Source organism: Carcharhinus amblyrhynchos, chromosome 29, assembly GCF_965287045.1.
Source record: "Carcharhinus amblyrhynchos chromosome 29, sCarAmb.v2.hapA, whole genome shotgun sequence".
Lineage (NCBI taxonomy): Eukaryota > Metazoa > Chordata > Chondrichthyes > Carcharhiniformes > Carcharhinidae > Carcharhinus > Carcharhinus amblyrhynchos.
Genome location: NC_137352.1, coordinates 10,091,299 through 10,163,387, shown reverse-complemented (window position 1 = coordinate 10,163,387; position 72,089 = coordinate 10,091,299). Strand labels below are relative to the sequence as shown.

At 43.8% G+C, this 72,089-nt stretch overlaps 2 protein-coding genes across 2 annotated transcripts in view; one reads left to right on the top strand and one right to left on the bottom strand.

Moving 5' to 3' along the window:
- pou2af1 overlaps positions 1–5,957 on the top strand; it is a 21,848-nt gene extending 15,891 nt beyond the window's left edge. Inside the window, exon 5 of the mRNA XM_080214564.1 lies at positions 2,078–5,957. Within this exon, the coding sequence (XP_080070690.1) occupies positions 2,078–2,398 (321 nt within the window). The 3' untranslated portion in view covers positions 2,399–5,957. The remainder of the gene's footprint in view (positions 1–2,077) is intronic.
- A 13,038-nt stretch (positions 5,958–18,995) lies between these two features.
- LOC145359843 (NF-kappa-B inhibitor delta-like) lies at positions 18,996–64,967 on the bottom strand. Its single transcript, XM_080214634.1, has 8 exons — positions 64,843–64,967; positions 52,157–52,262; positions 46,617–46,763; positions 37,279–37,330; positions 28,367–28,536; positions 27,212–27,328; positions 21,792–21,956; positions 18,996–19,820 (listed from the first exon to the last, which is right to left on the bottom strand). Exons 1-8 carry the CDS (start codon positions 64,884–64,886, stop codon positions 19,755–19,757), a joined length of 867 nt encoding a protein of 288 aa, XP_080070760.1. The 5' UTR covers positions 64,887–64,967; the 3' UTR covers positions 18,996–19,754.
- Positions 64,968–72,089: the final 7,122 nt, after the last annotated feature.

The window sequence follows — 72,089 nt, the reverse complement described above, 5'->3', positions numbered from 1 at the left end:
TCATGTAAGACTTTAGCTGTATTTGTGTAAATTGAAGAGCAGTAAAGCCATCCTGTTCTGAGCCTGAATTGACCATCCCAAGTTAATAAAACTTTTACGGCAATGAAACAGCACAAACATTCATCTAAACCATACATTGTAGACAAAGTCCGCAGTCATTGTGATGACATATAAGCTTTTCCTGAGACAGATGATTATATTTTTCCAGCACAGGAACAATCAAAGTGATGCAAGTATAGACCTTTTGAAATAAATTGTTGGAAATCAATTGTTGCATTATTTAAATGAAGTCAAAGAAGAATTTACATTTGCAATTTTTGCATTCTCAGCTTGTTCCAAAGAATTTCTAGTAACATACTTTTGAAATGTAGACATTATATTGCGCACAGCAAGATCCCTGAAACAGCAGTGAGATGCATAACTAGTTACTTAATTTGGTTTTGTTGCAGAGGATGTATTTTGATCAGGATACCAGGAAATCGCTTGCTTTTTTCATTAAATAATGGCAAAGAATTGTTTACATCCACTGGGCTTCCAGTTTTTGGGAAAGATGATGTGCCAGCTGGGATTCTCCCAAAAGATTTTTAAGTTTCCAATGTGTGGGAAAATGGGAGTAAAAGTCCTGACTTTTCTTTAGCATGATTGCCCTCATATGATTCGCTGTGGAAAGCAGGGGGTGGAACCTATTCCTGCCTGAGAGGCCAGCAGCACAGCTCTGAGTGGGCCACTGCACACGTACTGATCTGTCAGCTCTGATATTGGCATATGTGCAGAAACCTGCCCCATTGCCAGTCACCGATTGCTGGCCAGCTCTGCAACTCGCAACTGCTGGCCAGCCCTGCGAACCTCCTGTCCCTCCATCACTGGCCTCCCGGATTCCACCAAGCCAGCCCTGATGTCCCCGACCCTTACACTGGCCAGTCCCAACCTCCCTCCTGCCTGATCCCGATGACCAGCTCCAACCCTCCCAGACAGTCCAGTCCCCACCACTGAAGTCCTTCCCCACCCATCCCCACCCAGATGACCAGCCCTCTTCCTTCTGCCACCAGTCCCCTTGTAGAGTGGCAGTGGGTCCCCCATACCCCCACTGATCACCCACCAATAGGCCCTGCCCCTCTTGCCCCATCCCTTGGCAATGCCTAATTCTCAGTGGGCAGTACCAAAGAGCCCATTGTGCAGTGCCAGGGGATGAAGCTGGCACTGCTAGGCTGGCACTGCCAAAGGGGCAGCACTCCCCCTTACCCCTCGACCTCTGGGGGGGGGGGTCCCTCAGTGGCCACTCTCCCCTCCAGTGGGGCTGTGCTGTTTGTTCCCTGTTAGCGGGGATCAGGAGTAAACCCCCACTGAAGTGAACCACTCCTGGTAGTGGTGGGCGGGTGGTTGTGGAAATGCTTGCTGGCCTGAAGAGTTCAGTCCCAATCCTGCTAATGAAATGTTGTTGCCAATTTCAATATTCGCCAAATTCCGGTGCAGAGCTGATGACGCTGAAAAAGCATAGTGCCGGAGATGCGCAAGGACATGATGCTCAGGGGGAAGCCCCCAAAACAACCCTCACTGACATCCCTCAGCCCACTGTGCTACTCGACCAGCATAGTAGGCTGGGAGGATCGCCTCCCCACGTTCAACAGTGGAACATGCCCTCAGTACTGCATTAGAATGCCAGCCTAGATTATCTGTTCAAGTCTTATAATCCACAACCAACTGATTCAGAGATGAGAATGCATTAAGGTTTATTTATTTATTAGACACAAGTAAGGTTAACACTGCAATGAAGTTACTGTGAAAATCCCCTATTTGCCACACTCCTGTTCACGTACACTGAGGGAGAATTTGGCATGGCCAATGCACCTAACCAGCACATCTTTTGGACTGTGGGAGGAAACAGGAGCAACCAGAGGAAACCCAAGCAGACACAGAGAGAATGTGCAGACTCTGCACAGACAGTGACCCAAGCCGGAAATTGAACTCGGGTTCCTGGCGCTGTGAGGCAGCAATGCCAACCACTGTGCCACCGTGCCGTCCCACCAGAGCGCCCGACATTCATTTCTTACAGCTAATTCCATTGTTTTTCCTCCAGATCTCTGGATTGCCTGCCTACTCTTCCATGGATTTTGGCTATTCTACTCAATGTGTTCCATCAACTCCAGAAGACATCAGTCCATCTTCACACTTGGATCCTAAGTCATTTTATTCAACCCCTGAAGAGTATTTTTCTCAGCAACACTACAGTTGCACATCGGCAATCTGCTCCATCTTTTCCTACATGCCAGATAATATAGAAATGGGCCCTGCATTTGAAAATGGTTCATTTACAATGCCAGAGTATAATGACTATTCAACTGGAATGTTCACAGGAGATTTTTGGAGAGGAAACCTAAATGAATGTTTAGACTATTGACATGATTATCAATAATGTTATTGAGAATCCCTTGTGTTTCTTAAACAGTTCTGTAGAGGTTGGCTGAAAATAATTTTGATTGGATTTGAACAGGAAAAGTGTCACTGGACAGCACTATAAAACCAAATAAGAAAGATGTCCAGATGCAACAGCTTTGAAATCACTGCCATTTGAATCCTTTCCATTAATTTCCTCTAACAAATGTTCTCTTTTCCCCTGAATATATTAACGTTTTGTTGGGACATTGTACTATGGGCGCTGGTCGTTCTCAGGTATGATGCCCAGGTAACTATTATGAGGTACACACACTTGTATTGATGGGTTGCTCTATCACAAATGCCGCATGGTAGCACAGTGGTTAGCACTGCTGCTTCACAGCTCTTGGGTTCAATTCCCAGCTTGGGTCACTGTCTGTATGGAGTTTGCACATTCTCGTCATGTTTGTGTGGGTTTCCTCCGGGTGCTCCGGTTTACTCCCACAGTCCAAAGATGTGTGGGTTAGGTCAATTGGCCATGATAAAAGATTGCCCCTTAGTGCCCTGAGATGCGTAGTTTAGAGGGATTAGCGGTTAAATATGTGGGGATGTGGGGCCTGGGTGGGATTGTGGTTGGTGCAGACTCGATGGACCCAATGGCCTTTTCTGCACTGTAGGGTTTCCATGTGTCAGATGTTAATAACCACACATCAATTTCTAGGAATAATCACTGGCACATTATCTTGAGCATCTCAGATGATTACTCCCTTCCCTAGTCCAGGAGTAATAAAGTGAAATATAACATATTTTCTACTGCCCAATTTGAAGTCAGAATAAACTTGGATGGAACTTGGAGTCTTTTTTGTCTGTAGGTCTCAGCTACATCACAGATTCATAGAATCCTACAATGCAGAAGGTGGCCATTTGGCCCATTGAGTCTGCACCAACCACAATCCCACCCAGGCCCTTATTCCCTTAACCCCACAACTTTACCTGGCTAAGCCGCCTAACACTAGGATCAATTTAGCATGGCCATCCACCTAACCCGCACACCTTTGGAGTGTGGGAGGAAGCCGGAGCACCCGGAGAAAACCAAGCAGACACGGGGAGAATGTGCAAACTCCACACAGACAGTGACCCAAGCCGGGAATTGAAACTGGGTCCTTGGCGCTGCGAGGCAGCAGTGCTAACCACAGTGCCACCGTGCTGCCTGGATAACCATGCTGAACTAAATGGACCAGACTTATCCCCGAATAATTAAACACACGTTCTTCAGTTAAGACCAATACTCCTTTCACTGTTCTGGGCAACTGGATATATTCATTGAACTAATGGGAGATTTTTTAATTTGTGTGGGAGCATACTGTTCATGTACTAATACCTGGTAGAATTTTTTCCTTTTATAGTTAGTAATAATACGATGCACTTCCAAATCAAACACGCAACCAGTTAGCATCAATGCCAATTTCTTCCCATGCCATCCTAACAAGCAATCTGAAATCTATCACCTATATGGTGAAAATTTAATTTTTCCATTTCTTTTCATAAGATCACATCAAAAACATTGGGAGAAACCATTTGATCCATCTTCGTTCATTCACCTGAAATAGCCTACACTTTTCTCAGTAGAGCATCCAACCATTTATTAAATGATTCCAAACATTGGGCAGCACAGTGGCACAATGGTTAGCACTGCTGCCTCACAGCCCAGGGATCCGGCTTCAATTCTGGTCTCTGGTCACCATCTGTGTGGAGTTTGCATGTTCTTCCCATGTCTGCATGGGTTTCCTGCAGGTGCTCCAGTTCCCTCCTACAGTCTGAAAGACATGCAGGTTAGGTTGATTAGCAATAGTAAACTGAGTCTAGTGTTAGGGAGATTCGCAGGGTAAATATGTGGGTGGGATTGTGGTCGATTCATACCCGATGGCCGAATGGCCTCCTTCTGCACTGTAGGAATTCTATGATCTACTGTGCTCAGAAATGCATTTCACTTGTTGATCGCTTTTTGTGTGAAGAGCTTTCTGATATCACTCCTAAATTTGCCCTTTACAATTTGGGCCTTTTTTGACCGACTGTCAATATTTACCTTTGAGCAGTATTGACTAGCCAAAGATATGATTATGGCAACGCAGTTTCAGCCACTCACACTTACTGTCATAGAGTCCACCTTTAGACACAATACAGCTAAATATACGTGATATGTATATTAACAAACATCTGCCATCATTCGGTGTAAAACTTTGCAGTCTTCCTCTTTCACCAAAGTTTTGAAATCTTGCATGAACTTAACAGACATAATACACTTTAACAAAGTTTCCAGGTTTTTGGCCAGCACTTGTGAGTGGTACCTTGATTTCATCAGCGTTACCGCTGGGAATTTTGACCCACACAGTGAGACCCGGCCCTGCTCTCCATCAAGAGCGTGGTTGGGTGCTATTTGCCATTAGTCAAGATGTCTCCTGTTGGAGCTGCTCATTATTGATCAGATTCCATCTGTTGGCCCAAAGTGATTATCCTGAATGATCAAGGTGAGCACCGTGACAGCTCCCCTCTCCATTCCAAAGTCTGGCCTTTCCACTCATGATACACACTCATTGAATTGATAAACTGCAACTAATAAAATAAAGCACACAAGTTGGTTAACAAAACACTTTGCACACTCTGATCTTGTTACTACTTCACCTACAAGTACACAAAAATGTTAAAATTCACAGGCATACGTTGTGTGGAGAGTAATACTAAAACCACATACAGATCAAGGCATGTATTATTCACCTATTCGTTACTAATCAAAATGAAATTTGCCAGATGTGGGGAGTGACTAATAGATTGGATAACACTGTCTTGGACTGTTCTGCATTTGATTTTTTTGGTACTATCTCACGTAGCTCTGTAGGGCCCCCAATCATTCTCCTTTCAAGGTGGGAGAGACTAACATGTTGAGTCTCTTTTCATGCACTCGGTTCCCCAGTGCTCGATGTCTTGACTAACTTGAGTGCACATTGACAAATTACTCCGGACGTGTGCCACTCAGGCACCAAACTGAATTCCAAAATTCACTTTACTTCAGAAAGTGGGAGTATGAAGAGGAGGAGCGCACACACATCTGTTTGTGCTTGACTACTTAACTTGCATTGGCGCAGGAGCAAGAGTCCAAATGCTCTGTTTCAACTAGTTCCTCTAGCAGCTATTAAAATTCCTTCTGAAAACCTAACGTTCATTTCAATAGAAACGTCACACTTTCATGGTACCAAAGGCTGTTGCCTTGGAGTGAATGGATTGCTTAAGTTCATAGGAAGGCAAACATGCCTGAAACTCACATTCCTGAATGTTGTGAAGAGTCATTATTCAAATCAGTCCTGAATTTTGATTTAATATCTTACCACATGTCAGAACTTTTATTTCTCTATCTGCACGAAGAATATATTTTTCAAATTGCACGCCTGGATTGTTTGATTTTTACCTGTTTCATTTGTTGTATTGTAGTGCCACTCTGGAGTTAAGCACTTGTGTTTATGTGGAACTGGCAAACCATGAAACGATCATTTATATATTTTGAAAGTAAGCTTTTTTTTTACAAATGAGAAAAAATAAAAATAAGATTGTAATGGTGTGCTCAGCTACAATGATTAATTAAGCAAACATATTTCTATCTGTTGGATTGTCAGTCAGTCCAATTTAAACCATAAGATCATACAGCAACCTATTTTTAAAATGGAGTTATTGGATGTGGACATCACTAGCTGGGCTAGCATTTAATGGCCTAACTGCAGACGACATTTGAGAGTTTCTTGTATTAATTTGTGGGACGTGGGCATTGTTGGCTGGCCAGCAATTTTTGCCCATCCCTAGTTGCCCTTGTTCAGAGACAAACATATTGCTGTGGCTCTGGAGTCATACGTAGGTCACACCAGGTAAGGTCAGCAGATTTTCTTCCCTAAATGACCTTGGTTAGCCAGATGGATTTTTCTGACAATGAATCATTACAGTGCAGGAGGAGGCCATTCTGCCCATCGAGTCCGCACCAACAACAATCCCACCCAGGCTCCATCCCCGAAACACCATATATCTAAGCCCACCAACCCCTTTAACATACACATCCTGGGACGCTAAGAGGCAATTTTCCATGGCAAATCAACCTAACCTGCACATCTTTAGACTGCGGGAGGAAATCCATGCAGGCACGGGGAAAATGTTTAGACTGCACACAGTTGGTGACCCAAGGCTGGAATCAAACTGGGTCCCTAGCTCTGTGAGATAGCAGTGCTAACCAATGTGCCACCGTACCACTCAGGTGTGTGATGACCCATGGTCATCAGTAGATTCATAATTTCAGATATTTTTTATTGAATTCAAATTCCATTATCTACAATGGCGGAGTTCGAACCCAGGTCCCCAGAACATCAGCTGAGTTCCTGGGTTAATAGTCTAGTGATAATACCACAAGGCCATCGCTTCCCCACATTGTCAACCACATTGCTGTGAATCCAGAGTTAAGTGTAGGCTAGACCAGGTAAGGGTGGCAGAATTCCTTCCCTAAAAGGCATTAATGAACCAGATGGGTTTTTAATGACAATTGTCCCATCACTAGACTTTTAATTCCAGATTTTTTTTATTGATTTCAAATTTCACCATCCTAGGTCCCCAGATCTCTCCCTGGGATCTCTGGATTGCTAGCCAATTGACAATACCATGACACCACTGCCCACTCCTCCTGTACTCTCTATTTGAAACAACAATCAATCAAAATCCAATCCCCAGCTCTTTCCTCAAAGTCTTTTTTCCCTTTCCAAGCATACATCCAACTATTGAGCCTGTTTCTATCATTCTTTCAGGCAATGCAATCCTGGTCACAACAACTCACTATGTGATAACATTTCTCTTTATCTCACCTGTTTTCTTTTTGCCAATTGTCTTAAATCTGTGTCCTTGTGTTACCAATCTCAGTGCCAGTAGAAACAGTTTCTCATCTTTAACTCCATCAAAACCCTTTCTAATTTACAACAACATTATTTAATTTCTCTCAACCTTCTTCGCTCACAGGAAAACTTGCAGTTTCTTTCCGCATGATAAAGTTACTTAGTATCATTCTGGTAAATCTGGTGTGATCATTAACAGGTTAAAAAGATCTATAATATGTGGGCCACATTCCATTAGTTCCTCCAGCTTTTTCCTTTCCTCAAGCTATTGTGGAATCTTCACTTTCCCTTTCACTGATCCCTCATCAGCGTGTGCACATATCACAAAAGTTTTTAACTTGCTACACGCTGAAGACCTTACAGCCCACCTTTTAACCAATCAAAAACTGGCTCAGGCCTTAACAACAGTGATGTTAAAAGTTAAAGTGAATTTATTTGTCACGAGTAAGGCTCACATTAACACTGCTATGAAGTTATTGTGAAATTCCCTTAGTCGCCACAATCCAGTGCCTGTTCAGGTCAAAACATCTAACCAGCACATCTTTCAGAATGTCCACAGAAACCCCACACAGACATAGGGAGAATGTGCAAACTCCTCTCAAGCCAGGAATCAAACCCAGGTCCCAGTGCTGTGAGGCAGCAGTGCTAACCACTGTGCTACCTATCACCAGTCACTCAACTTGGCCCATTGTGAACAAGAAGCGGAGAGCTGGGCATTGTGAGAAACTGGGTTTAATGCCCCATATTATGGTTGTTTCAACTCCACGTTCCAACAGCAAATCAATGAGGGCCTCAAGTGCCAGATGAGACATTAATGGTGAAATAATGAGCTTGCTCTTTCCACCAGAAAATGACACCAGCGAGGTACCTTTGGTAGCACTCTCGTTTCGAGTGATCAGACCTGGGTTCAAATCCCACTCCAGGATTTGTTACCCATGGATGGAGTGTTTGTGCAACTCAAAGCAGATGATTAATCAGCCTTTGAAAGCCCTTAGCATGTGGCTCAGTGGGGAGCACTCTGGTCTCTGAATTACAAGGTTTGTGGGTTCAAGTCCCACCCCAGAGCCTTAGTACCCAAAATCAAGTCTGCTGCAGCCCTGAGGGAATGCTGCATTGTCAGAGGTGTCATTGACGAATTGAGATGGATCAACAGAATCTCCCAAAAAGTGGTTGAGCCTGGGGTAAATTAAACATTTCAAAACTGAGTTTGACCATTTCTGTGGGATAAGAATATTAAATATTACAGAAGGAGGAGGTTATAAAAGTCTGAGATTACGTACCAACCGTGGAGTTACAGGAATGGGAATTGGGTGAGATTGTTGGTGGCGCAGGCTCAGTGGGCCGAATGGCCTCTTTCTGCACTGTAAGGATTCTAATCCACTCAAGAACAGCTTCTTCCCTGCTGCCATCAGACTTTTGAATGAACTTACCTTAAATTAAGTTGATCTTCCTCTCCACCCTAGCTATGACTGTAACACTACATTCTGCACCCTTCACCCCTAACCCCACCCATTTACCTCACTATTCCTCTAACCTATGTATCCTGGGACACTAAGTTCAGTTTAGCAGGGCCAATCCAACATGAAGCAGAACACTCAACATTATGGTAATGATTTTTTCTTAGGCCCTTCCAAAGATTTCAACATATTGGCAGCATGCCAGATTAGTGGAGTCAGTGCATGGTGCCCCAACGTTTGATCAAACTAATTATCATTTGGGAAACCTTTAATCAGCTTCAGTCATGAAAACTTTAAAAATGTCAGTTACTGTGCAAAACGGCTGAGGTGTCTTGGGCCCTGTGAGTGTAGCTGAAATTCTGCTGAGTATGGTTGGAGCCGCACTGTGGAACCTGCTGCCAAATATTCTGGAACGCTTGTGGCCAAGCTGGCACTGCCAGACAGGCATTTCAAAAGGAAAGTTTTAGTGTTGCATTCCAAGGAGAATATGTATCACAACACAATGCCACGCAGGAATGTGTCCAGGATTAATACACTTTGCTTTGATGATGAGGTTAGTTTTAAAATTCATTCACAGGTCGAAAGCATTGCTGGAAAAGGCCAGCTTCTATTTTCCATCCCCCTAGTTGCCCCGTTGAGAAGGTGGTGGGGAGGTGCCTTCATGAAGCAGCACAGTGGAGGTACACCCACAATGCTGTTAGGGCTGGAGTTCCAGGATTTTGAATTGGCAACACTGAAGGAATGTGGTGTACGGCTTGGAGGGAAATATGCAGTTCATGGTAATCTGCATCGTGGCTGGCAGCGGCAGCAGGGTGTGAACAGCCAGAGAATTCCAGCCCCTTGAGACACTCACCTTCAGAAAGGAGATGCTGTGTGATGGACAGAGTTAATTTGACAGACGTGATTTAGATTTCTTTAAGATGGATGTCATGGCAACAGTAGAAACCATTTGGAAAGTCATAGTGAGATAGGCACATGGAAATGAATCAGTATTGTAGGTGACAGAATCATAGAATCCCGACAGCGCAGAATGAGACCATTTGGCCCATTGAATCTGATGCACAGACTACAATCCTGCCCAGGCTCTATTCCCGTAACCCCATATATTTAGTCTGCTAAGCCGCTGACATTGGAGTCAATTCACCATGGCCAATCCACCTAACTTGCACGTCTTTGGTATGTGGGAGGAAACTGGAGGCCCTGGGGGAATTCCATACAGACACAGGGAGAATGTACAAGCTCCGCACAGACAGTGACCCAAGGCTGGAATTGAACCCCCCAGAGCTGTGAGGCAGCAGTGCGAACCACTGTCCTACTATGCCATCCCAAAACATCCTAGTAGATTTAGGGTAGAAGAGAGCAGGCACTCAATCAGGGAAGGGCCCCTTTTCTGTATTACTGCTTGCAGATGGTGAAATGGCAGACCGAGCTTTGCAGCACGGCTGGAGGTTCATGTTACATGATTACCATCTCTTCACTGTGGTTTTGACAAAGGTAGGTTCCTAAAAACGGTTAAATGTGCCAACCATTAAGAGCTGAAAGGGCATTTGCAGGGCCCTTTGTCCTGGTAGACGAATAGATTCCATTTGGTTGACCTAGACTGGGGAATTTGGTCTTTGCAACTTGTTGAATGTCTCTTCAGAGATAATGAGAGGTATGTTTTTTTTTAAACTACCAGACAGTTCCTATTGTTGAGGGTTTAAAGACAGAGAGAACTTCAACCATTTTGAAAGGTTTTTGTCCAGTTTGCAAAATCTTAGGAGCAGCCATGAGGATGTCTATATCTATTTTCTAAAAGTGTACAACGTGCGGTCATAGCCCCCTCACAACATTCTGCTCATTGCCTTGCCTATCTTTACACTTCATCTTGTCGGAGAAATACAGAGCTGTGGCTCTGTAATTCATCCTCTGTCCCACAAACAGGATGGAACTACAGCAATAACGACTCAGGGGTTGACCCTGCCTTCTGAGCGTTCCCCAGTGTTGTGGCAACAACGATGAATCATTTTAGTGGTTGCCTCAACGGTGTGCAGTGTAAATATGGAAATTAGGTCCAAATTTACAGTTAAAAGGAAGTCACAATCACGCAAAGACACGATGCAACTAAATGTTAAACCGCACCTACCTCACCCTACTGCATCTGTTTATCTCCTGCATTGACCTGGAGAGGTTTTCACCACCTTGCTGTTATTATTCTCTGCATGTTTTCTGTTGCTTTTTCCCAGAATCTGACAATCTCATTGACTCGACGAACCAGAATAGAAGAGTTAAATAAATGACCCTCAAACGTGAACCAATTTGCTTCTGAAATAATGATTCTGGTCAAGTCATTGAAAATCTTTATGAGAAATTTGAAATTCTGAACTGTTTATAAAATGAAGAAATTCAAAATTTCACTGACTTATGATCAGAATTTGGGACAAATAAAGGATAATCTTTAGGGGTTTATACAGTTCAGTAATCACATTATTGTGCTGACACCTGTTATTTAGGGTGCCACTATGGTGGCACAGTGGTTAGCAGTGCTGCCTCAGAGCGCCAGAGATCCGGGTTTAAATTCCCGGCTTGGGTTACTGTTTGTGTGGAGTTTGCACATTTTCCCCATGTCTCATAGGTTTCTTTCGGGTACTGCAGTTTCCTCCCACAGCCTGAAAGATGTGTGGTTAAGTGGATTGGCCGTGCTGAATTGCCCCTTAGTGTCAGGGGGGCTCGCTAGGGTAAATGCATGGGGTTACGGGGATAGGGCCTGGGTGGTACTTTGGTTGGTGCAGACTCAAAGAACAAAAACAGCCCGGGAAACAGGCCCTTCAGCCCAATGAGCCCGTGCCACCATTTTAACATTACCAGATCCCCCCTTCACCCATGACCCTTATCTATGATTATGGCATTCCACATTGAGGGAAACTAATTTAGGGACAATTTATTACCTCCAATCAGCCTAATAGCACATCTTTGGGGTGTGGGAGGAATCCGGAGCACCCGGAGAAAACCCACGCAAGCACAGGGAGAATGTGCAAACTCCCGCAGACACCGGCCCAAATCCATGTGTCTGCACAGCAATCAGTGATAGTCACTGAGCTGTCGTGTTGCCCAGTATCTGGTTCAGTTTAAGCGCACACTAACGACATGAAGCACTAGGCTACTCTCGATCATCCAAGAGCAGCCCAAGTACGACCCATCGCGTGTATGCCCCTCGATGGGCCTAATGGCCTCCTTGTGCACTATGGGGGGGGTTCAATGATTTTCTATGATGGAGATTTAAATATTCAGATGATTTGAAAATATGGAACTAAAGATAAAAAAAGTCTGCAAAATTCTACTCTTGTATGGATGGTCGTGACAGTCATCAGATGTAAAAGAATTTGCTGGAATTGGGGGTCTGGTCCTCATGACCTCTGGCACATCCCAGGCTGATCTGCGTGCTTGGAAATGTGATGGTATGGTAATTCCTTGCAGGCAGTGGAAGAGAGCAGAGTGGTAGATTGTGACATTAGTCAGCATAGATGACTGATTTGGCACCCAACATGCGGGAGGATGTGAGTATAGGAATAACGATGTTATACCTCAACTGCACAGGGCATTGGTGAGGCCACACCTGGAGTTGTGTGTGCAGTTTTAGTGATATCCTTGCTATAGAGGGAGTATAATGAAGATTTACCAGGCTGATTCCTGGAATGGCAGATCTGTCATATGAGGATACACTAAGTTGGTTAGGGTTATATTTGCTGGAATTTAGAAGAGTGAAAGGGGATCTCATAGAATCATAGAATGCTACAGTACAGAAGGAGGCCATTCAGTCCATCAAGTCTGCACAGCCACATTCCAATCCTATCTGCATAACTTCATGCCTTTACTCTAGCCAATCCCTCTGACACTAAGGGGCAATTTAGCATGGCCAATCCAACTAACACACGGATCTTTGGACTGTGGGAGGAAACTGGAGCTTCCAGAGGTAACCTATACAGACACGGAGAGTATGTGCAAACCTCACACAGACAGTGACCCAGGCCGGGAATCAAACCCAGGTCCCTGGCGCTCGGAAGCAGCAGAGCTAACCACTGTGCCACTCTCATAGAAATTTGTAACCTCCTAACAGGATTGGGCAGGGTAGATTCAGAAAGAATGTTCCCGATGGTGGGAGTGTCCAGAACTTGGGGTCAGAGTTTGAGAATAAGGGGTAAACAGCAGTGTAAGGGCTTCAGGTTTTTAGATATTCAGATCACCAGCAACTTGTTCTGGTCCCACCATGCCTGGTGCTAATGTTAAGAAATCAACTCCTTTACTTTCTCAGGAGACTAAGGAAATTTGGCATGTCTGCTGCCACACTCACCAATTTTACAGTTGCACCATAGAAAGCATTCTTTCTGCTTGTATAATAGCTTGGTATGGCTCCTGCTCTGTCCAAGACTGCAATCAACTACAAAGGGTTGTGAACGATACCCAGTCCATCATGCAAACTAGCCTCCCATCCATTGGCACCGTCTACACTTCCCACTGCCTCAGAAAAGCAGCCAGCATAATCAAGCACCCCATCTACCCCGGACATTCTGTCTTCCACCTTCTCCCATTGGAACAAAGTTACAAACACCTGAGGTCACGTACCAACCGACTCAAGAACAACTTCTTCCCTTCCATCAGACTTTTGAATGGACTTACCTAATTTTAAGTTGATCTTTCTCTACACCCTCATTATGACAGTAACACTACATTCTGCACCCTTTACTTGCCTTCTCCCCTATGAATGGTATGCTTTGTATAGTGCACAAGAAACAATACTTATCTCTGTAACCCAATACACGTGACAATAATAAATCAAATCAAAAGGAATGAAAGCAGGCAATCTTTTTGCATTAAGAAGATTTTCAGTGAGAAAATAATGATGGGGCTACACATGATGACTCCTTCCTAATTTGGTCCATGTAATGTCCTAACTATGTTAGGGGGTTGTGGGTTTTGAACAAAAAGAAAAGGTTGTGGTTTGCACACATTAATTCTAACTAACAACAACAAGATTTATTGAGGAGTTATTGCCTGTACAGAGTAGAAAATGAAACTAAACAGCTTCCTGTGAAACACTCCAATGATAGCACCATCAAATCATGTGACTGGATCTTAAAGCAATCAGGCAACTATTTAAATATCATAGAATCCCTACAGTGAAGAAGGAGGCCATCCATCTCATTAAGTCTACACCAACTCAGCATTTTACCCATGCCCACCCCCCCCACTCTGTTCCCCACCCCAGCTGCCTGCCCGATCCCTGTAACCCCTAATTCACCTTACCTACACAACTTGGGACACTAAGGAGCAATTTAGCATGGCCAATCCACCTAACCTGCACTTCTTTGGAGTGTGGGAGGAAACTGGACCACCCGGAGGAAACCCACGCAGACACAGGGAGAACGTGCAAACTCCCACAGACAATGACCCAATCCTAGAATTGAACCCGGACCCCTGGTGCTGTGAGGTGGCCGTGCTAACCACTGTGCCACCGGGCTGCCCTAATACATGTAACATCCTGACAATTCTATCAGTCTCTTTGTGAGTTGTGTTCCATTACTGTTTTTTACCTCTTATAATCAGCTTGAATATAGGTGGTCTTTGTGACAGAAAGGGTCTGGGGTCAAATGCTCAGCTTTGGGGTTGACTAGGATACCAAGATTTGTAAGAAGTCCGAGACAATGGCAGAGGATGGGAACGGATTTGATAGGAAGGGCGCTGAGTTCATGGCGGGGGTTAAGGGCAAAAGTTTCAATCTTTCAGCTTTTCCTCAATAAGTACACTTTTGAATGCACTTTTGTTAACTTCAAGAGGCAAACCTATATTTAGACATGAAGAACATGTTATGGTTACCTTGGGTAGTGAGGAACTGGAGGCTTCTTTTGCAGAATGAAAGCTCAAGTCTTTTGCACAATGAGGTACAGTCGTAAATCGTGTGAAGAAGAAAATTGTTACTGTTATATCTAGTGGGTGGTCTTGTATTGCCGATAGATTTCTATTTATTGACCAATGTTTTTATAAAGTGTTCACTATGGGAACATTGGAGGACCTATGGTACAAACTAATGTTTACCCATTTACAATATTTGTTAAAAAGTCTGGAACAAGCTGCCAGAGGTAGTAGTAGAGGTGGGTACAATTTTGTTTTTTAAAAAGCATTTAGACAGTTACATGGGTAAGATGGGTATGGAGGGGTATGGATCAAATACAGGCAATTGGGACTAGCTTAGGGGTTTCAAAACAAAAGGTGGCATCAACAAGTTGGGCAGAAGGGCCTGGTTCCATGGTGTAAACCTCTATGACTCTATTGTGCTCGAGATCTCTTGCAACTTTTGTATAACTCAGAGCACTATTATCTTTTAAAAAGCATTTAGATAGTTACATGGGTACGATGGGTATAGAAGGATTGGGGCAAATGTGGGCAATTGGGATGATCTTAGGGGTTTTTTAAAAAAAGGCAGCATGGACAAGTTGGGCTGAAGGGCCTGTTCCCATGCGGTAAACCTCTATGACTCTAAGAGCAGTTTGCTGACATTTGGATTCAGTGCCATGCCTCTTATTATACTGGCATGTGAATGTTCTCCTCATACCTTGGTGTGCAGGACTGGACACTGTTCTCAGTCTATAATCTACCCAGACAAGGAGGAATTAGATAGTGACACATCATAGGCCACTGTCCTTAATAGTTGGCTAGGTACGGGCCACTTCCTTGGGCGCAGTTATTACATATTCTAGAGGGCAATACTTTGAGGGAAACTCAATGGGTAAAATTTTCCCATCCTGCCCGCCAGGGGAATCGTAGAAGGTGGGAGCGGACCATGCAAATGGGTATTCCCATTGACAGTGGCGGGACCAGAGAATCCCGTCGCTAGCAAACAACGAGCCACCTCCCACTGATGGGAGCTGGGAGCCTGGAGAACTTTGCCACAGATGTATAATTCTGGGATCGAGTGTTACTATCCAGTGTTCCCAGGTCAGGTATAGCCAGGGTTAACGGTAGAACAAAACTCCCTTTACTCTTCAATATGCAACTCTGGACTAATTTCAGAATTGCGGCCATTACAATGTCAATGTGACACACTAGCATTGAGCTTGGAGCTACTTTCTGGCAGTATATCTGAGCTGGTTTATAATATAATTTGAAGTCCAGGAAAAATACAGATCACATTACAACAGTACACATTACATTTTTTGTATGCTCTGATTTATTATGCACTATTATCAATATGCATACACATAGGAAAGCCAGTTAAACCAGCAAAATGTGACATTGTGTATCCACAATAAAATGACATTCTAAAACAAAGAATAATGAAATTAATTTCCCCCAAAATATTACAGCTTTTTTTCCTGATAGAAATAATCTTAACAGCAATAAATACATAAAGCATCGCAGAAAGTCAAATCAAATAGTGCCACATTTGATTGATAATATTATGTTCAACATATTCATAAAAACAAGGGTAGCAAATGTTGTTGGAGCAATCCTAGTTAAAGGACAGAGTAAAGAGACATTCGCTACTGTAAAATGTCCGTAAATGGCAAAAGCTACTGAATCTTCTGATCGTAAAGGCAAAGGGTCGTTGTGGCTGGATAATAATCACGGCCAGAATTCTCTGGTTGTGATACATGTGGGGCGAAATTCTCCAGGCTCCCAGCCGTGGGTTTTCTGCTGGCTTTGAGGTGTCATCCCACTGCCCTTGACAGCAGGAAGAACTAGAGAATTCTGCTGCCAGCAAACAACAACCACTTCCCGCCGGTAAATACGTGGCTGAGAGCCCCGGAGAATCTCACCTCCCCCCCCCCATGTATAATTCTGGGATCAAGTGTCAGCATCCAGTTTTTCCAGGTCAGGTATAGCCAGAGTTAAAGGCAAGGACAAAGCTCCCTTTTCTCTGTAATATGCAATTCTGTACAAAGTTCAGAGTTGCACCCATTACCATGTCAATGTGACACACTAGCCATCTTCATTGTCTGCCTGATGAAGGTTACCAGTTTAGATGGATGGTAAGATTTGTTTGTTATTTGTAGTGAAATTGTGAACATGTGCTTAATACAACAGATAATGAATGAGTGCAGAAAAAATGTGCCCCTCAGAGAGAATTACTTAAATCCCAATTAGACTGAGGATGGAATTCTCCCATAAAGTTTCTAAGTCTCATGATGGCAAGAAAGCAAGAGTGCTCTGTGCTGGTCTCTCGGCTGCCGTCCGCACCGCAATCCTTCCACACACACACACTTTTCTGGAAGAGTTGGGAGTTTCACGCCAGTAATGGGGGGAACGGGGCTTAATCCTGCTGGTGAACCCAGATTCTGAGTGCTTGGGTGCCATTTCACAAGAACGCCCCAATCATAGACTGCACAGTGGAGATGCCCAGTTAGCACTGCCGGACACTGCTGGTGTGCCATTTGAGCCCTGTCCTGGGTGGACACTGCTCAGTGGGCACTGCTTGACAATGCGCCTGACCAACCGAGGGCTTCAATGGCCTTCGAGCCCTTCCCCCAAACCCCAACCCCCCGCCCCCCAACACTCTTCAGGTGTGACTATCACCCCAGATCTCCATTCGTGGAGCTCAATAGTAAGTCTCACCATTGTTAAGCCTAAAAGCCGAGTGAATTCCATGTACTGGGCTTTGAATGGGTTGTGAATAGTTAAATGTTACATTACATACATTAATCTGACTCATGTCCTTTCTGGGCGCCATGCGGTTTGTGTTATTAGGAAGGGGTGGGAGACTTGTAAAGTATTTGGCACTGTGTGTAAAACGGATTTTTAGGAGCACATGCTATTCTATGGTACTGGCGTGATCTACTAACAGCACGGGGACGAGGTCGGAGAATCCCCCCTCCCTTAGTTTTACACTTGTCTAATAAGCACTCAGTTGAATCTAGCCAAAGTTATCTCAGCCCAAGAGCTTATCTCACCACTTTGGAGGATTACAGCCACATCTTCAAGTGCCAGTCAGACAATTATTTGTGAGTAGCTGTATCTTATTTCGAGCAGCTGGCCCATTTTAAAAAGTCCTTTCCACACTCTCTCTCAAATCTATTGTCAGGGGCACTTGTGAAATAAGGGAAACGCAATCCAGTTGAAATTAAACACAAGTTAATCGCACATAATCCATGAAACAAGGGAGGGAGATGAAAGAAATGCTGGTTGAATGTAGGGGAATGCCTTTCAACTTCTGTACAGTGTTGTATTGTTATAAATGGAGCACTCGACTGTAATCCATTTAAATGAACTAAGTGGTATCACCGCACACAATTCAAAAGATGATGTATCATTTACCATTATGCCATTGTATTGAATAATAAAGCACGCCGATTGTGGCGATGCTTGGGTAACGTCAAGCGAAATGCAGACAAGTGAAACAGCTCAGCCACACTGATACAGATTACAAAAATACAGATAGATACATTAGATTGCATGGCAATCAACTGTTCATTTCACAGAAATGATAAAGAAACATCCTTCTTCTATCTTATCCACACCATCAGAAAATCACAGATTTAAATGTTGATAAGGGTTGTTCCTTCAGAGCAATGAGTTATTGCCTTAAGAGGGACAACATGGCAATATTCTAAGCTGATGATAATATAGGCTAATATATAAATAACACAAATAATGTAGACAAACTGAAAAACCTGAGTATAAGGTAGAAAGCTGTAAAATATTCCTTTTCTTTTTGTAGGAAGCCTGCACTTCCAATTCAAAATGTTAATCGGTAGGATAAAGTCAACTTTGCAACTTTGTGGTTTGAACTCTCCTCTCCTGTCTCTCAGACATGTCCTTGAAGGAAAGTCAGTCCAGCCTCTGTTAACTCTGATCAATATTGTTGTTGGGAATGTAGCTAATGGTGGCGTTACTGGCAGACAAAATTCATATGACATTTTTCTGTCAATCATTTTAACAAAGCCATTGTAAATGGACCATTTAAAGATCGCACTTTGGAATGCCATACAAAATGCATGTAATATTTGTTCATTAAAAGCACTTTGTACGCAGTAACTTCTGTACCTGTAGCAAAGTATTTAGTTGTCTGGGTAACACACTTGTACACACGGGATTCGGAACACTCTGGCCATTGATGAAGGTTCTGTCCGCTGCTACTGAACATGTGCTGACAAGGGATTACAACACTTTTCTTGGAGAGCCCCCACCCAAACTTATTTATTCAACAATATTAATGGAGCGTTGAATTCAGCGATCAGTGAAATTCCTTAGCCAGGGCGTTTTAGGATTCCTGAAACTGAATCCAACGTAGAACGGTGAGAACATAGAAGGCTATTCTGTCCATGGCAGCTCTCAGCAAGAGGAAGCTAGCTATTCCCACTGCCCATTCCTTTCTGGCGGTCCTGATTTCTCTGCTTTTCGGAAGGGAAGTGGACGCGCAAATGAGAGCTAGGATTGAACCAGTGTCCTCCTCGGTTAGGCAGCGCAACCCAGATTCTAACCACTTGCTGCGTTAAAAAATTTCTCCTCATGTCGCCTTTGATTCTTTTTCCCTTTGCTCCCAACAATGGGAAGAATTCTCAATGACCAACACTGACCGGGCAGATATTCACTGGGATGTGAAATGTTGCTCTTACTTTGGACATTTGGGGTAAAATTTAAGAATTGAACATGATCATTGCAGTGGTTCACCCAACTCTGCTATTCCCACCCTATCAACTGAATTAGAAGTATTTCATTGGCTGCAAAGCATTTTGTGACACCCTGAGATTGTAACGGGGCTATATAAATGCAAATTCTATCTTTCTCTGGAATTATGAATTTCATGACATTATCCTATCAGGGATAAACTTGCACTTACGTTTGAAGGTAAAAAGCTAAATTGTTCCAGTGCTTTGTTGGATGGGGCACTGATGTGTTAAAATACATTGGTCGCTAAATCCGAGAATTTCTACATCAGTGCATGTTAAAATGTTCCTAATATAAGGTACATGTTCATTCCGCAGGAGTGAGGGTGGTGGGACTGAGCCAAGTCCAGGTTGGGGCTACATCTCTAAAGTGTAGCATTTCGAAGGTTTGACCCCGAGCCAGCTCTTCCTTTCTTCAGGAGATATCGGACCTGTAAGAAGATGAAGCTGTCACAAAAAGCTCAAAATCACTGATGAAATTCAACTTTACAGTGTTTAAAAATAACAAGCAAAGCAATATTCCAGTGCACCTCACTAGGCTAGCACGATGGCACAATGGTTAACACTGCGGCCTCACAGTGTCAGGGACCTGGATTCAATTCCTGGTTTGGGTCACTGTCTGCATGGCATTTGCGCATTCTCCCCGTGTCTGCGTGGGTTTCCTCAGGGTGCTCCAGATTCCTCCAACAGTCCAAAGATGTGCAGGTTAGATGGATTCCCCCAGCTAAATTACCCCTTAGTGTCAGGGGGAAAAGCTAAGGTAAATGCATGGGGTTATGGAGATAGGGGATGAGGTGGACCTTCAGGAATTGTGCGGCTGTGAAAATGCTGGGCAACCGCATTCACTTACCAAGAAAGATTTGGACCTGCTATGTGAGATGGCAGGGAAGGACAATGCCCCTCTTTTGCTGTGGAAGGCTAACCCAACGTCAAAGCAGCTGTGCAAGCTGCCAGGATACAGGCTGCAGAGATAGGGTGAATTCAATCTTGCCCTAGCTGTGGAGTTGGATGGGGGGAAGGGGAAGTGATTGGGGGGAGATAAATGAAGAGGACAGCTTCTGCTTACTGGGAGCAATGGCACTCACCTTGGCACACCTTGGGATGAAATTCAACATCACTGGGGTTGTAGGAGGTCTGGAAGTGGATTAATCATTGGTTTATAGACCCTGCCCTACTTGTCCTTTCATTGAGGGCCGTCTAGGGTGCGTAACGCATGACCAGTTTGCAATTGCTGGATTTCTCTCGCAGTGAAACAGCTGGGGGGCAGCAGCTCACACGGCACAAGCCAACACTCCCTCCGAGAGATTGCTTACAAAGTTAAGGGAGCAACCTTTCCAAATATGCACTCTTACATTGCCAAAGTAATCTGTGACACACACAAAGTGGCACAGTGTGCTGATAATACACAGACATCAGAAGCGAATTCTTCACCAAGAATGAACAAGAATGGCTGGAATTCTCCAAACTCGTCCGTGATTCTCCAGTCCCGCTGCCGTGAATAGAGATTTGTCTAAGTGCCAAATTCTCTGTTCATGCTGGCAGTGATGGCGGGGGTGTGTGAGGTTGGAGAATTTGATTTCCTTTGGCTCTCCTGCCAAAGCTGTAGTGGATGTACAGCTCGGTGCCTCGTTACTTGTTGCACTGGAAAGCACTCACTCAAGGATAGAAGTATTATGGTAGCACAGTGGCTAGCACTGCTGCCTCACAACGCCAGAGGACCCGATTCGATTATGCACATTCTCCCTGTGCCTGCGTGGGTTTTCTCCGGGTGTTCTGGTTTCCTCACACAATCCAAAGATGTGTGGGGTAGGTGGATTAACCGTGCTAAATTGTCCTTTAGTGTCCAAAAGATTAGGAGGGTAAATACGTGGCGTTATGGGGATAGGGCCTGGGTGGAATTGTTGTTGGTGCAGGCTCGATGGGCCGAATCACCTTCTGCACTGGGGGGATTCCATGGGAAGCTCCCATGGTACAATTCTGAAATGAGCAGGGTGTTACCCTGGTACGGCACAGTTGGCACAGTGGTTAGCACTGCTTCCTCATTGCGCCAGGGACCCAGGTTTGATTCCTGACTTGGGTGACTGTGTGGAGTTTTCACGCTTTCTCTGTGTCTGTGTGGGTTTCCTCTGGGTGCTCCGGTTTCCTCCCACAGTACGAAAGACATGATGGTTAGGTGTATTGCTAAATTCTCCCTCAGTGTACCCAAACAGGCACCAGAGTGTGGCGACCAGGGGATTTTCACAGTAAAGTGCAGTGTGAACGTAAGCCTTCTCGTGACTAATAAATAGGCTTAACTTAGCTTAGGATGTGACATAGAATAGCAGTGATCATTGCAAGAAATGGTAGAATATTCTTTAAAAGAAACCAACAAAGAGATCAATCACACTTCAGTTCTATCTCACCCGGTCTCCATGTTCTCCCGGTTGCACCAGATGAATGGGTTGGTCGTTTTCCAGGTTCCGAATGCTGGGGTCTGCTCCGTGATATAAAAGCAGTTTAATTATTCTCTCCTGATTTCTCTCATTTTGCAGACCAGCAGCCATGTGCAAAGCTGTGTTACCGTGAGCCTGGTGGAAAGTGGGGATTAAAACATTTGTTGAGATCCCGCATTTGCACTTCCTTTTTCCTCACCACAATTTCCTTGCCTTTTTAAGCCATTTTGCCCTCTTCTTTACAATCTCTCAGTTGAAAACAGGGCCGGCACGGTGGCACAGTGGTTAGCATTGCTGCCTCACAGCGCCAGGAGCCCAGGTTCGATTCCGGCCTTGGGCCACCAGGTGTGTGGAGTCTACACGTTCCCCCCCGTGTCCATGTGGGTTTCCTCTGAGTGCTCCGGTTTCCTTCTACAGTCCAAAGATGTACGGGATAGGTGGATTGGTCATGCTAAATTGACCCTAGTGTCAGGGGGATCACCAGGGTGGATGTATGGGGTTACGGGAATAGGGCCTGGGTGAGATTGTGGTTATAACAGACTTGATGGGCTGAATGGCCTTCTTCTGTACTGCAGGGATTGTATGAGCACTTCTATGATCATGCTTCTTCCCCTCAAACAACAGGAACCCCAAAATTAAGTATGACCCCTTAAAACAAGGTGATTGATTGTAACTTCTGATGATGGTGCAAAGGAGAGAGAGCAATCAGATTCGCAACTTATTACTACTGATCTCTCCAAAATTCCCCACCATGCTAACAGAAAACTGAAGGATGGTGATTATTGGGTAACCAATCCCATTCCGTCCCTTTTTATACTAGGTGATGGCCTAGTGGTATTATCGCTAGACTATTAATCCAGAAACTCAACTAATGTTCTGGGGACCAGGGTTCGAATCCCACCACAGCAGATGGTGGAATTTGAATTCAACTATTAAAAAAAAACGTGGAATTATGAATCTACTGATGACCATGAAACCATTGTCAATTGTCGGGAAAACCCACCTGGTTTTTACATCTTTGGACACTAATGGGCAATATACATCTATACATTGATACAACTATACATCTTTGGACACTAATGGGCGATATTACCATGGCCAATCCACCTAATCTGCACATCTTTGGACACGAAGGGACAATTTTACCATGGCTAATCCACCTAACATACATACTACAGGGCAGTTTAACATGGCCAATCCACCTGCACAACATTGGAGATGAGAATGATGACCAGTTCCAGTCATTTTTTTCTTGTAGGGGTATTGTTGGCTAAGACGATATACCAACATGTCACTACAGGTTATCATAAACTGACATAAATCCTGGAGCAGATAAGAAACCCACACACACACAAAAAGTCACCTTGTTGTTTTCTCCATCATATTTCCATGCGTTTCTCTGGCATGAAACCTGATTACTTCCTCAAGTCCATTTTACTTTGCCCTTATTGGAAAAGAACCATCTACCACTTGGCATGGTCTACAGTAGCATAGCTGGGATTAAAACCCACTGTAAACCAAGTGTGAACCCCTTGCTCCACCATCCCTGTTCTCACATTGGACCTGTACCTTCCTAGGAAGATGAACGGGATAATTCTTATTAATGATTCTGGGCACGAATGTACAAAATGTATTTCTTAATTTTAAAAAGGTTCTGATTTACAAATGCTTATCTGTAGATCTATCTCTTGCCTGGAATATATGGCAGGTGAGGAATGATATGGATGTTTAATCTGACATGACTTTATCTGCCATTTATTGCAAATATGTTATTACCTCAATTAAAATACCAGGACAAGTAATTTCATGTGAGTGCATTAAGCTTGCTTATACTGAAATTGAGCAGAGTAATTACGGGGCATCTGTTTTTAAATATCTGGAAGTTAAAGTGAAACAACTCATGGTTAAGGCTACCCTTTAGTTTTTTTTTAATAATTTGTGGGACATGGGTGTCGCTGCTGACCAGTATTTACTGCCCATTCCGAGTTGCCCTTGAAACTGAGTGGCTTGTCAGGCCATTCCAGAGAGCAGTTGAGAGTCAACCACGTTGCTGTGGTTCTGGAGTCACATGTAGGCCAGACCAGGTAAAATGGCAGATTTCCTTCCCTAAAGGACATTAGTGAACCGGGTGGGTTTTCCCGACAATTGACAATGGTTTCATGGTCATCATTTTTTTTTAATTGGGAGGATTAGTGGGTTCAATATTTGGGGTTTGTGGATTCAAATCCAGTTTGAGTGGCTTGAACACAAAGTCTGAGCCAACACTTGACAGCAGTGCGCAGGGAGTACCGTACTTAAAAAGTCCTGTCTTTCAAATAAGGGCACAACTCCACCTGCCCTCTTGGATGGATGCAAAAAGCTTCTGTGGTATTACTTAGAAGAAGAGTAGGGGAGTTCTATGTGTTTGGCCTATATGAATCCTTCAACTTTTCTTCATTCATTCATGGGATATGGGTGTCCTTGGCTGGCCTGTTTTATTGCCCATCCCTATTGCTCATCTAACATCATTAGATACAGAAAATGAGTCATAGCAACATAGAAACTAGAAGCAGAAGTAGGCCATTTGGCCCTTCAAGCCTGTTCCACCTTTCATTTTGATTATTGCTAATAATCAAATTCAATATCCTGATCCCATCTTCACCCCATACTCCTTGGTGCCTTCAGCCCCAAGAGCTATATCTAATTTCTTCTTGAAATCATGCATTTTGGCCTCAACTACTTTCTGAGGTAGTGGATTCCACACATTCACCACCCTCTGGGTGAAGAAATTTCTCCTCACCTCAGATCTAAAAGGTTTTTTGATTTGATTTATTATTGTCATTTATTGAAATACAGTGAAAATTATTGTTTCTTGCATGCTATACAGACAAAGCATACCATTCACAGAGAAGAAAAGGAGAGAAACCTGAAACAAAAGCAGAAACTGCTGGAAAAGCTCAGCAGGTCTGGCAACATCTGTGGATAGAAGAACAGAATTACCAGGTGGGATTTTCTGGCCTCACTCATCGTGAAATCAGAAAATACCACCCGAGGTCAACAGATCTTTCCATGGTCTGCCTTTTGCCTGCTCCAATTCCCATGGTGGGTGGGATGGTAAAATTTGCCCCAACATTTCTAATCTTCTTCTGAACTTTGCTTTTCTGTCCACAGGTGCTGCCAAGTCTGCTGAGTGTTTCCAGCATTTTCTGTTTTTGCTTCAAGAACACCTCTTTGGTTATAAATTGGTTTAGGATGTCCTGAGATCATGAAAGAGACGATATCAATGCAAAGTCTTTTGTTCTTCCCTCAGATAAAATAAAATATCTGTTGCTGATGGAGTTCAAAAGGAAAATGACATGACTTTGATTTCAAAATGGGCATAAACAAAAGGCTTTGCACTGAACCTGATGCCTTTATCAGGGGTGGTGGATCTTCCATGCCAGGTTTCATGGAAGCGGGTTGAAAGTCAACGCCATTGCCCCTTGAGTAAAATGAACATGCGGCAGTTTCAACTCAGTTCCTAAGTCAATGCATAGCACAAAGCAGCCCTCCCAGTTATAAAAATAGCTGGGAAGCCTAGATTCGGGCAAGAGGAAATAGGAACATAGGAAGAGGAGTAGGCCATTCAACCCCTCGAGCCCACTCAATACGATCATGGCTAATCTGTGGCCTAGCTCCATGTATCTGCCCTAAGCCCATATCTCTTGGTAGCCGTGCTCAATAAAAATGTGTCTATCTCAGACTTTAACCTAACAATTGAACCAGCTTCCAGCATCGTTTGAGGAAGAGAATTCCAAATATAGCCCTATTCCCATAAATCTCCCGTTGTGCTAAATTTTGGATTAGACGGTACCTAAGGTTACACATTCACTCATTAAGATCATCATTAAATTGGCTTTAACCAGATCAGGCTTGTTCCATTTTAAGGATGCATTGACGAAGACTAACATGTAATACTGCACATTAACATCAACAACTCAAATGTTTTGATAGTAAACAGATGCATTCCAATCCATAATGAGCCTTTCTCCCCAGATCCTGTTACTGGTTTAAGTACACTGGATTTGTTCCAGTCAACAGATAGTTCTATTTGTACAGATCTGATTACCACTCCTTTAACATTCTAGATTAGTGCCAATCTTTAATGGAACCCGTCCCTACAGGCTGATCGCACACACCCTTCATCTCTCTGCTTTTTTTCTGGGACCCCGTGTTGCTGGAGTTTCATGTTTATACTTCCTTGCATATACATGTTCCAAAAATGAACCAGTTTATCCATAATCAGCCAACATGAAACACAAACATGCTGCACACTGCCCTCATTCCGTTCTTGAAACAATTGTATTTCTTGTGAGAACAAGCTTTCCATGGAACCAGCAAATAAGAGGAGGAATTACTCCGATAGGTAAGTATTGGAGTTATGCAGGCACGGTGGCACAGTGGTTAACACTGCTGCCTCACAGCACAAAGGGACCCTTTTTACCCAATCTCCTATGAATGATTGATCTTGTACAATAAATAAGCCTATGGTATCATCATTATAGCATCATGACAGAAATAAGTAATAATTTAGTACGTTGGCACAATGGTTAGCACTGCTGCCTCACAGCGCCAGGAACCCAGGCTCGATTCCTGGCTTGGGTCACTTTCTGTGTGGAGTCTGCACGTTCTCCCCGTGTCTTTATTGTGACTAATAAATAAATAAACTTTAAACTAAACATTTGTGAAGCATTTTTATGAGCAATATCCCACACTCTAAAAGAGATTTGCAGCTTTTACCATGTTCCTTTACTGAGTGACCAGAGCAATCATTCCCTTTTTATTCTTTATGTTATTCATATTAAAAGGAAAAGAGAGTTATAAAAATAAATGCTAATCATACTAAAGTGGAAAGTATCAGAAATGCACAGGATAGTTAGTATTTGGGACATGGAAGTATGTTTTTGGATGAAGAGTAAAGAGTAATATAAATTAATAAAGCTGTTAAAAATACCATATCCCTCAGTTTTAAAGTTTATTTATAAAGTTTATTTATTAGTGTCACAAGTAGGCTCACTCACATTAACACTGCAATGAAGTTATGGTGAAAATACTCTAGTCGGCACACTCTGGCGCCTATTCAGGTACACTGAAGGAGAATTTAGCATGTCCAATGCACTTAGCTGGCACATCATTTCGGATTATGGGAAGAAACTGGGTTGCAATCTGTTGGCTTCTAAGAACTTCAACACTCACTAAATAATGCTTCAGTCCTAAAATTATACCAGTTAATGAAAGTATTCCAGAAGCAGTATAATTAAATTGAGATGTTAAACCGTTTCAGCATCCAGCTCCATATATTATTGTGTCAATCTGTGCACAGTATAGATTTACTTTTTGCAAATACACATGCTTAAACAAATATCACAAACCTTCATGTTGACAAATTCGGGTGACCTGGTGCCACTCAGCTTCAGAAAGTAATCCAACAGCAAGACGTTTCCTCCCTGAACTGTGAGATGTGCCACTGTTTTATTGCTTTTCACGTCCTGTTTACATAAAGCAAAACAGTTAAAATATGCATTTGCATTCCAAAACTGCCTGTGAGGCCTTTATCCAAATAGGACTTGCAGTGTATTGGGAGCTCAGATCTTGCATCCAGTTGTACGCTTTACTTTTTATTTGGCCACTTTTGGGCTTGGTGAGCTTGCTGGCCCTCCATTATTTGTCTCTTATGAAAGGCAGACGGCAGGCCCCATGATGGCTACCATTTCCCTTAGCCATGCCACTGGCAGGCAGCTCCCACGCCCTGGTAATAGCCTGTCCCACTGGGTGTCGAGCTTGCCTCCTGTCCAATTAGGGCATTAACATTTCAAAAATGGCACAGTCGTGGTGCGGGAAGACAACCCAGAGACTATCCAGGTGTCGCTTATAAAGCCCATAGAATCTACGTGCAGAGACAGGTCTTTCGGCACGGTGGCAAAGTGGTGAGCACTGCTGTCTCACAACGCTGGGATTCTGGTTCGATCCCGAATTGGGTCACTGTCTGTGCAGAGTCTGCATGTTCTCCCCGTGTCAGTGTGGGTTTCCTCCCACAGTCCAAAAGACATGCTGGTTAGGTTCAGTGGCCATGCTAAATTCTCCCTCGGTGTACCCGAACAGGTGCCGGAGTGTGGCAGACTAGGGGATTTTCACAGTAACTTCATTGCGGTGTTAATGTAAGCCTATTTGTGACACTGATAATAAATAAACATTTAAGGCTGAGATAGACTTTGTTTTGGTCTCTCAGCAAACCAAGGGATATGAGGAGTGCGCAGGAAAGTGGAACTGCAGTCGAAGATCAACGATGAGCGTGCTCAATGTTAGGGCAGATTCAATGGGCCTTAAAGTCATCTACTCCCCCTATCTCTTGAGTTCAGGAAGAAAATTCCTTTTGCTCCTGGCATTGGTGGAAATATATAGTAATAAAAGTGTTCGGACAAAACATTCTTATATAAATAAGTAGCAATGGAATAACGCACCCGTTTATTTGAAGGAACTGTGGAGAAAGTTAAACAAACTGTACATTGATTCGAGAAACAAGTTACCTGGCTGGTTATTAGGGCTCCCATTTCAATTAGCAGCCTGATGCAGGACTGCAGCTGTTCAGCTTTATACTGTAGCTCATCCTGCCTCTGTGACACCAAGATATGATCATAGTATAGTTCCCGAAAGACAGAGTTATGAGAAATGACAGCACAGTGCAGAGGAGTAAGTCCTGAAACACAAGGGAAATCAAAATATCACCCGATGGCAGACAGCCTAACAACAAATGGTTTTTGTTCTTTGCTTCTGAATAATTATTTATTACAAAACTGATTTCATGTCGGAGAAGTATGTTTTTTAGGTTTTGATAAAGGCTTCCCTCAGGCTCTCTACATAAACATTGTATCATTAATAATTAGACAGCCAAGTTTGAAACTTTGTCATGTCAATGTTGACCTTGGATCATTTCAGTTAAGGACAAATTTGTTCATTGATTCTTGTTGTTTTATGTTTTATGGGATTGTTCAAGGGATATTCACACAGTTATTTCAAAGTAAGACAGTGGTCAGCTGGCTGTTTGGCTGAGATACAGACCACACAATTGTTGGAGACTGTTTACGAAGACAAGGACAGTTAGGAAAAGGAATTTCTAAGAAAGGCATGATTATTGGAACATTCTTTGATCGGAACCAGACACGCTCAAGACAAATCCCACACACCCAAGGAACTAAAATGTGACTTTACATGCAAAATAATCTCGGATGTAACAGGTCCCACTGGACAATGAGCCCATTTATATTGAGACATAAACGGTAAACATTATCTTACTTTGAAAGCATTGGGTAAATGATACTCTGATAGATCAGGCTAAAAACTATAAATCAAATTTATGAGGGAGAAGCAAGATTAACAGAAGCAAAAACAAAGGAAATAACAGATCAGCTCGCTTATACTACCTGAATTAACAACTGCATATTTTGAAGCAATAATATTTCAATACTCTAGCACCCCTTGACACTAACCTTGTATCTGAGAGGAAACATATGAGATGAGACGAAGTCCAACGGAGTTCTTATTATAATCGTGATTGAGTAAAAGCCTATTATAATTCTTTAATTACAAACCTGCTCTGGCTCTAGAACTGTCAGTCAAAAGAGAATCCAGAGACGGTACAGAGAAGCCTGTTAAGAACAATGTCGAAACATTTACCCACATTCTGGGCGAAGCATATTTGTGAAGCCTGAAAGCAGACCCACAACCCGGCCTCAACCAACCCGACCTCAACTGATCCTGCCTCCACCGCACTCTTAGGCAACGCATTCCCAATTCTAATCACCACTTGTTACATTAGAAATTTTCCTCACGGTGCCATTGCTTCTTTGGCAAGTAATCCGGTATCTGTTTCCATTAATCCTATCCAGACATCTGATGATTTTGAAAACATCTATCAAATCTCCCCTCGACCTTTTCTTCTCCAAGAAGATCAGTCCCGAGATCTCCATTCTTCCTGGGTAACTGATATTCTTCATCTCTGGAATCATTCTTGAGAATTTTTTCTGCATAGTCGCGGTGCCTTCACACCCTTGACCCCTCTGGAACGGCCTCTCTCTCCAGCACTGCAGTGTTCTCCTTAATCTAAACTGCCATGTCTTCTCCTTTTCCTTCCTTTCCTATCTTTCCTGAACAACTTGTAGAATCCATAGAATCCCTACAATGCAGAAGGAGGCCATTCGGCCCATAAAATTTGCACTGACCACAGTCCCACCCAGGCCCTATCCTTGTAACCCCACAAATTTACCCTGCTAATTCCCTGTCATTAGGGTCAATTTACCATGACCAATCAACCTAACCTGCATATCTTTGGACTGTGGGAGGAAACTGGAGCAGTCGGAGGAAATCCATGCAGACACAGGGAGAATGTGCAAACTCCACACAGGCAGTCACCAAGGCTGGAATTGAACCTGGGACCCTGGCACTGTGAGGCAGCAGTGCTAACCACTGTGCCACCGTGCCGCCCTGCTGCCCTTATATTCAGGAATATTTAATTCTAGGAATATCTAACATGCAGATTTTTCCTTCTTTGAGTCAGGTCTCTGTTTCCATTACAACATCATATTTCCACATGATTAGCCATGTCTGCAATGCACTAATCTCATTGGCCACACTCCATGAATTCACATAGATTCACTGTAAGGTTATTTTAGACTATATCAGTATGCTGATTGGCATTCAGATTGCCTTGGGACTTACTGAATACCTTTAATTACATGGGCTAAGTTTTCTTATTCTTTCATGAATGGTGGACGGCACGGTAGCACAGTGATTAGCATAGCTGCTTCACTGCTCCAGGGACCTGGGTTCAATTCCAGGCTTGGGTCACCCTCTGTGTGTAGTTTGCACATTCTCCCCGTGTCTGCGTGGGTTTCCTCCAGGTGCTCTGGTTTCCTTCCACAGTCCAAAGATGTGCGGGTTAGGTTGATTGGTCATGCTAAAATTGCCCCTTAGTGTCCTGAGAGACGTAAGTTAGAAGGATTAGCAGTAAATATGAGGGATATGGAGAAAGGGCCTGGGTGGGATTGTGTTCAGTGCAGACTTGATGGGCCAAATGGCCTCTTTCTGTACTGCAGGGATTCTACGAGATGTGGGCATGGCTGGCTTGGCCAGCATTTGTTGGCCATTCCTAATTGGCCCTGAGAAGCTGGTAGTGAGCTGCCATCTTGAACCATTGCTCTTGTCAGGCATAGGCACACCCACAATGCCTGCTGGGAAGGGATTTCCAGAATTTTGGGTCAGCAACAGTGAAGAAACGGTGATTATGTTTCTAAGTCAGGACGGTCTGTGTCTTGGAGGCGTAATTACTGATGGTGCTCTATCTTGAAGGACAAGGACCCACTGCCCTTGTCTGTCAAGGTGGCAAAGGTCACGCCATTGGAAGGTGCCGGTGAAGCTCCAACAATGTGGACCCAGATGCCAGTGGGAACAAAACTGTTAGCGGCGCAGCATCATTTTCATCTCACTATACCTACCAATCTATCACTGTTCATATAGGTAGGGGTGGGCTGGAGGTGAAGGTGAATCACCCCCTACGAATCATGGGTATCTATCAGAATTTTACCCCCTCGCCCACCCGAGGCCAATGGAGAATGCTGTTCTGCGAGCCCCGCCTGCCCCGGTTCTGTGCCAATAAAATTCCAGCCATGGAGTCTGGATCTCTATAATTGGGATGAACGGACTTGCATTTATATGATGCTTTTCATGAGTTTAGGACATCCCAAGGCACAGTGAAGTGTAGACACCATTGAGAGGTAGGAAACACAGCAATCTATTTATGTACAGCAAGCTCCCACAAACAACAATGTATTATGTCCAGATTATCTTTTCCAAGTGATATTAGTTGAGGGATTAAATATTGGCCAGGGCACTGAGGAGAACTTCTATTCTTATTCAAAATAGTGCCTCAGGATCTTTTACTAAAAAAGCAGCTGGATCATATCTGGTTTATGTCTTGTTCAAAAGATGACACCTTAGTATTGTACTGTGGAGTCAAATTAGACTTGGATGCTCAAATTCCAATTGTGGAATTTGATCCCAGAACCTCATGACTCACAAGCGAGAGTCTTACTGTAAACCACAGCTGATCTACAAGATAGTGTCGATTTGATAATTAGATTTAGGAAGACTGGAATGGTGGCACAGTTGTTACACTGCTGCCTCGCAGTGCCAGGGACCCAGGTTTGATTCCTGGCTTGGGTCACTGCCTGTGCGGAGTCCGCGTGTTCTCCCCGTGTCTGCGTGGGCTTCCTCCGGGTGCTCCAATTTCCTCCCACAGTCTGAAGGGCATGCTTGGCTATGCTAAATTCTCCCTCAGTGTGCCCAAACAGGTGCCGGAGTATGATGACTAGGAGATTTTCACAGTAACTTCATTGCAGTGTTAATGTAAGCCTATGGTGACTAACAAATAAATAAAAGAGATTGTTGGGGTTGGAAATATAGAACTAATGTTGCATTGAATCCATATTCTGCCTGATCTGGAGGTACTTAATGTGCATATTGTGTGCCTGAAATGCAAACTTTTCCCATTCCCAACTCTGATTGCTCCGGTGCTAATAGAATCCTACAGTACAGGATGAGGCCATTCAGCCCATCAATTCTGCACCTACCACAGAACCTATCCCCATAACTCCATGCATTTACCGTAGCTGGTGCCTCTGACACTAAGGGGCAATTTGATATGGCCAGTCCACTTAACCCACACGTCTTTGGACTGCAGGAAGAAACTGGAGCACCTGCAGGAAACCCATGCGGACACAGGGAGAACTTACAAACTCCACTCAGACAGTGACCCAAAGCCGGAATTGAACTCGGGTCCCTGGTGCTATGAGGTAGCAGTGCGAACCACTGGGCCACCGTGCCACCCATGCTGTACTGCCAGAGGAGAACTTCATTTGAACAAGGAGGGTTGTTCTCCGAATCAATGGTATGGAGTTGTAGCTCCACCTTTTATCCACAGTCTCTCTGGACATCTTTCAAGCGTCTAGAGACAAGTAAAGTCAACATCTCGGAGACCAAGCTCAACCGATCTTGTCTGGCTCTCATTCAATGATCCAATGCCAGAAATCGATTTCCATTCCACCGCACTAATGAGCGGATTATAAGATAAAAGCGAGTGAGAAGTGAAACAATAGTCTGAGTCACAGAGTGGATTTGATAAAAATGACTGTCCCCCATAAAACTTGACTTTGTTTTGATCTCGGTAACTAATCACCAACCTGGCAGTTATCGCTGAGTGAATGGAAATGCTTATCGATATCAGTAGAATGTTACAAATTGCCTTCCTGTGTAACGCACAAGTTAGTTTAATCTATTTCAAAAGAAACTGATAGTGGAACAGTCTACACAACAATTTACTTATTGTTCCTTGCATCAAAAGTTAGTTTGAAGGAGTGACGTCAAACTGAAATCCAGAATTTAAAAAAAAAACCCTCTTGTGCTTTTGTTTTGTTAAAATTGCCGATTATTTTTATTTTGGCAACATCATAGGTCATAGCATAGAATCCCTACGGTGCAGAAGGAAACCATTCAGCCCATCAAATCTGCACCGACCACAATTCCTATAGGCCGACATATTTATCCTGCTAGCCCCCAAACACTAAAGGGCAATTTACTATGGCCAGTCAACCTCATCAGCATGTCTTTTGGAGGAAACCCACACAGACACGAGGAGAATGTGCAAACTCCATAAAGACAGTTACCCAAGCCGAGAATCGAACCCAGGTTCTCAGCTCTGTGAGGCAGCAGTTCTAACCACTGTGCCACTGTTTTGAATGATCAGAACTAGGTTATACAGTTTGAAGTCAGCTGTGGGTTACTTTAATTTCAAACTTGTCTACTTCTATCAGCGTTACCGGCTCTGCTTTCAACACACGTGATTCATAAGCTATCTCAGGCCGCACCTTGTCAAAGAACTCTCAGTTCATCTTATCCAATGACCCAGGTATACTGTGATCATTAGAGCAGTCTTAAAGAGGAAATTTTACTTCATAGAAACCATAATGTTGGTAAATGTGAGGTCATCCATTTTGATAGGAATAACAGCAAAATGGACTATTATTTAAATGGTAAACAATTGCAGCATGCTGCTGTGCAGAGGGACCTGGGTGTCCTTGTGCAAGAATCACAAGGAATTGGTTTGCAGGTGAAGCAGGTAATTAAGAAGGCAAATGGAAATTTGTCCTTTATTGCCAGAGGGATGGAGTTTAAAAATGATGAGATTATGTTGCAGCTGCATAAGGTGCTGGTGAGGCCACACCTGGAGTACTGTGTACAGTTTTGATCTCCTTACTTGAGAAAGGATATACTGGCACTGGAGGGGGTGCAGAGGAGATTCACTAGGTTGATTCTGGAACTGAGAGGGTTGGCTTATGAGGAGAGACTGAGTAGACAGGGGCTATACTCATTGGAATTCAGAAGAATGAGGGGAGATCTAATCGAAACATATAAGATTATGAAGGGAATAGATAGGCAGGAAAGTTGTTTCCACTGGCAGGTGAAAGTAGACCTGGGGGGCATGGCCTCAAAATAATGGGGAGCAGATTTAAGACTGAGTTGAGGATGAACTTCTTCACCCAAAGGGTTACGAATCTGTGGAATTCCCTGCCTAGTGAAACAGTTGAAGCTTCCTTATTGAATTTTTTAAGGCAAGGATAGATAAGTTTTTGAACAGAAAAGGAATTAAGGGTTGTGGTGAGCAGGCGGGTGAGTGGAGATGAGTCCACAAAAAGATCAGCCATGATCTTATTGAATGGCGGAACAGGCTTGAGGGGCCAGATGGTCTACTGCTTCTAGTTCTTATGTTCTTACAACACTTAATTCATTCAGTTGTTGTTTGAAGGGCTGTTTTTCAGGTTATAAGAAGCAATTTGTAACTGACCCATTACAGAATCAGGTGGCAGGATTTTATGTTGTGCTGGGATTCCTGTCCAGCCACCAGCCCCCTCCCGAAAGTGAAAGATTTGGGGGCGAAACCCCCTCCCCCACTTTGGCGGGTTGTCCTATAGCCCCTTTCTAATGCTCCACAGGACAGTAATTGGCTCAGGGCGAAACTTGTGCCCCACCTGGGAAGAAGAGCTCGCCTCTGAGGAGTGCAGGTCGGTCAAATGGCCGACTGCTCCCTGGTCCCAGCAGTGCCACTGGGAGACGTGGCCAAAGCCGGGATTGCATCCACTTCCTGCTGGTTGTCATTGCCGGAGCTGGATGGGTGGTGGGAGCGCGGAGGGAGGTAAACTGGCAAGGATTTCCTTGGGGCTAGACTGAGGTGCTGGGCTGGGGGGGGGGGGTGGTGGTGGGGGGGGGGGGGGTGCGGGGGGGGAGGTGGGTATAAGAGTGGTGGGTAGGGGGCCAAGATAAACAGATGATTGTTTAATCAATCACAGAAGTTATTTGTTGTATGCTACAAAGTAACAGTATTGAAAATGAAATGCCACTAATGTTTTTATTAAAACTTGTTCAGATATCCTGTTTGCCAGGTGAGTTGGAATCTTGTATTCAGAGTGTTTAAAAATTGGAGAGTTCCTCAGATATTCTGACCAGCATTCTCTTTCCCACTGACAAAGATCGATTAAGCAGTGATTTGTTTTCTGCTGAAGCAGAACATTGGGTCAGGAATCCAATCTTTAAAACTTCCACTCAGATAAACCTGTGATCCATGTAAAATGTATGATTAATGAATTGCTGTTTCCATGCCACCTTGATGCAATGGTAACATTCTTGTGTCTCACCTCTTTGTGAGAAATCTAAGCCTCAGTTCAGCGTTCCAACATATTATTTCTCACATGTCTGAGAAGAAGTGGAGGATTAAGCCAAAGCGGGGATGCTTCCCCTGACAGTTCCGTAGAACCCCTACGGTGCACAGAGAGGCCATCCAGGCCATTGAGTCTGCATCGACTCTCCGAAAGACCATCCCACCCAGGGCTCTGTAACAGCTGATTGAATAGCACCACTGAGACAGGCGAAAGCCTGACAAACATCTGAAAGGTGTCTCGCAGTGGCACTGCAAGATGGGAAAAATTGCAGTGATGAATGGCTACCATATTCTGTTTGGCCACATTTCTACAGACTCTGGCACAACTACCCACAAATGATCACAAATTAACTTTCTTTTAAATTCAGAGTCCAGGTCTGCAGTGGGTCAGAGACAGAGCTTCCAGAGCTCTGATATCTGCTACAATACCAGCCATGTAGCAAGAGGCTGGCACATCCAGTGATATTAGTGATTAGCTGTGGCCTGATGCATGGCACTTGCAAGCATTGATGTAGTGTTGAACTATGGGGCTGGTGAAATGGACTGTCACATGGGGACTCAGTCCTCATATGGTCCCGTCTTCACTTTCAAAGCCATTGGAGAAGAGGGTCACCTGCTTCATTCCTCTGTCACTGGCCTTTATCTAAGGGTTCGATTTTCCTACAGCTCAGTTTGCATCCTCTTTATTCTCTTTTCCCTCAGCCTCAGCCAAGGATTCCATCATTTTTATCACCCTATATTGGCATTCTCCTTTAATTGGTCCCATGCCAAATACATGCATTTTTCCATCCCCACCACCAGGGGGTAGATCTTGACGCTGTACAGCTTAAAGCCAGTAAAGGCCACTGGAATGCAAGTCACTGAAAACAAAAGCAGTGGGAGATGTAAAACTGGCTCTGATTCACAATCACCTTCGGGACACTATCACAGAAAGTCAAGATTAACCTCTTTGTTCTCCCAATCGAGTGAATCTGCACCTGATGCTGCACATTTGATTAGTTAAACTTCAAAGTTTGGGTCTAAAAAAAAATCCACTTCTATTTCCGTCTGCCCAAAACCTGCCCAAATCCTTTGGGTGTGAAGCTGACCTCTGGGCGTAAATGCAGAATAGCTCAGAGTGGACTGGAAGCCTATTTCAGCATCAATGGAAAAGGACGTTTTTTACACAGAGGGTGGTGGGGGCCTGGAATGCGCTGCCAAGTAGGGTGGTGGAGGCAGACACGCTGGGATCGTTTAAGACTTACCTGGATAGTCACATGAACAGACTGGGAATGGAGGGATACAAACAAATGGTCTAGTTGGACCAATGAGCAGCACAGGCTTGGAGGGCCGAAGGGCCTGTTTCCTGTGCTGTACCGTTCTTTGTTCTTTGACATTGGGTAGGCTGCAAACTAGCCATCGCCTGGCCTGAGCTAGCAATTGAGGAGAATCTCACTCCAATTGGGCCTAGGCCACACCAATATTGGAAACTCTAGGCCAGTGAATGGAAACAGCAAACAGATTATAACAATCAGCCCACCATTGCAAAGATTATGTTCAAAAGATTTGCATGCAGCCCATTGTAAAATTGGACTATTCTATTGCCTTCTAGGCAATTGACAACTCTGACCTGGTTCATGTTTCACAAAGGTCACACAAAGGTAATTCATTCACAATTGACCACAAATGACATACCTTCAAAATCCCTGGCTTCCAAGTTCACCAAGGCCCCAGCTGCTATGACCATCTGTAAACAACAGACAAGTTTTATTGAGAATCACATTTGACACATCAAAAGACATTTCTTTGTGAATTCTATTGGACTTGACTACTCCAACGCACTCCTGGCTGCCGTCCCACATTCTAACCCCTGGAAACCTGAGATCGTCCAAAACACCGATGTTGGTGTCTTAACTTGTCTCGTCAGTACAATATCATCCCTGTTTGCACTAATCTACATCAGCTCCCAGTCAAACTCTATTCCAATTTTGTAATGTAATGAGGTCAGGAGCTGAGTGACCCTGGCAAAACCCAAACTGGGCATCACTGAGCAGGTTATTGCGAAGGAGGTGCTGCTTGATAGCGCTGTTGATGACCCCTTCCATCACTTTACTGATGATCGAGAGTAGACTGATTGGGCAGTAATTGGCCGGGTTGGATTTGTCCTGCTTTTTGTGTACAGTACATACCTGGGCAATTTTCCACATTGTTGGGTAGGTGCCAGTGTTGTAACTGTACTGGAAGAGCTTGGCCAGGGGAGCAAGTTCTGGAGCACAGATCTTCAGTAATATTGCCGGAATGCTATCAGGGCCCATTATCTTTGCAGTATCCAGTGCCTCCAACTGTTTCTTGATATTACATGGAGTGAATCGAATTGGCTGGAGACTGGCATCTCAGGCGCAGGGGACCATTGGAGGAGGACAAGATGGATCATCCACTCGGTACTTCTGGCTGAAGATTCTTGCGAATACTTCAGCCTTATCTTTTGCACTGATGAGCTGGGCTCCTTCCATCATTGAGGATGGGGGTATTTGTGGAGCCTCCTCCTCCAATGAGTTGTTTAATTGTCCACTACTATTCACGACAGGATGTGGAAGGACTGCAGATCTTAGATCTGATCCGTTGGTTGTGGGATCGCTCAGCTCTGTCTATGACACGCTGTTTTTGCCATTTGGCATGCAAATTATCCTGTTTGGTAGCTTCACGCCTCATTTATAGGTATACCTGGTACTGCTTCTGGCATGCCTGCCTGCACTCTCCATTGAACCCTGGCTTGATGCTAATGGTTGAATGGGGGATATGCTGGGCCATGAGGTTGCAGATTGTGCTGGAGTACGGTTCCACTGATGTTGATGGCCCACAGCACCTCGTGGTTGCCCAGTCTTGAATTGCTAGATCGGTTCGAAGGCTACTGCCACACAACACAACTTCAATATGAAGGCGGGACTTTGTCTTCACAAAGACTGTGCAGTGGTCACTCTTACCGACACTCTCATGGACAGCTGCATTTGCAGCCGACAGATTGGTAAGGATGAGGTCAAGTATGTTATTTCCTCTTGTTGGTTCCTTTACTACCTGCTGCAGACCCAGTCTAGCAGTTATACCCTTTAGAACCCGACCAGCTCGATCAGTAGTGCTGCTGTTGAGCCACTCTTGGTGGTGGACATTGAAACCTCCCACCCAGAGTACATTTTGTGCCCTTGCCACTCTCAGTGCTTCCTCCAACTTGGAGGAATACTAATTCATCAGCCAAAGGAGGACGGTACATGGCAGCCAGTAAGAAGTTTCCTTGCTCATGTTTAACCTCATGTTGTTAGTGTGTGCTTAAACTGGACCAGATACTGGGCAACACGACAGCTCAGTGACTATCACTGATTGCTGTGCAGACACATGGATTTGGGCCGGTGTCAGTGGGAGTTTGCGCATTCTCCCCGTGCTTGCGTGGGTTTTCTCCGGGTGCTCCGGTTTCCTCCCACACCCCAAAGATGTGCTATTAGGCTGATTGGCAGGAATAAATTGTCCGTAAATTAGTTTCCCTCAATTTTGATACTAGCCTCCAGATGTTAGTGAGGGGGACTTTGCAGGGTCAACAGGGCTGTTTGTTTTACTGTTGTCCTTTCTGGTGCCTGGGCCGATACCAGGTGGTCCATCTACTTTAATGTCTTTGTTGAGACTTTGTGGTGATTATTACAAGCTAGGCCATTTCAGAGGGTAGCTGAGAGTCAGCCACATTGCTGTGGCTCTGGAGTCACATGTCAGCTCGACAGGTCTGGTAACACCATGGAGGCTAAACTGCTCATACCAACAGTGAAGGTTCTTTACTTAAACTGTGAGCCGTGTAGCTTTGTCCGAGGCATTTTGTTGCTTCTGTGGCAGGTTCTGCCTCCATAATAATATTTTGTCTCTTTTGCTGAGCTGGAGAAAAAAAATTCTCAAATCCCAAAAGGCAACAAAGAAAAATAAAACAAAGGGAGAAACTGAAGAGACAAAGAGACCGTGAGAAGGTGAGGCGACATGACTGTCTCCCACCCACACACTGTGTAAGACAGTTTGTCTCTTTGGTCTGATTTTGGGTTCATTGTCCAAGTTGGGTTGCACTGATCGCCTCCCATTATGTAATCCAAAGGACATTAGCCCTATGGGAAACTTGGCAGTGAATGCAGGGGCGCAAGATGTTCAGCCATCCTAACTAACAATGGGGGCCAGTGCCAAAATTGTACTCAACCACAATCTGTACCCTCAAAGACTAGAATATCCCCCACTCTAGACCTGAATTTTTCAAGCATTTTTCTGTTTTTGTTTCAGATTCCAGCATCCAATATTTTGCTCTGATCTAAGTTAGGGTCACTTAAGATGCCTGGGGGGACAGCTGTTATCAATGGGCAGCACAGTGGCACACTGGTTAGCCCTTCTGCCTCACAACGCCAGGGTCCTGGGTTCAATTCCTGGCTTGGGTCACTCTCTGTGTGAAGTTTGCATGTTCTCCCAATGTAGAGGAGAGCCGGTGGATGTGGTCTTTCTTGATTTTCAGAAGGCGTTTGACAGGTACCTCACAAGAGGTTATTGCAGAAGGTCAGGGGGCATGGAGTTGGGGGTAGGGTGTTAGCGTGGATAGAGGATTGGTTGTCAAATAGGAGGCAAAGAGTGGGGGTCAATGGGTGCTATTCGGATTGGCGGTTGGTGACTAGTGGAGTGCCTCAGGGGTCGGTGCTGGGGCCTCAGCTATTTACCATTTATATAGATGATCTGGAGGAGGGAACCGAGTGTATGGTGTCGAAATTTGCTGATGACACCAAGATTGGAGGAACGGCAAATTGCGCGGAGGGTGTGGAGAGTCTGCAGAAGGATCTAGATAGGCTAGGCGAATGGGCCAGGAACTGGCAAATGGAATTTAATGTTGGCAAGTGTGAGGTGGTCCACTTTGGTAGGAATAATGGTAGGAAGGATTATTATTTACGTGGAGAAAAACTGCAGCAGGCGACGGTGCAGAGGGACCTCGGGGTCCTTGTGCATGAGTCGCAAAAACCCAGCTTGCAGGTGCAGCAGGTGGTCAGGAAGGTGAATGGGATGCTGGCCTTCATAGTGAGGGGGATTGAATATAAAAGTAGGGAGGTCTTGCTGCGGCTGTATAGGGCATTGGTGAGGCCGCAGCTGGAGTACTGTGTGCAGTTTTGGGCGCCGTACTTACGCAAGGATATTTTGGCCTTGGAGGGAGTGCAGAGGAGGTTTACTAGGCTGATGCCGGAGTTGAGGGGGTTGAGCTATGAGGAGAGGCTGAATAAACTAGGCTTGTACTCGTTAGAGTTTAGAAGAATGAGGGGAGATCTCATTGAGACGTATAAGATGATGAATGGGATGGATAGGATAGAGGTGGAGAGACTCTTCCCGCTCAGAAAGGACAGTAGGACTAGGGGGCACAGCCTCAAGATAAAGGGGGGGCGGTTTAGAAAGGAGTTGAGGAAGAACTTCTTCACTCAAAGGGTGGTGAATCTCTGGAATTCTCTGCCCGTTGAAGTGGTGGAGGCTACCTCGCTAAATATTTTTAAGACGCGGGTTGATGGGTTTTTGATAAGAGAGGGGATTAAGGGTTGTGGGGAGAGGGTGGGAATGTGGAACTGAGCCACGACAGATCAGCCATGATCTTATTGAATGGCGGGGCAGGCTCGAAGGGCCAGATGGCCTACTCCTGCTCCTATTTCTTATGTTCTTATGTCTGCATGGGTTTCCTCCCACGGTCCAAAGATGTGCAGGTTAGGTGGATTGGCCATGCTAAATTGCTCTTTAGTGTTGAAAGGTGTATAGGTTAGGGGAAATGCACAGGGGCTACAGGGATAGGGAGGAGGGAAGGGCCTGAGTAAGATGGTCTGTCAGAGAGTTGGTGTAGACTCGATGGGCCGAATGGCCTCCTTCTGCACTGTAGGGATTCTATGATAATGGACCTGTGCCCCACATTGATTCTGCACTTTCAGGAGAGGAAAATGCAACTTGAACAACAAAAAGCAAATGTCACGGCAAGAATATAAATACTACCAGTACAAAAGCCCCAAACTTTTATTCTAATACTTAAGGTTGGATCATGTGACATGATGTTGCCACATAAACATTTGTGCAAACTTGCAGCTATTTTCCAAGGAATGTAATGTACAAGCCTGTACAAAACGCCATCCCTAAGACAAATGTTCTGCTAGACACCCTGACAGCCTCAATCACACGGTGCCTATTCTTACAATCCCTGCTTATTGTGAATATCAAATGTTGGTTCAGGTATGAAAATTGCTAACATGGAATTCTGCACCCGTATTTCTAATTTCTTATGGAAAAAGCCTGACACGGGATACAGAGCACTGGAAAGAAACGTAAGCATAAAGGAAAACAGCTCCCTCTGCAACCCCGCCTCCCCCCACATACCCCCCCCTCCCCCCACCCCCACCCCTCAGCCTTGTGCCCCTGGCTCAGTTGGTAGCACCCCCATCTCAGCATGTTGTGGGTTCAAGTCCCACTCCTGAAGCTTGACCACATGACTAAGTGCTTACACGGTCAGAGATGTCAGTTCAGACCAACCACCCCCCCCCCCCCAACTTACCCTCTCAGCTTTCAAAAAAAGAGCAGGAGATTTACTCCTGGTGCCCCTGCTAATAGTTATCCATGGGGCAGCATGGTGGCGCAGTGGATAGCACTGCTGCCTGACAGCGCCAGGGACCTAGGTTCGATCCCTGGCTTGGGTCACTGTCTGTGCAGAGTTTGCCGTTCTCTCCATGTCTGCATAAATTTCCTCCCACAGTCTGAAAGACATGCTGGTTAGGCAGATTGGCCATGCTAAATTCTCCCTCAGTGTACCCGAACAGGCGCCAGAGTGTGGCGACTAGAGGATTTTCACAGCAACTTCATTGCAGTGTTAATGTAAGCCTTCTTGCGATGTGAGCAAATAAACTTTAAATTCAACCAACGTCACAAGAAGCAGATTGTCTGGGCATTTTCCCCATTGCTGTTTGTGGGAGCTTGCTGTGCACAAATCATCTTCTTTCCCACATCACAACAGCCGTTACATTTCATTGGCTGTAAAGTGTTATGGGATGTCTTGGGGGGCATGAGAAGTCCCATATAAAAGCAAATTTCGTTCTTGTCCTTCTCTTCTTACCCGGGAAGCCCTGAGTTGGGGTGCTCCTGGGACACTAGCACTCACTCGGCGCTCTGCCCATTCCGGGGTCCCACCTCCTGCATCAGGTTCCAGTGCAATTTGGAAGTTAAGGTAGATGGCACCCCTGCAAGTGCTGCCCCCGCACTTACGCCGTATGGCTTTTTCAGGGATTGCTGGACACTGTTCCAGAAAGACTGGAAGTGAAGTGAGTGGTGGTGATGGGGGAGGGAGGGTGATGATGAGGGGACAGGGGCAAGAAGGGATCCAGTGCTTGGAGTAAATTCATTCCAACGTACAGGAATGATGAGTGGGCAATTCAGCCCTTTGTGCCTGCGCCACCACTTAACATGATCATGGTCTCATATCTTGGTCTCAACTCCACTTTCTTGCCTGCTGCCCATTGCCCTTTATCCCGCTTTCCATCAGAAACATACCTATCTCTTTCTTGGTTCTGTTGATTGATTCTGCCTCCACTGCACCCTGGGGCAGTGAGTTCCACAGACTCAGAACCCGCTGAGAGAAGGAGTTTCTCCACATCTCAGGTTTGAGCCTCCTCTCATTCTGCATTATGAGCTCTTGTTCTAGACTGTCCCACCAGGAGAGGAATATCTGTCCACCTTCTCAATCCCCTTTGAGCATTTTATAGACCTCGATCAGACTGCCCCTCATTCAACGCCGGTGAGTACACGCCCAAGCTACTCGACCACTTCTCATTCGGTAGCCCTTTCATCCCTGCAATCAATCTGGTGAACTACTGGCCAGCTACTGGACTTCCTGCAGCCCTCCTCCCAATGCCCTGACTGGCTAGTTTCTATTCCTTTAATGATCCTCTGCCAGCTTGCCCTTTTGGCAACTCTGTATTTTCTTCCCATTTTGTGCCAATTGGCAAACTCCCAACCTGGGCCCATTTTGGCAGTTGCCATCTTTATTGTCTGACAGCCTGAAAAGAAAATGATTTTGGGCGTCAGGTGCACGAACACGCTTTTCCAGCATATTTACATATCCTATCTGCTTCAAGATCATGCCAGGTACTTACCTTTCTGCACTAGATGATACGGGACGGCACAGCGGTTAGCACTGCTGCCTCACAGTGCCAGAGACCTGGGTTCGATTCCCAGCTTGGGTCATTGTCTGTGTGGAGTCTGCACGTTCTCCCCCCTGTCTACGTGGGTTTCCTCCCACAGTCCGAAAGGTGGGTTGGTTAGACGGATTGGCCGTGCTAAATTCTCTCTCAGAGTACCCGAGCGTGACGATTCGGGGATTTTTACAGTAACTTGAGTGCAGTGTTAATGTCAGCCTACTCATGACCCTAATAAATAAACTCTATTCAGGACAGCTAACAATCAGAACAATGAACCACTTTGTACAAAGATTAAAAACTTTTTCCGACCTCTATAAAGAACCCCTGTTCTTTTCATCACCGGAGTCTGATTTTTGCCCTGGAGTTTTTAAATTTCTGGCAAATGTCAAGAAAACCAATTTATAATCAATTTCTCCTAACCATTGAAACAGTGGCAGGAGGCTCCAAAACACTGTTGGAAGCAGGAGTTAAAACAAAACTATCGTTTGGCAGCCAATTCAGGAAGATCTGTTGCAATTGAAATTCCAGGTTGCCTCAGAGTATTTACAGCACGGATCCTTTCAACCAGTCATTATGCAAATATCCTCATAATCTGAGTTCTGTGAAAGATAGATTGATTCTGATCTTTTCTGTGCCAAAGTGTTCGAATATATCATTGAAATATATGGCTGAGCTTGACAAACAGAGAAGTGGGACAGACTGGGTCACCTGATTTTATTATTTAACCCTCCTCCAACTAACTTTGACTCCATCCAATTTTTTTACTCGTTGGAACAAATCACTGAATCATTGAACCTCCGCAGTCGGGAGGCCATTCAGCCCATCAAACCTGCACCGACATCAAAGCCACCCAGGACCTATCTCCACAACCCCGTGTGTTTATCCTCCTAATTCCCCCTGACACTAAGGGGCAATTTAACATGGCCAATCCACCTGACCGGCACATCTTTGGAATATGGGAGGAAACCCACGCAGACGCCGGGAGAATTTGCACACTCCGCACAGACAGTCATCCAAGGCCGGAATCGAGCCTGGGTCCCCGGCGCTGAGGGGCAGCAGTGCTAACCACTGTGCCATTGTGGGTTTCTAGGATGCGTCTAGGAAATTTACTTCAACGTGTCTTCCATTCCACCAAGCCCTGGGTTCCCTCAAGCTTCTTATGGCTTCACTGGAACTTTGAGATATTTGGATGTGTCATCCATAATTCCCAAGGTTTTAATCTGGATATTCTCAGAGGAAGAAGTCTCACAACACCAGGTTAAAGTCCAACAGGTTTATTTGGCAGCAAACGCCACTAGCTTTCAGAGCACTGCCCCTTCGTCAGGTGACTGGGGAGTTCTGATCACAAACAGTCCATATAAAGGCACACACTCAGTTTACAAAATGCTCATTAGAATGCGAGTCTTTATAGCTAATATAGCTTTATAGTCCAAAGATGTGCAGGTTAGGTTGATTGGCCATGCTAAGAAATTGCCCCTTAGTGTTGAGGGACGCGTAGGTTAGAGGGATTAGTGGGTATAATATGTAGGGATATGGGGGTAGGGCCTGGGTGGGATTGTGTTCAGTGCAGACTTGATGGGCCGAAGGACCTCTTTCTGCACTGTAGGATTCTATGATTCTAATCAAGTCTTAAAGGTGCAGAAAATGTGAGTGGAGATAGCATTAAGCATAGGTTAAAGAGATGTGTATTCTCAGACGGTCAGCATTGCTGACATTCCTATCGATAGGTTATGCATTCTCTTTGACTGAGAGGATACTTCTTGTTAAGTCAATATCGACTGAAGCGAAAACGTGACATAAGAGTCAGAACCTAGAAGCCTTGCTTCAGCACTGTAGTATCAGCCTGTCTTTACAGGGCCCCATAATACTCTACTGCAGTAAGGTAACACTCCATCAACAAACCTTCTCTTCATACAAAATACACAAAAAATACAGTTTTCGCAGCAATGGGGATAATTATTTAATGCTCTGTGCTTGATGCAAAATAGCAAGGACACTGACACGTTGGGTTTGAGCTAATTCCTCCGTGAACTTGCTGTGACTTGGCCGGCTCAAGTACCGTCAAATACCGAGAACTGTCGGTACCCTACCTTACAAGTAGCTACAGTGAGAATCATACTTTGTTTGCTGTAATGATCTTGGGAACATATTGACACAGTGCGGGGATGGAGGGGGTTTGTGAGAGGAGAGGGGGGTATACTGGAGTGGGGATGGAGGGGGGGGGGAGTGGAGGGGGGTGAGTGACGGACAGGGTGGGGATTGAAAGTGTTTGTGGGCGGGACGGGGAATGGGACGAAGAGGCTTTGTAGCAGAGAGTTCAGACTCAAAGCCCCGGTACAGACGCGATGCACCAGCTTGCCTTTTCCTGATCATCAGTTTTGCATATTCACAAACAGAGGAGCCAGCTGATCACATTACTGTCCATACACTGACACATCTGGCATAACATCAGCCCAGATTTCACCTCGGGGTGGATGTTTGCTGCGCACTAATGTTTCTCACTGACAGGTGGGAAAAACCTGGAAAATGCTGACGGTTGATGTTTATATTTGCAGACCTGCCATTCAAGCCCAGGGATTTCTGTTTTTATTTCAGATTTCCAGTGATTGTAACTTTTCTTTTTAACGCTATGCGTGCCTGTGTATGATACACTGCTATGTACGGGAAGCAGAAACTGCATAAATACATTTGGGATGGTTTCAGTTGGACACAATTTGAGTTCCTATTTAAATACACTATTTAAGTGCAATAAATAATGAAGAAATTCGAGTAACTTTCATTGTGAGCATAGAAGGAATTTGCAGCTGTGCTTACCTGGATGATACTCAAGTGGCCGTAGGTAGCAGCCAGATGTAAAAAGGTTTGTCCTTTGTCATCAACCGCATTCAGATCAGCACCGAACATAATCAGGTCTCGTACAATCAAAGGCTGGTTTGCGACCACAGCAACCAACAGGGGTGTCTATGAATAACATAAAAATATCATTAGCTCTACAGCCAGAACTGAGATAAAAGGACCAGGAGCTGGGCACTCAACCCTTTAAATGTTCCATCATTCCATTCTTTTATATTCGTTCAGGGAATGTGGGCATCGCTGGCAAGACCAGCATTTGTTGCCCATTGCTCATTGCCTTTGAGAGCTGCATGGCTTGCTCGTTCATTTCAGAAGGCAGTTAAGACTTCAGAGCCACAGCAATGTGGTTGACTCTCAACCGCCCTCTGAAATGGCCAAGTCAAGGGTGACTAGGGGTGGCCAATAAATGCTTGCCAGCCAGCGACGTCCAGGTCCCATGAATGAATAAAAACATCAATCACATTGCTGTGGATCTGGAGTCACATGTAGGCCAGATCAGGTAAGGATTGTAGATGTCCTTCCCAAAAAGACATTAGTGAGTCAGATGGGTTTTTACAATTTAATTTCAGATTTTTATTGAATTCAAATTTCACTATCTGCTGTGGTGGGATATGACCCCAGGCCTTGAGAGCATTACCTTAGATCCCTGGATTATTAGTGCAGTGACAATATCACTATGTCACTGCCTCCCAAGGTAAGAGTGTTCTATATTTTAACTCTATTTATTCACTTTGGTTGCTTATTCCTAATACCCTTACCATCAGAAAATCTCAGTTTGAAATATTTCATTGAATCCCCTATCAAGTTATTTTTGGGGTTGGGGAGAAGAATTTCTTTCTATCTAACCCATCAAATTAATTATCTTAAACACTTCAATAGGACATCTGATAATCTTTCACATGAAGGGAATAGCAGCCAAGCCTAGGAACCTGCCCTCATAACTTAACCTTGTTAGGCCTGGGAACAATCTGGTGTATCTGTGTTGCATCCCCTCTAAAGTCAATATATCATTCTAAGGTGTCCAGAACTGTATGCAATCCAGTTCTGGACACCTTAGGGGTGTCGAACCAGAACTTTATAGCATAAATTCTACCTCTTTGTATTCCATCCCATTTGAGATAACATTCCATTATAATATAAGAAATAGGAACAGGAGTAGGCCACCTGGTTGATCAAGCCTGATCTGCCATTTGATAAAGTCATGACTAATCTAATTGTTGCTTTAACTCCACTTTCCTCCCAGCCCCACCATAACCCTTAGCTCACTTGTTGATCAAAAATCTGTCTAATTCAGCCCTGAATACATTCAATAATCCAATATTCATTGCTCTCTTTCGAAGAGAGTTCCAAACATCAATGACCTAATGAAAGACAAAAATCTCCTCAACTCCATTTTTGCAACATTGTACACCTTTCCAAAATTTGGTATCACTTTAACTTGCTTAGTTAGCCATAGATAGTGCATCCTCTTCATAGAATTCTTCTTTCTCACTAGTTTCAGACCCAAAATTCTCACCCTCAAACTGAATGTGTAATTATTAATGCATTTACTATGATGTCATGAACTGACCTATCTCATTACACATAGCCTGCTCTCTGGTTTGATTTCAGTAAATGTTGTTTCATGAAACTATCCTTCTAAGTTTTTGTTCTCTTTGTTCATTTGTTGATTTCTGTACATGGAATGCAAACCTCTCCACTGTTTCTGGCTTCACTGCATTTAGAACTGACCTATCTTCCTTAGGTCCAAAGGAGATGGCTTTGCACTTCCAGTCTAATATTAAACGCCACAGTTCTACAGTTTTACCCACCTACTTAACCTATTAATGATCCATTGTAGTCTTCAACTCCAATCTACTTTATTTACTGTGCCACCTAACTTGGCATTCACAGTAAAATTAAATATACACCTCTCTATTCCTTCACCAAAGTCATAGATCAATGCAGTGAAATACCGTAAACAAGAATGAAAATTTTAAGATCAAAGCATTGCCTAACTGGGAGCCAATGTAGCCTCCCACAGGCAAGATGAGGGATGGCATTTGATGAGAGTTAGGACATCAATTTTGGACGGCCTCAACCTTACAAGGGTGGGGTGGAGGATGGGAGTCTGGCCAGGCATGAGCTGGAGGAGTTAAATCTGGAAGTAAGGCTTGGATTGTTGTTTAAGAAGCGGATGAGTTGAGGCAGGCAACGTTACCGAGATGAAGAAAGGCTGTCAGAGTGATGGTACAGATATGTGGCTGGCAACTCATTTTGGTGTCAAATATAACACCAACATCTTTATTGCATACCTTCTGGAAAGCCGTATAAATAACTCAGGCATTCACTTATCTACCATGTTAGTGACCTCCTCAAATAATTCGACTAAATTATTTAGACATACTTAACCTTTACAAATCCATGCTGGCTCTCTCTGGTCAACTCATAGTTCTTTTTTATTCATAATTTTACTTTATTCTTAAAGTTACAAAGCCAATGCCCAGAGTGGACAGGGGCAAGCCCTTAATCCATCTTGTTTCTTTCTCCAAAAACCATAGAACCCTTACAGTGCAGAAGGGGGCCATTTGGCCCATCAAGCCTGCACTGACAACTTTCCCATCCAGACCCCTTCCCTGTAACCCCACATATTTACCCGGCTAATCCCGCAAAACTAAGGGTCAATTTAGCACGGCCAATCAACCTAACCCGCACATCTTTGGTTAATTCAAATTCAACTTGACTTCAATTCATGGTTCCCGCAAGAGAGACAAACAAGATCCAAGCTGACAAGGTAAGATATTGCACCCCATCTTGGGCTTGAATTTTTACTCTATCCTTAAAGTTACAAAGCCAATGCTCAGAGCAGACTGAGCAAACCCAAATCCATTCATTGCTTGCTCCAAAAACTAAATCCAAAATCCAATTTACAGGCCCTTCGAAAGAGACAAACAAGATCCAAGCTGACAAGATGAAGCATTGCACCCCATTTTAGGCTTGATCTTAGCCACAAGGTTGAGCTCATGTTTCTTGAAGTGCTCAGTCATTCTGCTCCTAAAGAAAGGTTCTATTAACTTCTTCACAACAGATGTTAGATTCATAGATCCATAATTCCCTGGTTTAATTCTCCCACTCTTCCTAATTGAGTGACATCTTCAGTTTTCCAATTAGATCCTAACTGATTAAGGCCCAGTAAGAACAGCTGATTTATCAAGAGCATCCCATATTGTCATGATGTGACCAATACTCACTGTAGCTCTCACCATCAGTACGCACACATCGGGTGGAATCTTCTCAGTCCCACTGCGTACCAGATCAGATTGGAGCTCCAAGCTGTTCCTGCCTTCCTCCAAACTTGCTGAAGGCAGGTGAACACTGGCAGCTGTGGCTAGGCATTTAAACTATTTAAGCTCCTAATTGAGAGGAGGGAGAGCGATGAGGGGATAGGGCTTGGGGTGGGATAGTTGTCGGTGCAGATTCGATGGGCCAAACGGCCTCCCTATGAACTGTAGGGATTCTGTGACTCTGTGAGGACTCCATCAGGACCTGGCAGCAGAGGAGACAACCTGCTGAGGGCCTGGTCTGGCAGTTCCCTGGAACCCAGGAGGAAACAAACAGTTTGAGCCTTATTTCCCAGTTTTCACTGTTTTTGGTTCTGGGAAGTGCCTTTCTGGCATTGCGGGGGAGGGGGGGGCTGCGGGGGCAATGGGTGATCAGGGAAAATCTGAACCGCATCTCCAAGTTAAAGCTGTGGGGGTGAAAGGCTGGACTAGCGACTGAAATGAATCCTCCAGAAGGGAAAGATTTCCCCTCCATTCCGATGGGCCTACTGCTTCAGGCCTTTTTGTTTTAGGAGTTATATCCACATTTTCCAAAATTCCTCCTGTTTGAAACACCCTGACTCTCGATTTCCTGCTTGATTGGTGCAGATCTCTTGTGGTGGGACTCGTGGCTATCCCCAGCAGCAAGCCCTCTGATTGGACACGAAACCTCAGGAGTCTCGCCCATTATATTGAATTGGACAGTAGATGTGGAGACGGCCAATTGGGATGCCCCCTCATGCAGATTACTCCAGAGGGGGCACTGCAAACTAGTGTGGGGTCGGGACCTGGAAATGATCCCAAATCTTGAAAACAGACAATCAGAAGATTCCACCGGTAATCTCCTGGGAGAGACACTTTTCACCAACACCTCACTTGTCCACCCCAACTCCCCCAACCCAAGCCTGAAAATTCTTTTAAAGAGAAAAAGAATTCTGGACAAATCCCCAACTTACTTCCAGGAGGCTACAATATGCATTCTTCCATGCAAAACCCCATGCTGTTCTATCTGTCACCAGCCCTTCTCGAAAAATCCCTACAGTGCAGAAGAAGGCCATTCAGCCCACATCAACAACAATCCCACCCAGGCCCTATCCTCACACCCCATGTATTTGCCCTGCCAATACACCAGACAATAAGGGGGAATTTTGCATTGCCAATCAATCTAATCTGCATGTCTTTGGTGTGTGGGAGGAAACCGGAGCACCCGGAAGAAACCCACACAGACATAGGGAGAATGTGCAGACTCCGCACAGATAGTGACCTGAGACTGGAATCGAACCTAGGTCCCCGGAGCTGTGAGGCAGCAGTGCTAACCACTGTGCCAACGTGCACCTTTTGAACGTATTGTGCCTTCCAGCAACCTGCAGCAAAGATTGATGACTCTTTGTAAAACCAAAGCTATCTTTTGTTCAACTTTTACTCAAGTCCCCAGTTTTTCCTAACCTATTTAACTTAAGGAATCAAACACTGCCTAATTCTGTCATTACTTTAAAGGCAGTCTTGAAAATTTCCTTCACTTTCAAGAGAGTAATAAGATATAGCTCTCCAAATGTGATGGTGAATGGGCCTTGGAATCATAAAATCCCTACTGTGTTGAAGGAGGCCATTTGGCCCATTGAGTTTGCACTGATAACAATCCCATCTAGGCCCTATCCCTGTAGCCCCACATAGAGTTACCCCGCTAATCCCTTTAACCTATGCATCCCAGGGCAATTTAACACGGCCAATGGACTTAACCTGCACATCTTTGGACTGGGGAGGAACCTGGAGCACCCAGAGGAAACCCACGCAGACATGAGGAGAATGTGTAGACTCTGCATAGACAGTGACCCAAGCCGGAATTGAACCCAGGTCCCTGGAGCAGTGAGGCAGCAGTGGTAACCACTGTGCTGCCTTTAATTAGATGCACTCTAAACATTTTCAGGGCTATGTGGAGGGGAAAGAAACCAGATGCAATATTCCATTAGAGGTTAACTGAGTTTCAATAGTGTTTTCATTTGATATTGGATTATCCCAGTAATACATCCTAACACTCCAGATTTGATTCTTTTTGCCATAGCCTTGCCACATGATGGACCTTTGGCGAATCAAGCCCTTTATGTGGATAGTGAAGCTACGGAGTTAAATAATCGGAAAACAAGTTGTACCATAGTGAAGGTGAAATTATTTCATGAGGATGTGCCTTAAGGCTTTAGGTACCTTTCCCCTATGTTCTTTAGTATCGAGCCTTCTGAGTTCACGCATCCGTTCAGCTGCTGCATAGGCGTGCTCCCGCATACCCTTCGCTGCGTAGATGTGAAGAATTCTGAAACCAAATAAATCAGGCAATTGCTAATTACAATTATCACGTCACTCTGTTTCTTCGAAGACACTTTAATGACCAATCTTTTGTCAAGTGGGACAGCGTCGAGTCACAGTGTTAGGTGATATAAGTGCGACCTTCCAAATCAGTGCAGTGTTGTGAGAGGGACTGAATGAAAGATGAGTGAATCACATGGTGAAGGCAGAAAATCAGAAGGATCTTTGCCTCACCTGAAGAAGGAGTGACACTCTGAAAACTTGTGCTAACAAATAAACCTGTTGGACTTTAACCTGGTGTTGTAAGACTTCTTCCTGCGCTTACCCCACTCCAATGCCAGCATCTCCACATCATTTCAACTTCATGGTCAGGGCTACACTTTAAATTCCATATATTTTCATTGAATTCAAATTTCATCATTTGCCATCGTGGGATTTGAACCTGGATCTCAGACTGTGCTCTCTCTGGATTACCAGTCCGGTGACAAAACCACTGTCTCCCTTTATTTTTAAACTGTGCCCCCTAGCTCTAGATTCCCTAATGAGATAAAACATTCTCCCAGCACCCACCCTATAGGCTTCTGATATGTTTCCGTTCCCACTCTTCGAATCTCCAATGAGTATGGACCCAACCTGCTCCACCTTTCCTCATAATACAATCTAGTGAACCTTCTCGGAGCTGCTTCATTGCAAGTATAGCCGCCCTTAAGTAAGGTGACCAAAAAATGCAGAAGACATTTGTTCTGGACAACAGGACAAGGGGGGGGGGAGATTTGAGAAAGAAGGAAATCAAGAGAGATGTTTATTGTAACATCATTTCTAAGGCACAGCTTCAAAGAATTATGATTTTGGTAGGTGACAGTCCCACTTGTCAATTTTGACTATTCACTTTGCCCCCACCCCTCCGCAACCTATTGTTGTGCCTCTGTCATGGTTAATCCATACCCAGGTCTCTCAGAATTTAGCTCTGACACTCACATGAACAGTTAGGAAAGTCCTCCCTCTGATTTTCTCCAGAGGGGGCAAACGTGTAGAATTGTGTTGGTTTTTTCACTCCCTTCAACAAAAACAACAATAACTTGCACTTATTTAGCACCTGTGAGCTGGTAAAACATCTCAAGGTGCTTCACAGGAAGGTTAATGTGAAACTGAGTCATCATGCAAAGAGATAGTAAGGCAGGTAGGTCAAAGAGGTAAGATATAAACAGGGCCTAAAAGAGAGACGAACAAAAGAAAAATACAGATTTCAGGGAGGAAGTTGCAGAGCCTAGAAGTCACAGCCGAAGGTGCGGCAGCCAATGGCGGAGCAATGAACATTACAGCATGATCACAACTGTAATTGCAAAGTATGGGGATTGTAGATACAAGGTTTGTGGCAAACTTACTTCATTCCCCTTGTGCAGTTCTACTGATTGTACAATAACATCAACTGACTTGTAAGGGTTTCTGAGCTGTCAATAAGCAAGCTCAGAGTCAACACTAACTGGAATGCAATCATGAACTCGAGATGTGTTGGTTCACTTGCAGCAGTTTGCCACTCGTAAACTAATCATAGAATTCCTACAGCGCAGAAGGAGGCCATTCGGCCCATTGAGTCTATATCAACGACAAACCCATCCAGGCCCTATTCCCATAACCCCATGGATTTACCCTAGCTAGTCCCTCTGACACTAAGGGGCAAGTTAGCACGGCCAATCCACCTAACCCGGCATGTCTTTGGACTGTGGGAGGAAACAGGAGCACCCGAGGAAACCCTCGCAGACACGGGGAGAACGTGCAAACTCCACACAGTCAGTGATCCAAACTGGGAAGTGAACCCTGGTCCCTGGCGCTGTGTGGCAGTAGTGCTAACCACTGTGCCACCGTGCCTCCCATTAAGTTGAATTTTTGGTAATCTTGTTGAGAGAAACGCAGACATTAAATTAAAAGTCCATGAGGTAGATTTTCACTTTCAGCTCCTCAGTAATATTGGATTACCCTCCTTTTATAGAACCCATCTGTTTTTTTTTATTCCGTTGATTTGAAAATAGGATATATAATTTAAAAATAATCCCTAATTTAGTTTGAATGTTTTTCCTGTTTCATTTTATTTGCTATATTAGTAGAAATTGAGCTCACAATGCAGGAATGGAAACAAATTCAGGCTGTTACAAGAGTAGAAAGTATGATCAATACCGCTTATATTGCAGTGTTAATGTAAGCCTACTTGTGACACTAATAAATAAACTTAAACATGTGTCGTAATGGTCCTCATATATCTTTTAGTGTGCCTCTCCCAATTTCCTCTCTTCCCTTTTCTAACATGGATATTAATGTAGTGCAAAGATTTTCATACAACGTAAAGTTAATTTATTTATTAGTCACAAGTAAGGCTTACATTAACAGTGCAATGAAGTTACTGTAAGATTCCCCTAGTCACCACACTACAGCACCTGTTCAGGTCAATGCACCTAACCAGCACATTTTTCAGATTATGGGAAGAAACCCTCGCAGACATGGGGAGAACATGCAAACTCCACACAGACAGTGACTCAAACCAGGAATCGAACCCAGGTCCCTGGTGTTGTGAATCAGCAGTGCTAACCACTGTGCTGCTGAGTCACTTGCAACCTTGATATTTTCAAGCAAACCACCAGCAAATCTAACACAACTGGGTTAAAGATCTCCAAGTTTTGTACTGAAAATATTTCTCAGTAGATTGCCAGACAATAATTATACTGTACAAGTGTCGTCAAAATGGAGCTCAGAGTTTGTTGACTGTTAACAACACCTACGCCAGCAGTTGCTGTCAGCATATTAAAACTGATAAGCATCAATCAATCTCCCCTCTTCCACCACCCACATGTTTGCAGGTAAAATAATTATCAAAATGAAGCCATGCAAGGATTGGAAACTGAGCAAAACTCACATGCTGGTTTTAAGATGCTTGAATTTCTCTGTTACATTGAATGAATTATCCACACCTCATGATTGCATTTGTGTCCTGGCAACATTACTGTGCCCTTATACTATCTCCTTTTGCATCAAACCCAGGCAGCTTTAACTGTACATCCACTGCCAAAATGTACAATTTGTCCCGGGTATCAGATTGCCGCCTTTCTACCGGCATTACTCCAAGTTATGGGGTGGCACGGTGACACACTGGTTGGCACTGCTGTCTCACAATGCCAGGGACCCGGGTTCAACTCTGGCCTCGGGTTACTGTCTGTGTCGAATTTGCACATTTTCCCCATGACTGCGTGGGTTTCCTCTGGGTGCTCCAGTTTCCTCCTATACTCCCTAAGATTGACTGTGTTAAATTGCCCCTCAGTGACCAAAGATGTGTAGGTTAGGTGGATTGGCCATGCTAAGTTGCCCCATAATGTTCAAAGATGTGCAGGTTAGGTGGATTGGCCATGCTAAATTGCCCCATAATGTCAAAAGATGTGCAGGTTGGTGGATTGGCCATGCTAAATTGCCCCATAATGTCCAAAGATGTGAGGGTTAGATGGATTGGGCATGCTAAATTGCCCCATAATGTCAAAAGATGTGCAGGTTAGGTGGACTGGCCATGCTAAATTGCCCCTTAGTGTGCAAAGATGTGTAGGTTAGTAGTTTGGCCATTCCAAATTGCCCCTTAAGTGTCCAAGCACATGCAGTTTAGGTGAATTGACCATTGTTAATGTGCAGAGTTACGGGGATAGGATGGGATGAAGGCAGGGGGTGGCGGGGGGCATACTATGATGCTCTTTTGGAGAGTCAGTGCAGACCCAAAAGCCACATGGCCTCCTTCTGCACTGTCAGCATCCTATGAAGCTAGATTCTCCAAATTTAAACTTAAATTCCTCAGTGTTTAACTACGGGACTGGGTTCTAACCTGGCATCAACATTTAACACTTTCTTTCAGTGCTATGTTTTGAAGTTTGATGGATATTTTCACATTGACTCACCAGCTTACTGCTCGGTTGCAGAATGGGCATTGCCAATTGGCCAGCCTTTTCTTGGTTTTAATTATTTTGCCAGATGTAAAGACCAAGAAAGTTCAATCTCACATCAGGCACAAGTAAGTGAGCAATAATGCAAAGGGAGAGTTTCATAAATACATGAATTAAATGATAAATTCCCCTCTGTCAAGAATGATTTTTTTTGTTCTGTTCCACTGAACTGATAGTAGTAATTATACAGCTACCTATGCAGTGTTCTTTAGTAGTTTACACACCTCCAATTATAAGCATCTGGCTGCCTGACCACCCATTGACTTTGTGCCAACAGTTTCCAAGTAAATTAAAGGTCTGTTCTTTTGTAGTGCTTGAGCTGGAGTTATTTTGCTACTAGCATGAATCTGAAGCAATTTCAAGCCATCTTCACTACAGGTCTCACCATTCTCATTTGAGAATGCAATTTGCTTTCATTTGTCATCTTCTTCCCTTACTTTTATCATCATTTCACATGTGAGTTTGTAGTTCCATTTTATTTTATATCTGAATTCACTGGGACGGAATCTCCAACTGAGCCGGCGGCTGGGATTCTCTGGTTACTGCAGCAGCAAATGAAGATTTGGCTGAGCGCCAAATTCCCCCCTTCCTCGTTGACAGTGGCAGATAATTCTGGCCATCATGACTCACTGAGGCATGTAGTAAAGAATTTGATAATTTACTTTATTAATAATAATTAATAATTTACTGGTGCAGAAGGTGAAGTTGCATGGGATCAGAGCTGAGCTAGCAAGGTGGATTCAAAACTGGCTCGGTCAAAGAAGACAGAGGGTAGCAGTGGAAGGGTGTGTTTCTGAATGGAGGGCTGTGTAAGTGGTGTTCCTTAGGGACCAGTGCTGGGACCTTTGCTATTTGTAGTATATATAAATGATTTAGAGGAAAATGTAACTGGATTGATTAGTAAGTTTGCGGACGACACAAAGGTTGGTGGATTTGCGGATAGCGATGAGGACCATCAGAAGATACAGCAGGATATAGATCAGTTGGAGACTTGGGCGGAGAGATGGCAGATGGAGTTTAATCCGGACAAATGTGAGATAATGCATTTTGGAAGGTCTAATACAGGTAGGAAATATACAGTAAATGGCAGAACCCTTAACAGTATTGATAGGCAAAGGGATCTGTGTGTACACGTACACAGGTCACCGAAAGTGGCAATGCAAATGGAAAAGGTAGTCAAGAAGGCATACGGCATGCTTGCCTTCATAGGCCGGGGTATTGAGTTTAAAAATTGGCAAGTCATTTTGTAACTTTATAGAACTTTAGTTCGGCCGCACTTTGAATATAGTGTTTAATTCTGGTCACCACATTACCAGAAGGATGTGGAGGCTTTGGAGGTGATACAGAAAAGATTTACCAGGATGTTGTCTGGTATGGAGGGCATTAGCTATGAGAAGAGGTTGAAGAAACTTGGTTTGTTATCACTGGAGCGACTGAGGTTGAGGGGAGACCTGATAGAAGTCTACAAGATTATGATGTGAATGGATCGTCAGAAGCTTTTATCCAGGGTGGAAGAGTCAATTACTAGGGGGCACAGGTTTAAGGTGCGAGGAGAAAAGTTTAAAGGAGATGTACGAGGCAGATTTTTTACACAGAGAGTAGTGGGTGCCTGGAACTTGTTGCCGGGGGAAGTAGCGGAAGCGGATATGGTAGTGACTTTTAAGGGGCATCTTGACAAGTACATGAATAGGATGGGAATAAAGGGATATGGTCCCTGGAAGGGTAGGGGGTTTTAGTTAAGTCGGGCAGCATGGCCGGTGCAGGCTTGGAGGGCCGAAGGGCCTGTTACTATGCTGTTATTTTCTTTGTTCATTATTCTTTGTACTTATTGATTTCCAAGTTAGTACTAACACAACCAACATTAAAGAGTAATAAAATGATTAAATTAATTTACATGCTGTCCTCAGGCCTCCTCAATGCACTTCACTGACTGTGTTTAAGGTTTTAGTTTGGTCCCTGTACAAGAGATCCTTCTTGGGCCATTATCATACCATATTCTTTCTCATTCATTGATCTTTATGGATTGACAGGCAAGCCTTTGTGCTTTGTAAACAACAGGGTGTTGACATGACTGACACAAACAGCAAGTTCTTATCTCAGTCAAATCATCAAGGGGAAAGGAGGCAGTTGGAAAAAGTTGCCAGCATATCTCACTTCTTGTTTTTTTTTCAATATTATGAGTGGCACAGTGGTTAGCACTGCTGCCTCACAGCGCCAGGGACCTGGGTTTGTATCTGGCTTTGGGTGACTGTCTGTATGGAGTCTGCAAGTTCTCCCTGTGTCTGCCTGGGTTCCCTCCAGGTGATCCTGTTTCCTCCCACCGTCCAAAGATGTGCAAGTTAGATTGATTGGCCGTGCTAAATTGCCCCTCTGCGTCAGGGGAATAGCTAGGGTAAATGCATGGGATTATGGGGATAGAATGTGGGTGGGATTGTGGTCAGTGTAGACTCGATGGGCTGAATCTCCTCCTTCAGCACTGTAGGATTCTGTGAAACTGACCCTTAGTGTCATGATGACGGAGTAGGGTGGGATAGGGCCCGGGGGAAATTGTTGTTGGTGCAGGCTCGATGGGCTGAATGGCCTTCTGAACAGTAAGGATTATATGATTCTATGATTAGTTCCAGCGACATTAAGCCATGATCATGTCTGTGTCTTGTTCATTTACAAATGAACAAAGTTTTATCTCCTTTTACGAAGATATCACTCCCATCAATTTTGTTCAAAGTTGCTTGGGAATTATGTTCTAAGGGTGATTCTACTTTCACTTTGTTCTAAAACACCAGTCCAATGAGTGTCACGTACTGGGAACATTCAAAGAGGATGAGGCCATTCAGCCCCTCAAACCTGTTCCACCATTCAATTGGATCTTGACTGATCTATACCTCAACGTTGTTATCTGTCTTTGCCATTTCTCTTTGTCTGCAGTTTTAACGTCCTTATCTGAGAAAGGATGAGAGAGGGGGTGCAGCGAAGGTTTACCAGGCTGATTTCTGGGATGGCAGGTCTGCCATTGAGGATTATATTCATTGGAGTTTAGAAGAATGAGAGGGGATCTCATCAAAACTTATAAAATTTGAACAGGGAAGATTCAGAAAGAATTTTTCCTATAGCAGGGGAATCCAGAACTAGGGGTCATAATTTGACAATAAGGGGTAAACCTTTTAGGACTGAGATGAGAGAAATGTCTTCACCCAGAGATTGGTGAATGTGTGGAATTCACCACCACAGAAAGTAGTTGAGGCCAAAATGTTGTGTGATTTCAAGAAGAAATTAGATATAGCTCTTGGGGACCAGGATATTGAATTTGATGATCAGCTATGATCAAAGTGAATGGTAGAGCAGTTTTGAAGAGCCAAATGGTCGACTCCTGCTTCTATTTTCTATGTTTCTCTTGGTACCCTTACCAAACAAGAAGCTATCAAACTTTAATTAAAATAACTTGCATAATTCTAATAATAAGCAGAAAGCTGCAGCAGCAGAAGGGTTCTGAGGATAACTGCTACAGTTCAGCTCTCTGACATTACTGATATGGCAATGGGGAGAGTTTGCACATTGATTCATTTTAATTCCACTCTTCACTGACCCAAAAATTCATGAGACTGAAGGAAGGCTGTGTGCAAACGTGTATTTATTTTGCTCTTTCTTTACATATGAAGTGAGATAACACACCACTTATTGGCTTTTACAGGTGCTCCATTAGAACAAGACTAATCTTACGTAGAGCATAAATACAACTGTAAATATCTTAATAAGAATATATTTTTGATGATCAGTTGAATTAAAGCCATATCCTCTTTATATTAGATTATTTTACCTATTCGGGCCAAAGTAGAAAGCTTCTTTGACCACCAAGATACTTTGCACTGGCATATTTTACACAGAATATACAGAACAGAAACAGGCCTTTCAGCTCAGCTAGTCTGCATTGGTGTTTATGAAGCACTCATGCTTCCTCAGACTCCTCATGGCTAATATCCTTCAAATCCTTTCTCCTGCATGCCTTTATAGAGCTTCCCTTTACGATTTCAATTGTGGTTACATGTTCCACATTTGTCCCATTGTTTGGGTAAATAAATCTCTTTTGAGTTCCTTGTTGGATTGGACGGTCTGTATAGGGATTAATGCCCTGTTACAGGGCTTTAGGCACTTGGATTTGAATGAATATTTCAGCTTCCCATATGCTGAAGATGGCCAGAGCACCAACTCAAAGGAGGATTGAATGTGAAGTCAATTTGAAAATACAGATATTGTTGTGGAATGAATCAAGCCAAACGCTATTGTTGGTTGCCCACTGAGTGGTATTTTGAACAGTGACATTGGTGGCTTTTGATGGCAGTTCAGATATATGAAAGTGAAGTTTAGGCAAGCACATAACTATTAGATTGGAATGAGTTTTACAAAGGCCAAAGAAAACAGCGTTGTCTTTTCTTGGTGGCTCTGTCTGAACATGTGTTGTTATCTTACAAACACCATTTGGTTCTTTGTAAAAGCTAACTTCTCAAAGTGTGAAGTTAGGTAGTACATCAAGTTCTTCATACTACGGACAATATTTGAACAACTGTCAAAACAGAGAATATGACTTTAATCATAAACAAATAAAATGCAATCGAAAGCAAACATGTCTCCGATGCTTTGAAGTCACAAGTATGGTACAGACATGAAAAAGCCAATAAAGTGGATCCTTCTTAAGGTCAATAACTATTTTCTAGCAATAAGGGTTATTATTATTAAGCAGGACACCACCTAACCCACCCTTGGACTGTCTGAAATGCAACATATTGTGTCAAAATTAAATGTGAGCGCCATTAGAACTTCATGAAGGTGAGATACAATAAAACTATAGAGAGGAGCATTGCACTTTGCATGCCTTCTTTAAAGCTATCACTTCAATGAGCCAATTGAATTCAGCATTCAAAGATAGACAATTTTGTTCCAATTCAAAGCCAGCTGTACTGATTCAAACAAAACTTGAAACATGAAAAATGTTTCACTATTTTCATAGAATTACATTGGAGACACAGAACAGGACAATTGGCCAATATCTGTAATGATGCTCTAAATGGACCTCCGCCCTCCTTTCTATCTCTAACCATTTCAGTATAACCTTGTACACCTTTCTCCCTCAATTTTTATCCAAATTCCCTTTAAATACGTCAAGATAATTCTATTTTTATGATGAGGACTGCTAATACCTGCAGAAACATTATTGATTTGTATCTCGGCTAGTTTGGCTATTCAATCCACATTTTTAACATCAGAAAATGTTACATTGTATGGCTAATCTTCCACATGAAAGACAACTAACGTTAGGTTGGTTGACAGATTATTATACAAGCAGTATAATTTGGCTAATTGCTGTATAATTTGGATAAATATGGGGTTATCCACTTTGGAAGGAAACACAGGAAGGCAGATTTCTATCTGAACGGCCATAAATCAGGATAAGGGAATGTGCAACAAGATCTGGGTGTCCTCATATATCAGTCACTGAAGGTAAGCATGCAGTTGCAGCAGGCAATAAAAAAAGCAAATAGTACACTGGCCTTTGTAACGGGAGGATCCGAGTACAGGAACAGCGATGTCTTTCTGCAATTATACAGGGCCTTGGTGAGGCCACAGTTGGAATAGTTTTGGTGTCCTTCTTTGAAGAAGGATGTTCTTGCTCTAGAGGGAGTGCAGCAAAAGTTTACCAGACTGATTTCTGAGATGGCAGGGCTGACGTATGAGGAGAGATTGATTCAGTTAGGATTGTGTTCATTGGTATTCAGAAGAATGAGGGGGGATCTCATTGAAACCTATAAAAACCCAGCCAGGGTAGATACTAGAAGGATGTTCCGATGGTTGGGGTGTCCATAACCGGGAGTCACAGTCCGAGGATACGGGATAGACCGTTTAGGACAGAAATGAGAAGGTGTTTCTTCATCCAGAGAGTGGTATGTCTATGGGATTTATTACCACAGAAAGTAGTTGAGGCCAAAACATTGAATGTTTTCAACAAGCAGCTAGATAGACCTCTTGAAGGGAAGGGGATCAAAGGATATGGGGGGGTAAGGTGGGATCAGGCTTTTGAGTTGGATGATTAGCCATGATCATAATGAATGGCAGAGCAGGCTCAAAGGACCAAATGGTCTGCTCTCCTGTGCCTATTTTCTATGTTTCTATATTTATACTGAACAATGAAATGTGAATTGGATAACACTCTCTCCTAGGATTAGAAATTTTATGGTAATTATTGGATATATGGTATGCTGTCCACTTAATTTTGTTCTTTTGAATATTTCCAACATATTGCTAAAGAACACTCTATTAAACTTCATGTGGAAAAATACTGGAGAAAGTTTGGTGGATGCACAGTACCTATTAACTAGGAAAGAGTGGCAGCTATGGGCTACAGTAGGGACTTTCACTAGAACAACAAGCTTCATATCAATCCCACTGGGATAACAAGGTTTCTTTTGTCTCAAATGTAAAGGTGTGGGAACATTAATCGCAAATACTTATAACATGCAATTTATTTGCCTAAGATTTCAAAGAAAGTTCAGATTCATTTAAATATGTCCGTTAAAGGAATTGAACAAGCAAACATAATCCAATCATGGGCTAATATTTGCACAGTTTAATAGCAGCTCACTGCAAGAGGAAACAATTTTTGTGGCAGAGGTTTGATGTATCAGTCTGGAATAAGTATTTTTTTTAAAACAAGCTGATTTGAAGAAGTTAAGTAACTTTCGTGTGATGACCTGAAAAGGATTCACATTAGCTCCTGCGACTGAATTCCTAACTGATTTAAAATACTCCCACACATGTGTTACACATACACTGTCACAACTTGATCTTTTGGCTAACAACAAGCATCAGATTAAGTCTAAGATGGGGTGCAAAGCCTTATAAAGAACAATGAACAATATAGCACATGACAAGCCCTTGGCCCTCCAAGCCTGTGCCGATCACATTGTCCTATCTCAAACAATGGCTTATATCCCTCTATTCCCCATTTGTTCATCTGCCTATTAAGATAAATCTTAAATGTGGGAAACGTATCTGCCTCAACCACCTCACTTGGCAGTGCCTTCCAGGCCCCTGCCACCCTCTGTGTAAAAAACTTCCCCTGCACATCTCCACTATCTTGTCAGCTTGGATTGTGTGTGGGGACCATGAATTGGATTCAATTTGAATTTGAATTTGGTTTTTGGAGCAAGCAAGGAGATGGATTCGGGTTTGCCCAATCCACCCTGAGCATTGACTTTGTAACTTGAAGAATGGAGTAAAAATGTTTAAAAAATGTAGCTCAGAGAGTGGCTGGCCTACTGATATAAGCAGTAGCTTGAAAAATACATAAGCCAACCAAATAAGAGCGATGGAAATGTAAATAAATGCATCGTTGGGCTGTTTTTAAGTTAATTATGTTGTCTATTGTCAAATGCAACAAATCAGAGAACACATTTCAATTCCTGTGATGGCTCACTACACCACAGAATAGAAAGCTTCCTAATTCTGTCTCTTTACAAACCATTTCTGACAGATATATGTGCACAACATATGGGGAGTAGTTTAAATAATTACACTGTTGACAGATCAGTGTCAAGTAGTGCTATTTGTCAGCTATCCTTTAAGAAATGTTGTTCACTGCCTTAACTGAGCTATGTCATTAAACTAATTAGTATGTGAACAATTAGAAGGTAAGAACCTAGGAATGTAGGTCCTACATGTTGGCAACAAACACTAAGAGGTTTCTCTGGCTAGCCGCAAATTGATTTTAACATATAACCGCAAAGAGTTTGCATGTTCTCCCCGTGTCTGCGTGGGTTTCCTCCAGGTGCTCTGGTTTCCTCCCACACTTCAAAGATGTGTGGGTTAGGTTGATTGGCCAGGCTGAATTGCCAATAAGAAGTCTCACAACACGAGGTTAAAATCCAACAGGTTTATTTGGTAGCACAAGCCACAGGCTTTCAGAGTGCTGCTCCTTCATCAGGTGAGTGGGAGTTCTGTTCACAAACAGGGCATATAAAGACACAAACTCAATTTACAAAATAATGGTTGGAATGCAAGTCTTCACACGTAATCCAGTCTTAAAGGTACAGACTTTAAGATTTTAAGACTTGATTACCTGTAAAGACTTGCATTCCAACCATTATTTTGTAAATTGAGTTTGTGCCTTTAAATGCCTTGTTTGTGAACAGAATTCCCACTTACCTGATGAAGGAGCAGCACTCTGAAAGCTAGTGGCTTGCGCTACCAAATAAACCTGTTGGACTTTAACCTGGTGTTGTGAGACTTCTTACTATGTTTACCCCAGTCCAATGCTGGCATCTCCACATCATGAATTGCCACTGTCAGGAGGGGTTAGCAGGGCAAATACATGGGATTATATGGATAGTGCTTGGGTGGGATTGTTGTCAGTGCAGGCTGAATGGGCCGAATGGCCTCCTTCTGCTCTGTAAGGATTCTATAAAATAATAATCTAAGAATGATAAACACTGCACTCATGTAAATAGGCTCTGCAAACCACAAATATCTTCCACTGGCAATGCCATGGCTTTTTCGCACACAGTCAGCTCATTCCTACTCAATCCACACCTTTTATTTCCCCAGCTCTATTGTAAAGAAACGTACGTGTCATTGTCTTCGTCTTGCTGGAGAAGTTTCTCAATGGCCATGCCGGCAATGGTTCTCCTGGCATCCTCCAGTTCCACCAGCCCAGGCTCGGGAACAGAGATGGGCAAGGGCACAAACTGAGGCGGCAGAGACTGCAGTGAGTTTGCCTGACACGGCGTCACCGGGGCCGGCAAGGTGGAAAGTGTCTGGCTCCAGGAGAAGTAACTGAGCGCTGGCGGCTGCTGCTGCTCTGCAAGGTCCAACTGTGGAAGGCCAGGGGGAGCGACGGTCCTTGACTGCAGAGAAACCAAAGTCGTGTTAACAACTGGAAGCTTATTTTCGGAATACAGCTAGGGTTGCTGATTAATACAAAAACAGAAAATGCTGGAAAAACTCAATACTTCTGACGGTGAATGTGGAGAGAGAATAGAGCTCATTTGATTTGATTTGATTTATTATTGTCACATGTATTAGCATACGCTGAAAAGTATTGTTTCTTGCGTGCTGTACAGACAAAGCATACCATACATAGAGAAGGAAAGGAGAGAGTGCAGAATATAGTGTTACAGTCATAGCTGGGGTGTAGAGAAAGATCAACTTAATGCAAGGCAGATCCATTCAAAACTCTGACAGCAGCAGGGAAGAAACTGTTCTTGAGGTTGATATGTGACCTCAGACTATTTTTTTCCCGAAAGAATAAGGTGGAAGAGAGAAAGAATAAGGTGGAAGAGAGAATGTCTGGGGTGCATGAGGCCCTTAATTATGCTTTTGAGTGCTCCATTCTGTCTCTGCAGACGCTGTCAGACCTGCTGAGTTTTGGCAGCATTTTGTGTCTTTGTTTCAGATTCAGCATCGGCAGTAATTTGCTTTTATCTTGCTAATAAATACACTGATTATCCTGTGGCACAGTGGTTAGCACTCCTGCCTCACAGTGCCAGGGACCTGGGTTTGATTCCTGGCTTGGGTCACTGTCTGTGCAGAGTATGCATGTTCTCCCTGTGTCTGTGTGAGTTTCCACCGGGTGCTCTAGCTTCCTCCCACAGTCTGAAAGATGAGCTGGTTAGGTGCATTGGCTATACTAAATTCTCCCTCGGTGTAACCAAAAAGGTGCTGGAGTGTGATGACTAGGGGATTTTCACAGTAACTTCATTGCAGTGTTAATTTAAGCCTGCTTGTGACACTAATAAACTTTATTTATTTGTGTATCTACTGCAGGTTAATGGACGTAGTTCAGTGGGATCACTGTTGCCTCCTAGTCAGAGTGCAAGTCCTACACCAGAACCACAAGCCAGCCTGACACACGATCCACTACTGAGAGGCTGCTCCATTAGAAGACATTTGCTGTCAAACTGAATACCCCACCTGCCCTCTCAGCTAAACAGAAATGATCCCATGGCTTTACTTCAAAGAAAAGATAGGATTTTCCTTGGTGTTCAGGCCATAAGTCATTCTTCAACCAACAATACTACATTTTATATCTTTACTACAGTGGGATCTTCCTATGCACAAGTCAGCTGCCGTGTTTAACATTTAGCATTAGTGGTCAGCACTGCTGTCTCACAGCATCAGGGATCTAGGCTTGATTTCTACCTCGGTGACAGAGTTTGCATGTTCTCCCCGTTTCTGCATGGGTTTCCTCCCACAGTTCAAAGATGTGTAGGTTAGATGGAGTGGGCACGCTAAATTGCTCCTTAACGGTCAGGGGGATTAGCAGAGTAAATACATGAGATTATGGGGATAGGGTGAGGTTGTTAGTGCAGGCTTGATGGGCCGAATGGCCTCCTTCTGCATTGAAGAGATGTTCTGATTACAACAATAATTACCTTACAACAGATTTCATTGGGTAAGGTGCTCTGGGACATGCTGAGGCCATGAAAGGCACCATATTATGGGGTGGCACAGTAGCACAGTGGTTAGCACTGTTACTTCACAGCTCCAGGGACCTGGGTTTGATTCCTGGCTCGGGTCACTGTCTGTGTTGAGTTTGCACATTCTCCTCGTGTCTGCATGGGTTTCCTCTGGATGCTCCAGTTTCCTCCCACAGTCCAAAGATGTGCAGGTTAGGTTGAGTGGCCATGCTAAAATTGCCCCTTAGTGTCCTGAGGTGTGTAGATTAGCGGGACTAGCAGGTAAATATGTATGGGTGTGGGAGTAGGGCCTGGGTGGAACTGTGGCCAGTGTGGACTCAATGGGCCAAATGGCCTCTTTCTGCATTGCAGGGATTCTATGATTCTATCTATAAATGCTAATTTTTTTTTGCCTGTGGCTTTAAAAATATTATGTTGCCTATCACTGAACATTTCGAAGAATTAATTTGTTTACATTTGTAAAATGGGTGCTTTTGAAACTCGGTTTGGGTGCAGGTTCCAACTATGAGCTGTCAAACCAAATTTTGAAATGGTACAAAATGACCGTAGGCTGCTATCCTCTTTCAGAGAGAGAAAGCTGACTGGTGGTGATTTAACCAGAGGATCAGGTTGGACAAGGAGGTCTTGAGCTGGAAGAATGCTCACCGCAGAGTTGTTGGCTTGAGTCAGTGACTAGGACTTAAGTCCGTGTTGAGTCACATTTTTTTTGACTTGGGCATGGGGAAAAGGATGACTTTGTTACAACTCTGATTCAGCAAGAAGCTTTGAAAGTGCTGAGTAACAGGCAGGGAAGGTAAAAAGCAAAAGAGAAAATAAAGAAGAGGGTCGGTGAAATGAAAAGAATATGTAAAAAGAATATGTAAATGGAACAGGAGAAAGCAAGATATTCAAAGTTGCAGTAAGATCTGAAACTACACCCTATGGATCCCATGTGATTTCAGAAGTTGCTGGGGTATAGAGGGAGATCTGCAGAATAGTTAGCCAGAGGCTAGAAATGATTTTATCTCTTCTAAAGTTTTTGGGTGTCACAGTCAGAGCCATCCAAAGTTATTGATTCAGATCAAAGTTTTGGGTTGTTCCCAGTGCGGGCAACTGCCTTGAAGAAGACCAAACATCCCAGGCAATTGCCATCTACTCTTTACCTGGGAATCTCTGGAGGATTGCCTTGCACATCTTTAGGGGCATGCTTCAGATTCATTGCCCTAGAGCTCAGAGGTTACAGCCCATTAGGTGGACTCTTGGGCTGTTTAGCAAGAAGAGTAGAAAACAATCCTCTGGAAATTCTTTTGCCACTGGTTGTATGCTTTCAGTGCCTTGGCGCCTTCCCAAACCACTCTGCCTTGCTTTAAGATGTCCTGTAAAGCCTGCCTTTTTGACCAAGGTTTTGGCCATCTGTTCTTGTATCTCCACACCTGTCTCAGTGTCTATTTTTGCTTTCTAAACTTCTAGAAGCACCTTGTGATGTTTTATTATGGCAAAGATGACATATGAATATAGGGGCCAGAATTCTCTGACCTCGCTGCATGCTGGGATTCTCCAGTCCCTCTGCAGTGAATGGAGTTTAGGTGAGTGCTAAATTCTCCGTTCTCGCTGGCAGTAGTAGCAGGGCGGGCGAGACTGGAGAATTCCAGCCAAGCTGTTGCTGATATTGTCCCCTAAGAGTTTAGACCTTTGTTCACCTAAACTCAAGCACTTTCAAGCCTGGGTTGTTGGATAGTGAACATAGGAACATAGGAATTAGGAGCAGAAGTTGGCAAATTCAACCCTTCGAGCCTGCTCTGCCATTCAATCAGATTATGGTTGATTTCTCCCTGGTTTCAAATCCACCTCCCCACCTGCTCCCCGTATCCCCTTATCCCTTTTTTTATTAGAAATATATCTATCTCCTTCTTGAAACCATTCAGTGATTCAGACTCCACCATGCTATGGGGCAGCAAGTTCCACAAATTCACCACCCTCTGCAAGAAGTAGTTCCTCCTTATCTCAGTTTTAAATCTACTGCCTCTCAACTTAAACCTATGACCTCTTGTTCTAGGTTGCCCCATGAGAGGAAACATTTGGCTTACGTTTACGCTATCAATCCCTTTTAGTATTTCATATATCTCAATCAGGTCCCCTCTCACCCTTCTAAACTCCAGTGAGTATAAGTTCAAACTGTCTAATCTCTCCTCATACATCAACTCTTTCATCCCCGGAATCAATCTGGTAAATTTCCGTCTGAACTGAACTCCAGTGCCACCACACCCTTTCTTAAATAAGGAGACCAAACCTGGACAAGACCTAGTGAGCAGGTCTCAGAACCATGAGTGATTTCTCTCCTCCCTTGTCAAGAGCATTAGGTCAGTCATTGTAGTTCTGCAAGCAACCTCCCAAACAATAAAAAAGCTCAATAAACCTATCCCTTCCTGTGGTGGCCATTATTCAGTTCAGCGCAGACTGGGGCATCAAACCCTCAACTTTGAACTTTGAGCTTTGATGAGCCCTGAATCAGGGCTCTTTGTGTGAGAGTATGAAGATTCTAGATATATTTGTACCTGACAGTTCACCCCGAAGTTGCTCAGCAGTGGCTGTGGAGTATAAGACATCACTGAGGGAGGTCCCATTACTGTATAGCTGGAACAGACAGGCTGCATGCACATGTCTTGCATGTAGGAAGAGTTCACTGCTTCATGGGAGGTGTAATCAGGACACGGTGGCCACTGTGGGATCGGGGGCAGGGTAGCAGAAGTCGACTGGGGCAGCCATGTAGTGTGGAAAGTTCCCTCTTCTGCGTGTTGCACTGAAGGTGAAGGAATATCAGCCTCGGGGAACATAGGGTGTCCTGAAGACAGTGAAAAAATAACATCAATGATTGTGATAGAATCTAACTGCAGTGACATTAAACACTTTCATTGCAAATGTTGTAAGAGTTCACTCATAGAAACATAGAAACTTGAAGCAGGAGGAATCCATTCGGCCCTCCGAGCCTGCTCTGCCATTCATTATGATCATGGCTGACCATCAAATTCAATATCCTGATTCCCCCGTCCCCCCAAATCCCTCGATCCCTTTAGCCCCAAGAATTATATCTAATTTCTTCTTGAAATCACACAATGTTTTGGCCTCAACTACATTCTGTGGGTGTGAATTCCACACATTCACCACCCTCCGGGTGAAGAAATTCCTCCTCACCTCAGTTCTAAAAGGTTTCTCTCTTATCCTCGAACTATGACCCCCTAGTTCTGAACACCCCCTCCACTGGGAACACACTTTCTGAATCTACCCTGTTTAACCCCGTTAGAATGTTATAAGTTTTTATGAGGTCTGCACTCACTCTTCTAAACTCCAATTAATACAAACCAACCAACTTAGTCTCTTCTCATATGACAGACACACCTTCCTTATTATATCAGTATTGCGGCTTCTCCAAGACTCACACGAACCAAGTTATTTATAATGTTCAGAATTCTGGAATTAAAATCACTTTAAATACTTAAGTCTCCATTTTACTGTTTATAATCCCAATGTTTCTTTCTGTTATTTAGGTCCGTTTTCAAGTTGGGTTTTGTAAAGCGGATTTCCTTCTTGTGACAGAGAATGAACAAGTGGTGAGCACTGCTGCTTCACAGCGCCAGGGACCCGGGTAGAATCCCGGCCTTGGGTGACTGTCTGCGTGGAGTTTGCACATTCTCCACGTGTCTGCATGGGTTTCCTCCGATTTCCTCCCTCACTCCAACGATGTGTGGGTTAGGTGAATTGGCCATGCTGAATTGCGCCTTAGTGTCAGAGGGATTAGCAGGGTAAATACATGGGAACAGGTTATTAGCCTCTGTCGTCAGGGGCTTATAGCTTGAGGGACGCCACTCCACATCAGGCATGACTGACCAGGAGCCTCTCCCACCTTTACTGCCAGCCATTGACGTGTTTGGAAGGATTTTGCAGGTTGACACTTCAATACCGCGTTATGAGCACATCTTCCTTGACTATCAAATCCTGGGGTGGGGCTCGAACCTAGAGCTTCTGCGCCACAAGACCTCTTGAAATAAAATCATACCATGCTCGAAATTCTTAGCAGGCTATGGTAGCATCTGTGGCACAAGGCCTGTTCTTTTAACCAGAGTTATCTCCACCACCGGTCCTCTGCACAAATGCACCCATTTTTACGAGAGAGAAATGATTGGGAGTGTCTCCCTTCACCTGATACCTGCTTCACCTGGAATGCGCTGGTTCCAATGCAAGCAAAAATATTCTATTTCCTGTCTGTCATTCTGGAAAGGCAATTGATCATGAAGAACAAGTGGTGGCATTATATGAAAGTACTTGGCACTTTATATATAGACACACATTAAATAAACAGGATGGCAGCTGGCACAAGAGATTTTGGTTAGCTGATAAAAGCAATGTCAATTATAAACAGAAGATCAAGTGGACACAGTAACAATTAACAAACGAATTATTGTGTGTGAGCAATCTAACCAGTAAAAAACTTTTCCACGCTACTGTTCAGTCTGCAATGTGTCAGTTCCTTGTCAAGGTTATAATGTTTGTGCAAATTATGTACAGGGTATGGTAAATCTTACCTATTTGTGAATAACATGTCATTGAAAGGTGTGGCAAAACCATCTGCTAGACATAAAAAAAATAGAAAAATTATTACATGTTTTTTTCTGTAGTTGAAAATACAAGTTATTTAAAATTGGCGAGGGTGTTTTGTACATTTTCCACCTGCAATGCATTCAAACTAATATGTGCATAAGCTAAATTCAGATTATCAATTAGTTTCATTCCTCTTAATATACTTAAATCAGGATCAGCAGTAAAAGGTTGTTCTGTGGTTCTTTTGACAGTAGCTTCTGAAGTCACAGCCTCTATCATCAGAGGAACAAAAGCAACAAATGCATAGGAACACGACACCTTACAAGTTCAGCTCCAAGTCACTCAAATCTTTGAAATGCATTGGCTGTTCCTTCATCGTCAGTGGATCAAAATGCTGGAACTCCCTCCCCCCAGCAGTGTACCTACACCACATGGATTGCAGCAGTTCGAGCAGGCTGCTAACTACCACCTTCTCAAGGGTAATTAGGGTTGGGCAACAAATGCCAGCCTAGCCAGCAATGCACAAATTTAATTTTATTTTTAATTTTCTGTGTGTAAAGTTCAGTAATGTTCTGTGAAATGAGTTTTTTTTTAAGGGAAAATAATTATCATGACTTTTTTTTAAATTTGTTCATGGGACAAGGGTGCCACTGGCTGGCCAGCATTTATTGCCCATCCCTAGATTGTCCTTGGAGGACAGTTGAGAGTCAACCACGTTTCTGTGGCTCTGGGCCTGGTAAGGATGACAGATTTCCTTCCCTAAAGGACATTAGTGAACCAGATGGGTTTTTCCAACAATCGACAATGGTTTCACGGTCATTA

Bases quoted from the DNA above. Each gene is read 5' to 3' on its own strand.
- LOC145359843 (XM_080214634.1), bottom strand. From the start codon at position 64,886: ATGGCCATTGAGAAACTTCTCCAGCAAGACGAAGACAATGACAC. The intron at 52,263-64,842 runs GTACGTTTCTTT...ATTTGGTTTCAG, and splicing joins CAAGACGAAGACAATGACAC to AATTCTTCACATCTACGCAG. The intron at 21,957-27,211 runs GTTTGTGATATT...ACTTTCCACCAG, and splicing joins CCGAATTTGTCAACATGAAG to GCTCACGGTAACACAGCTTT.